Source organism: Natrix helvetica (genome assembly GCF_964273705.1).
Source record: "Natrix helvetica genome assembly, chromosome: Z".
Lineage (NCBI taxonomy): Eukaryota > Metazoa > Chordata > Lepidosauria > Squamata > Natricidae > Natrix > Natrix helvetica.
The window spans coordinates 99,370,565-99,442,653 of NC_138554.1; the positions used below are offsets into that span (position 1 = coordinate 99,370,565).

General features: G+C 38.2%; 1 protein-coding gene and 1 long non-coding RNA gene across 4 annotated transcripts; one reads left to right on the forward strand and one right to left on the reverse strand.

Moving 5' to 3' along the window:
- The first annotated feature begins 14,690 nt into the window (after positions 1-14,690).
- LOC309401996 lies at positions 14,691-19,557 on the forward strand. Its single transcript, XR_014176825.1, has 2 exons — positions 14,691-15,128; positions 19,000-19,557. It is a non-coding gene; the product is annotated as an uncharacterized lncRNA (long non-coding RNA).
- SNX10 (sorting nexin 10) lies at positions 16,536-60,038 on the reverse strand. Of its 3 annotated transcripts, XM_081971425.1 has the most exons (8): positions 59,909-60,007; positions 51,072-51,169; positions 45,799-45,843; positions 42,708-42,794; positions 41,035-41,135; positions 32,198-32,296; positions 18,945-19,157; positions 16,536-18,525 (listed from the first exon to the last, which is right to left on the reverse strand). In XM_081971425.1, exons 2-8 carry the CDS (start codon positions 51,102-51,104, stop codon positions 18,444-18,446), a joined length of 660 nt encoding a protein of 219 aa, XP_081827551.1. In that variant the 5' UTR covers positions 51,105-51,169; positions 59,909-60,007; the 3' UTR covers positions 16,536-18,443. The 3 variants fall into 3 exon arrangements, with proteins under 3 accessions (XP_081827551.1, XP_081827552.1, XP_081827553.1); XM_081971426.1 differs by lacking the exon at positions 51,072-51,169 and having other exon boundaries at positions 59,909-60,038; XM_081971427.1 differs by lacking the exons at positions 51,072-51,169; positions 59,909-60,007 and adding an exon at positions 48,666-48,703.
- Positions 60,039-72,089: the final 12,051 nt, after the last annotated feature.

Below are 72,089 nucleotides of genomic sequence, written 5' to 3' on the forward strand. Positions count from 1 at the left end.
TTTATTGCCTCCAAAGGCTTCAGGGAAGCCTCCTGAAGCTCCAGAGGGATAAAAACGGCCCAACAGGCAACCCAGAAGTCCGTTCCCAAATTCCAGTTTGTGTGTTGGGTCATTTTTAGCCTTCCCCAGGCTCCTAGAAAGCCTCTGGAGCCTGGGGAGGGCAGAAAACAGACCTACCAGGCCCACCGTAAGTTGGAAAACGGGCCATTTCCAGACTCCAGAGGGCCTCCGGAGGGCAGGGGAGGTGGTTTTCTCCCTACTCAGGCTCCAAAAAAGCCATGCGCACATGTCACACACACACACACACACACACACACAGGTGACACAGCACAGGGGGCATTTAATTACGGGGGGCACATGATAACGTGTGATAGCATGAACACGCATGCTTTTGGCATATGAGGCGAAAAAGGTTTGCCATCCCTGGAATAGATCTAGACTTGTATAGAACTACATGAGAATCACTTTCTATTAACAGTCATAGGTGATGAAATATTGGTATGGGTTTAACAAATCAGATATTGACCTACTTTATTATTAATCATATGAAGGGGACTTAGTAAGTACATGTTTCCTGATCCTCTCCCAATGTTGTGGGCTTATTTTCTGTCACTGGACAAATTGACTATCTCAGTTATCTTGACTTAGTGGTACCCTACTTCAAATTTAAAATTTCCAGAGAACTTTAAAGAATTTCATGTAGCATTAATCTGAGACAATGGCAGTAAAATGGCAGTTCATTCTCATTTCTAGTTGGAGCCGTGACAGTATAACCAATCGTTGCAGGGCATAAATCAGCAATTATTGTGAGTGGAGAATCTGTGCCTGTCTGTGCCAGTCCTGTCCAACCTGGCTATTGATAAGAGATGATGAACATTAAGTTCAGCATTACCCAGAGAGTAACCTGTTCTTCATCTTGGTCTACCAATTCCATAGCTGACTCAGACAGTTAATTTGAGACTGATGTAGAATTAACCCATTACAAAAATAAATATTGCTGATACAAGAGGCGGGGAGTTATTTTCCTTTATGCAACATCTTTCTTGTCTGCATGCACATATATTCTTGGCAAATCAAAATGTTGTGATGACAAAAATAACCAAATACATATTTTCCTACATAAACATTTATCTGTGAAGATATAAAACTATCTAGAAAGAGTATGAGATATTACAAAGACACAGCAAAAACAATTTCATTTCAGATTTTGCCTAAAATAGACAAAATGAAAAAATGCATCCTTAAGAGCCAGCAACAGCTATCAAATTTTTGAAATACTGTTGCTGTATTCAGCAAATCAACTGTACAAACAGAAACCGGATGGATAATTTATGGTTGACAGGTGCTACAGAACAATTCATTAGAGCACGACCTGAAAATTGTATATTCATCTATGAATTTCTACAAAATAGCTAATGTAATATCTTGTAAATGATTTTACATCATTTTTGTATGTACCGTAATATCTCATAGGACCTGTCTATCTATTTTAAAGACAACATATTTTGATTCTCTCAAAAGGTAACACTATGCATTTACTAATTTACTAAGCCTGCAATCAACCAAGTCACCTGGTCTAGTAATAATTATATATATAAATAAGAATCAAATAGTCATACTATGAGGAATACTTTCCTTGAATATTTCTATGCTGACAAAGATTTGATTCAACTGAAAGCAAACCATACTTTTCCAATAAGAGAATTAAAACATAAAGAGGGACATTATCTATTATCTGAACTGTCAGAAGTTGGCAGGAGCAGAAATCTCTACCTCTTTGTCCATCTTATGATAATCAGGTTGTTTGGCAATCAGATGAAAAAGCCCTGATTTAAGTAGCCCTTTTAAGCATTTCTCTCCCTGGAACTATGAAATGTGGTAGAATGTAGCAGTTAAAGTCTGAGCTATGAACTTGAAAAAAGAGCTTCACTTTTTTAAAAATGAAATAAATGACTCTTAAACTCTTTGAACATTATGAAGTACTATACGAATGCTAACTATCCTGTGAAGCAAAGAGGCATTGGACCCTGGGGATAAGAAGAAAGGGCTGCAAATCAAAAGTGGGAAGAAGGCATACACACTTGAGCACTGAAATGCCATTCCAAGTTACATACATGTATGCAGGTTCTTATACACAAATATGAAGTGGGAATTGTCCACCTACCCATGATTTCTTTTAGTCATGGTTTATGGAATAACTTACAGCCAACTGAGTTTATACATATTACTTTATAAACCATAAAGGCTGAATTTGTGCAATATCTTAGGGCCAAATTCAAACAAATAAAATGTCAAATTGGTACAATTTAAGGTAGTTGGTACAGAAGAACCACTGCACAATACTCATGGCTTGATTCATGGTCCCCTTCCCATTCAATAATCTTTTTGCAAGAAAGGTTAGGCAAATGGAATTTATCCCCTTTATATTGTATACAAAGCAAACTTCAAGACAGTCAAATGAATATCAGAGCAGAGTGTTCAATTCAACAGTAGCCAACTCATGAGAACCGTAAAACTCTAGTAAGAAGTCTAAAATGAAAATGTTCAACAGGTACCAGCTGTGGGGGAAAAAGGTGGAAAGACAAGAGAACAGCCTATCAGACTCATGCAAGAACTATACTATGGTGACATATACACAATAAAATGGAGGAGCACAGTCTTTTTTTCTTCCTGTTGCCTCCAGGGAGCTTCATTTTTTGTTTTGTAGAAAACCTTTCAACTAAACATATCAGGAAGCCCCTTTGAGGTCTTGCTAAAATTCTTCCTTCATGCTGCAATATATGTTGTACAAGGCAGATGACAGCACCCCAACAGTTAATTCTTTATATAGTGTAAAATGGAGGCAATAGAGGCAAAGCAAGTAAGCAGCTGACATCTCTGGATAAAATTGCACAGTTGGCAACTTGGAACAAGAAATTAATCAGGAGGGAGAATCAGCTCATAATCCCATGGCCAGCAGTCCTGAGGAGTTGGTTTGCATTATTTACAGTACACAGCTGTGAACCAGATTTACAAGCAATGGTTGCAATCTTGCACCTGGTTATACAAGCCCAAGATCCAGTGACCTCAAGGGGATCAAGTTTAGAAAAGATCTATAGAACCAGATTAGTAGACATTCTTCACTGATCATACAGTAGCTATTTTGACACTTTATGAACTAGAATCAGTTCTTTAGTCTGCTCCTGGTTGTGTAAAAGTTTTCTTCATATTCATATACAAATACAAAAACCACTCTTAAGTGTCAGATCTTTATAATAGTCTATTAATCCCACTGACTGAATTTCCCAATGAAATTCTGATGCTGAAATTCTGGCCATCAGTGTTCTATAATCAAACTACACAATTGGGTGATATTATAGCATCCAATGAATTTAGTTACTTGTTAAGATGTTCAGTCTGGAGATGGACAAACAAAAAAAATAATATCCTTTAATGAAAAACTCGAACCATTATTAGAATTAATGAATACTTTATAAGCCTGGTATACAAAATGAGGTAGCAGAAATTGCAGGTCTTCCTTATCTTGTCTTACAAAGTACTGTATTTTTGCTGAAGTGCTAGACCTTAGCATGCAGCCTTTTCTATGCTATTTTATTTACAGTTATAAAAAGATTATAAGCACAAAGATGAGCTATTGTGAGAATTAGCAGGAGTGTGACCTGTAAGTAGGAGGTAGTCAGATATGTAAATGTCATAGCAACTTATCTGCACTATCTGCCAATAAAGGATTCAAGCTGAGAAGCGAGAAATGCCAAATCCAAGAGTCCAAATCTGTAGGGGGTGACCTTTATTCATCAAATTATTTTTACAGCCTAGAGCATTTTCTATTGCTTGGAACAGTAATTCTCAGTCTTATTTTCCCAAATATTGTTGGGCTACAACATGAATCATTCCAGACCATTGACCCTTCTTCCTAGAGATAATATGAATTTTAATCCATTATGGTATCAGGGACCTAATATTGGCAGCCACAACTTTAGAGCAATCTTTCCAGCTCCCACGGTATTTTGGAACTATAGCGTCAAAAAATTTTAACCAGAAATTCTGGGTGCTGCTCTGCCCAACTACTGAAAACTGATGGACACAAACCACAAAATAATCTTTCCTTCGATTTACAAAATTGTTGCCTTTCTGAAGAGCTATTTATTTACTGAAAACATTTATATGTCACCCCTTGCCATATTACAATTTCAGGATGAAGTACAATGAAAAACTCTGTCATTGTATAAAATATATTAATAAAATAGCAATAAACATTTATTTTTCAGAAGAGCGGGACATTAAATAATTTATAACACTTGGTTCAGTTAAATTGTCTGGGGTTCAAAGTTCTGCAGTGAGAGCTCCAGGTGAATGCCTTCCATAATAAGAGTTCAAATGTCAGAGGTTTGTCTCCCTTGCTACTGAGTAACTTGCCTTTGATAACATGCTGCATCAAAACAAGAAATTTACCAGAAAAGGTAAGTATATACAACCTTCTATAATTTTGTATCAAGGGTTTGGGTCCCAAGACATTTTAATGCATGCAAAAATGAATTAGTTTACTAAGAGTAAAAATTAATTAATTATTGGGAGACAAAAAGTGCCCATCTTTTGAAAAATGAAAGTATTAACTTGATAATATGAATTAAGAAGTATGCAGAAGTATTAAACTAAGGTTGTTTAATAATTTCTAGCAAATAGACAGAAACCCTGGAATGCAAAAAGCATGTATTTTCTTAAGCCTTTTTCAGCTTACGGTTTTCTGGAGAAGTTATATGTTAATTCCCCAAATAGGATCATTCTTATTAGAAGTATGGATCCAAAATATTGTAATATGTACACAAAGACTGCTAAGATTTATTTATTTTTTCATCAAGACAGCTGATCACATCTTTATTCAGATGCGTGGTTCAATGCACAAGGGATAAAAAAATGAATGGATTTATGTACCCAAACCTTTACTTCCAACCAAAGGTACTTTTGAAAAGGTAACTGGGTTTTCTTTTTTTCTTGGGGGTTTTTCCTTGAAAATGTTTCATTTCTCATCCAGGAAGCTTCTTCAATTTTCAGTTCAATTCTCATGGAAAATAAACAAGGCAGTCCAGTTGCCTTTTGAAAAGCAGCTTTGGAACAAGCATGACCTAGATGACTGAGAATTTCTGTAGACATTACCTCCAAAATTTATTTGTTTATTTACATATTTGTGTTTCGACATCAAAATTCCTTTGGTTGTCTTAAATTCTTCAGCTGCATTATTCCCAAATACACACACTTTTCAGCTATTATTCTAGCAATCCAAATTTCTAAATTTTCTTGCATGGAGATTAACCCACAACTTCTGAAGGCAAGCTGTTCCACTGGTTAATTGTTCCCACTTAGAAAGTTTCTCCTTAATTCTAGATTGCTTCTCTCCTTGGTTAGTTTCCATCATTTCTTGTTTTGCCTACTGATGGTATGGAAAATAAGTTGACCTCTCCTTTGTGGCAGCCCCTCAAATATTGCAATAATGCTATAGTAGCACACCAAACCCTAGACTAGTCATATTCTATTCCTGCAACCATTCTTTGTGTTTTAGTCTCCATGCTCTTAATCATCTTAGTTGTTATTCTCTGCACTTTTTCTAAAGACTCAGTATCTTATTTGTAATGTGATGACTAAAACTGAATGAATTCTAGGTGTTGTCTTACTAAGGTTTCATAAAGTGGTACTAATATTCACATGATCTTTACTCTATGCCAGTTTATGCAACCAAGGATTGCATTCACACTTTTTTTTTGTTTTTTGTTTGGTTGCTGCAACACATTACTGGCTCATATTTAAGTGATCATCTTACTAGGACTCCAAGATCCCTCTTATAGTAACTGTTTTTAAGCCAGGTTTCACCTAATCTGCATTTATACCTTTACTGTACTCGCCTAAGATTCACATCTGCCACATTATTCATTACTATACTTAGATTGATTGGATTTACACAACTGGCTAAACTTTACACCATGGATTATAAACTACAAACTACTAAGTTCACATAGCACAGTCAAGAATCAAACATATCTCAATATGGCTAGTAAAATGTATGAACCCAGCTATTAAGAACACTATTAAGCTTTTTGCATGTTTGATTTTCAATATGATTTGCATGTACACAGACATGCAAAAGCAGTGAGGCAGAATCTAACATGTATTCTCGTTTTATTTGCTTATTACATTTAAATTCTGATTTTCCTCTAAAATTTTAGCATACATAGTTCTCTCCATGTCACCTATGTTTTACTCAACCCAAGAGTAGGGTCAGTCTGAAAGAAACTGATTTCTACTCAGAAACAAGCATAACAGATGTAACATATTGCCCTAGGGCCTAGTGACTGGTGAACTGATGTGTTCTGAGCCACGAATCTGCTTTAAATCCATTTCCTCAATGAGGTCTAAAGTTCCATTCTTCTAATTGTCTTCTACGGGCTTTATAGATACAAAGAAAGGACATAAATATGATGTCATTCATTGAAGTATAAGAGCACAAAATCCACAATATTTGAAACAGTTGAAGGATCAGAGGTGCACATGGGTAGGAAAGAGGGAAGAAAGGGAACTGGCAAATAGTTCTTAAATTATGATGGCAATGATCTCATGGTATTTTTCACAAACAGTTTCCATACTATCACAATCACATATCAGTATTGGAAACCCACAAGAAATGTACAACATGCCCTTCCCCTAGTGCCCATTTGTAGAGCGTGGAACTATTCAGTGGATTTGATTTGCTGCCAAAATTCAGCTCTGTAATTTGCTGTCAAATTTGCTGTCTCTTAAAGCTGTTTAATTCTAATGTTTTTAAATGAGTTCGAGGTAAAGATTCTGTCTTCCCAAGCTTCTTCCCATGGAAGGCTGCCCACCTATATATAAACCATGCATATAGCATGGTTTTCCATGGCTATATCTTATTTGAAAAAAGTAACCTCAAAACCCATTTTAAAATAATGAAAATAAAATAACCTGGCAATAAGATGAAGCTTTGAGGGAGTTTGTTTTCTTTTCTCCAAAGAGTTTCCTTCACTTTATGATTGCAATTAATATTTTCATTCTACTGCAAAAGCTGGTGTTCAGTATAAATATTAGCCGAGCGAGCAAAACTGCCATCCTTTCCTCTGCAGTCAGGATAAGCTCCCCCCACATCCCACCACCGCCCAGCTGTATTTTTCCCATTATTCGTTTAATGCAGAGCAGGGCTGCTGATTACAAAGAGGCAGTTTGACTCCAGCAATAGGTCTTCTTCACTAATCCTCACTGTCATATAAATTCCAGCTGCTACATGAATAAGAAGCTCAATCCATATTTGCCAGCTCTAATATGAAATCTGTCAGTGCCCAAATTAATGAGTTCCAAATTCCTTACATCACGATAACAGGTTAAGACTGGTCAATTAATTACATAAATCCTTCCCAATTCATTGTGCATTTTCAAGCAAGATTGTGTCTTACATTACTCCATGACACAAGGCCTTTTGGCTCTTGTTGTTCTGGACGAAAAGGCCCCTCATTTAAGCTCAGCTTGGCTGCCACCAAGAAGTGTTAAATGTCATGCACTGGATTTGCACTTTTCTGTAATTGCTTTTGTTTTAAAAAAATTAAATTAAAAGCTTTAGCTCAGCAATGCTTTCAGGAAGGAGGACATGGAGACCTTGCAAATCCTTGTTAGTGTGAAAGTAACTCAATAATGTGAATACGTCTCCTAGAGGCAACTATATTTTCCATATAGGTTTTCACTGCTTAAAGCAATTTCATCTGAAAAATATACTTTTAAAAATAACCTTCGGTATTGTGATCGAATATATATCATTTGCTCTTGATCTAGAATCTAGATTATTTTGTAGCCAATGATAACACACTGTACTTTTATTATTCTCTATCTACACCAGATTATTGAATTTTTTGCAAAACCTTTCATCTGTTCACGCCCCCTTGTGGTAAAACCTAAATTTACCACAATTTTAGTTTCAGTGTTCAGTATACTTTACCTGATTATTCCCATTCTACTTTTAATACCTTCATGTTCTTTTAAAATATGCATGTAGGAATTTTATATGAGACTAGAACATGAATGAAACAATAGGAAAATTCATGTTTGCATTTACTATCTCTAGTCTTGCAGCTCCTTTTTTTTAGTGTAATTTTTTAAATAGCCTTGCTCAACTTCCATCATCCAAAGGTCTTTGACTGCAATTCCTAAAACTCCCACTAGGAGAGCATTAGATTAGGAAAAAACTGCTGAATAGCATACTACAAAATTCTTATATCTTTTACAGGACTCTTATACCATTATGCATGATTTCAATTTTGGATAAATTAAAATATCTCCAAGAACACTTTATTGCAATAAAATCTATGGAATGTTCCTTTTTCATCTAGTGAGATGCACATTTCCTGTTCTGTGGTTTAAAACATGGAAGGGTGAAGTATAATTTGTTCAAATAATCATCCTGATCACACTGTGGCTAATGTAATAGTTCACTCCTTCCACTTGACTGCCAATTACTACCATACTGCTAGAATTATGGGAATTGCATTTGAAACTTATCAGGCTGATTTTATGCCAGCTAAAAATAAGAATGTACGACGAATACTGTTTCTAGAATTAAGAAATTATTCATTAATTACCACTGGTGACAATAGAGCACGTGGATATTAATATTGCATAATGACTGCACTTGGATAAAGAACATGAAATTTTGTGGTAATAGAAAATTTCATCCATATATTCTTATATTTTTGATGATGCATCAATAGTAGCACATCTATTGCTTTCATTTACACATAAACTTGAGAGGTCACATAGATTTTATCAATGGCATCATGCTTTTCCCTCTTAAATGTATGTTTTATTTGTTAATTGGATTTATATTCCATCACATTTTGTATAGGAATGTAAAATGTTAATCCTCTCCGTGAAACAAGTTGGCCTGAGAGTAACTGGCCCAAAATCATCGGCAGAGCTTCTATATTGAGGATGGACTAGGTCTTGCTACTCATTTTACACCTTACTAGATTCTGAATAAAAAGGTGGACTGTAAATTGAAATTCAATATCATTTGCAGCACTTAAAGGTCCTGAGTCTTTATTTTCCTATAAAAAACAGCAAACTTCAATACTGCCATAATCCCTTTCTTAGGTCTTTCATTGTAAGACTATCTAGTATTCCTTTAAAGCCACCTCTTAATGAATAAAAATATTTAAACAAAAAGGCCAACAGTACATAATAAAATAGGATCTGGAATAATATAAAGTAGTTAAATATCAGATGTAAGAGGAGGCAATTTAAGGATTACAGTACTGTTCTCTCAGCTATTCCCAGTCAGGATTTCCCATCTCCTCTACAACTTCCAGCCAGTATAAGGAAGGTGTGCTTGCATGAACAACAATGTATTTTGCCTAATTTTGGATTAGTTTACTGCAGGACTCCAATTGCTGTGACCTATAAACCACAAATTATAACTTGGTAGTACATGAATCTAAGCAGTTAATTCAATAAATCAGTGTTTAGATCAGGCCATCTGTAGTTGAAAACCTCTAGTGACCATAGGGGAGATAGAGCCAGAAGGTCCAAGGAGACCTTCCCCAACCAAGGGGAAATCAGGCTTTGTGGACCTACAGCTTTCAAGCCTCCAGTTGCCTTACAACTTGCATGACATGGTCTGCTCCAGGGTCCAGCACACTCAACTTACATTTTATTTTCAGGTTCTGAGAGAAGCACGCAGCCTGAGATAGGATTGGCTGAAGGAACAGAGGTAAGGCTATGTAAAGACATGCATAGTAGGCTACCGTGATCTCAGTAGCTGGCTACCTTGAATACCTACAAGCTCACCGAATTAGCAGAACCAGATGTGGGAAGAGAGGAAAGGTTACGTACAGACATGCGCATTAAACTGCCATGATCTCAAGTAGCCGTTTATCTTTTAGCCCATTATCTCACCGAGCAGAGACAGGCCGTATCGGAGAGTTAGATTCAACCTTGGCCTGGATAGCTTTCTGGATTCACAAGAGAAAAGGGAGACAGTAAACCAAAAACAAAACTGTTGCTTACTGTGCTTTGTTCTGCTTGTTGAAACTGTATAAAAAAGCCAAATAAACTCTGCGTAAGGCAGACAGACATTTTGGACACCACTGCTTGATGGATTTCTGAAGCCTACAATCAGCTTTCTTGAGGTAGAGTTAAACTTCTGTGTCACTGCAGGTCAAGGAATGTGTCTGACATTCAGAGATGGTTACATAGCTGTTGCATTTATACACCTGTGAATGTTAACATTCTGGCAAGAAGGCATTCAAATAAAATACAGAAAACATAGAAGACAGCAGGAAATGGAAGTGGCTCAATCAATCAGCAGCCAGAATGTGCATCTCCACACGTGTAGTTCGTATTTGGAAGGTGTACAAGGTCAGCCAGTGTGCAATCACATGAAACCTAAGTTTACTCATCAACCACTTTGCAACGCAGGTATGCATTGCAGTTAAGTCTAAATCAAACTTTACAAAGTCAAACTTGTGACAAAGAATGTTATTTTCGCAAACCTGTAGGGGCCTCACTTTGTAAGGAGGCTCCACAATTCCATAAAAAAATAGAGTCTCCTTAAAAAAATGGAACTCTGTCACAAGAATAGCATCTGAGTTTGCTATGAGCTGAGTGAATGTAATTTTGTAACTGGATCATAAGTAGCTTTAAGAGTGGGTATGCCAGAACCTCAGTGGTGACTAAGCAACTAGTTGTAAATCAGGACTACCTGTATGACCATGTAATATTTTGTCTTGCCATGCCTCTTTTCTATTCTTCATTTGGTTTTTCTTATAGGCCAGTTTATTGTCTACAGTATTCAATAAACCTTCATGGTATACAAGCCTTGATTCATCTTGATGCGCATTGTCCTTCAGATATTCTTCCAGTGCCCTTCTTCCTTTTTTAACTGTCTGGTATACTTGCAATATTCCATGCCACTTATTCTACTTGGTAAATAGAGTCTGTCAACATCACTATGTTGATGAAGGGTGTGATTCACTGATATTATTTTCCTGATCCTATTTTTCAGCTGTATATCTTATCCCTGGAATTGCCCAGGTATTATTCACTTTGATGATATTTCTGCCCCTAAATTTGAACATTTAGATCTTTTTCACTCTCATGATGTATTAAGTAGTAATCTTCTTGATTTCAGTGTGCTTTATGTTGTCACCCTGAAGGAAGCCTGGATATTTGTAGTGATATTTTGATGTTATTTCCATGGGACATCTGATTTCTTCAATTTTCATTCCCTCCACCTTCATGGAAAGGGTGGCATTTATCCAGTCCAAACTCCACTGCAATATGGACAGTGTTGAGTAGCAATTCCATTTCAGATGGTTTTTTCCATTACAGGTACTGCTCAACATGGCACAATTGAACCCATAGTTTATGTTGCTAAGTGAGGTATTTCTTAAATGAATTTTGCCCCATTTTATCAACTTTTTTGGCATAGTTAAGTGAATTGCTGCAGTTTTTAAATTAGCAACAGAGTTAAGTGAATCTGCCTTCCCTTTACAAAATGGGATTATATGATCCCAGGACACTATTATCTTCATAAATATGAACTACTTACCAAATTTTGATCGTTACCATGAGGATGCTGCAATGGTCATAAATATGAAAAACTGTCGTAAGTCCCTTTTTTAATGCCACTAAACAAATGGCTGTAAATTGAGGGTTATTGTTTCAGATTGTCCATGTAAAGAAGGTGGAATAGCGTGGCAGAGGAGTTTGATGCTTGATAGCCATGGTCTGATTTGTTCAGTTTTGTTGACATGGAATCAATGCAATGACAAACAGTAGTAGTGATAACTAGTCTCATTGAAAGATTCCTTTCTTGATGTTAACTTGTCCCAATCTATCACCATAGTGGTACTGATCTTTGCACAAATCTTCTGATGTTTCTACTGTTACTGTTATTTCTTGATACTTGATTATCCAGTCATGTGTCAAGGAGTCAAATGCCTTCTTATAATTAGTCCAAACTGCATTCAAGGTTTCCCTTCTTTTGCAGTTTTCCAAAATCATCTTGTCACACTGCCTCCTTTAGATCCACCATGGTCATCCAGGTGTCATCCTTTATAGTAACTAGGAAGCAGGTACCAGGCAGCCCTTTCTTTTTTCCTCTGATAACTCCCAGCATGATTGACTTTTCAAGTGAGTCAGCTCTCATAACATGACCAAAGAAAGTCAGCCTGTGCTTGGTGATCTAGGCTTCGTTTTGTGTGTGTGTGTGTGAGAGAGAGAGAGAGAGAGAGAGGTTGAGTCTAGAACTTGTTATTTTTGCAATGTATGGGATATATAATAGTTGCCTCCAACACCACAGTTCAAAGGCATCAGTTTTTCTCCTTATCTGCCTTTTTCAGAATCTAAGTTTCATAGACATAATTAGGAATTTGGAAAAATATTGCATTAATTAATCTGTATTTGGTTGTGCTACTGATGCCTTTACTCTTCCAGATGTTATTCATGCCAAACATTGCAGTTCTTCCAAGTGTTATATGTCTTCAGATCTCAGGTCTGCAGTTACCACTTCGATTTTAGAGCCCAAGAAGATGAATCCCTTTATTGTTTCGATACTGTTATTGTCAATCTATATTCTGGCAATTATATTCCATAAAAAAATAGAGGCAGAATAGAATCAGAACTGGTCATGCTGGAAGTAAGGCAATACTCTTTGAGTAATGGCTGAGAGCTCACGACTGTGGTGCATCAGAACAAACAATAATACATGTAGGTTGAGAATGCCTCCTAGGGAAATTTCAATGTATCTGCAATGTCATCATAGCCATCTAACCAAAAGCAGATTAGCTTTCTTAGATATCAAATTATAACATCAATTCTATTGTGGCTTATTGAGATTTTTATCATGGTTTTACCCTAATTTGTTACCTCATCTATTATATTGTCCACATATCTTACATATATGCATTTGTTGATTTAAACTAGGATTTGTTTCTACACATAATGTGTTTTATTTATCAGTGTTCCATATAAGTGACTGCATGACCGATGCCATAGAATACATAATACAATACATAAGTAAATAAAAGGTAGGGGCCTGTGTGCATGCATGTGTTGGCCAGCTGACTTTGGCTTCTTTTGAAGCCATTTTTCGTCCTCCGGAGGCTTCAGGAGCTTCCCTGAAGTTTCAGCTGAAATTTCTTGACCAACAGAGCCCACGGCATGCCCCTTCTGTGGGGACAGGTGAGTCCCATTTGGGTGAGACGATTCCTCAGATATCCTGGAACCATGGCCTTCAGAAATTTATTTATTTTTATTTTTATTTTATTTTTTTGCTCAGATGGAGTGAGTTTGTTTTCAATGCGACTAGACTGCATCAGCTGCAATACCAGTCAGCAATTTTTGGTAAGCAGATAATTGGCCTGTAGTTGTCCAACACTGTCCCTTTTACTAGACACTCATGTTAGGATTTGCAAAATGTTAACCAATGTTAAATTTTACTTCCTTGTGGTATGTTGCTAAACTGCTTGGCAATGAGTGAGTGCAGATCAGTTCAATACCAAAACCCATACAGTTCACTTTCACCAAGATAGTGCTGATGAATTGGCAAATAATATTTGATCCTCCTTGCCTTTTCTCCATTATTTCTACCGTTATTGGTTAGCCAGAAGTTTAGATTGGATTTTTATCCACCTATCAAGTCACTATCAAGGCAGGTGTTGTTGGAAGGTGCTAGTTATCATCACGGACTTAAGCAGAAGCACATTAAAACATAAACTACTGTAACCACATTGACTCAGTTCATAAATATACTGAGCCAGACAGAGTACCAAACTATCCTACTGCTTATATGATGGAAACTAAACTCCAGTGACATGACAAATATGTAGTAATTCATTTTCAAGAGTCACAGATGAAGTCAAACTGTAGTTTGCCTATTATTAGTTTAGCTAGTGTGCAATGCTAATGCCAACCAGTGGCCTTATAGGCCTAAGTTTATAGTTAATAAACTATGTGAACTCTTCAGCTGTGATTCCTTCAATATATCATGTTTAAGCCAATCATAGCTTAGTATTTTGCATGGTCATATGATATATGGAGATTTTTAGTTCAAGTGCTTGCGAAATTACTAGACTATGCCTTATTCTGAAAAATGCATGGCCTACTGAGTATGGAAAAGTCTCGCTGTCTCTTCTTTAGGTATCCTAGGTTTGTATATTTTAAAACCATGCAGTCTTTCTCGTTTTTAAAAGAAGTCCAATCTCCAGAATCAGGCTTGCAAGCGCCACATCCTGCTTTTCTTTCCCAGCAGCGTTTAAGGTCTGCATCACCGCAGAGCGTTGGGAAAACAATAACCCGCTTCTGCTGTCTGCCCTCCCTCACCAGCTCCGCTGACCTTTATTTCAAGGAGTCATCCGACTACCTTGGTCCCTGCACAGAGAACGACAGCCGGCTGCCTAGGCGTTTGCATAACAAAAGCCCGCCATCCAGCCGACGCCTGGGAATGCCGTCGTCACCCCTCGCCCTCCTTCCCTGCCTTCCCCTCACAGCATATTTGCCTTTCATTTTCCAGCCTCCTCTGTCTGTCATTTCATACATTCATCCAAAAAGGCGGGGAGGGAGGGAAGAGGATGAGGCAATGAAGTATTTGCAAGGAGAGCGGTGCCTTGAAAAATCCTTTGTCGTTTGCAGCCCCCGTCTCCGCATTGATGTTCTAGGGCGGCCGCATCGCTTTCTGGGAGGAGGGGAGGGAGAGGTGCGCGTTGACGTATTCTCTATGGGCCTTTTGGAGCAGCGGGCTACTGCTCCCTTGATTTGGGCCGTTGCTATGGGTTACGGGATTACGGCCGGCGACAGCCTTCTCTCTCTCCCTCCCTGACAAACAGCTCCCAGCAAAGCTCAGGCACATGGAGGGCGCCTGGAACACACATTCCCCGGGCGGGAGGGGGGAAGCGAGCGAGCGAGGGAGCGAACTGCCGCTGCTTGCTTCCTTGCTTGCTGCTTGCTGCTGAGCCAGCGCCCTGCGCGCGCCGGCGATTCCGCGTGCGGCTTTTGCAGCTGCGGGGGAAAAATGTCCAGCATGCTGGGTTGAAAACAGGGGGGCGGGTGGAAGAAAAAAAGTGGATCGAGGCCTTGAGGTAAGAAACCGGCGAACTACTATACTCTATGCCAGGTCGAAGGTGTAAAACTGGCCGAAGAAACCAGGTTTGGAGAGAGAAGGAAACGCTAATGGCTATAACTGATGGCCAGGCATCCCTGTTTCCCTTCTCCTAAAATGAAGCCAGATGGCTTACGGATGGATTTATTTTTATTTTTTGCTTCGTGCAGGGAGAGAGATAGCAACCAGGGGAGGGAGACGGGAAGATGCAGATGATCCCCAAAACCAAGCCAGTAGCGAGGAACGGAGGTATCGCTGAATAGAGTATCTTTAAAATAAAAGCATCCTTCCCAGCGTAATAAGTATGAGGGAAAGTTTTTGAGTTTGAAGAAGCTGGATGATGGCGCAATTCCAAGCAGTTGGCTCGTCGGAAGCGACTGTGTTGGAAAGCAGAGAAGGCCAGCAAGGAAAGGGTTACGTTGAAAAGTTAAGATGTGTCATTCCGTGTCCACTGATTCTTACCCCCTTGGCCTTTTGCAAATTATAATTCTGTTTTTCTGATTTTATGTGAGGTTAAACTTGAGAGCTAACCAATTCTTCCTATTTGATGGATAACGATAGTTAAAAAGAATTATTTTCCCAAATTATTTCTAATTGGCATAAAATCATGAGGAAGAAAGAGTATTGCATTCGCAGGGTACCTAAGCATTTCGAATAATTACCCAAAAAAAATTCTTTCCACTTTAAATCTTGTAAAATGTGATGTACTAAGAAAAGGCTGTCAAATCCACATTTTATAAGGGATTTGCTAGAAAGAAGCTGGAACATTTTTTTAAAAAAAAATTTAAACAAAGTTAAAAGTATCACTGCAAAAACAAAAACAATTTTAAAAAGGAAAAGCATATATTAAGGAAAATATTGAATTAATGCATTAGTGCTTATAACTACTAAGAAAATAGACTTCATACTCTGCTAGATATTTTTTCCTGCTTTATATTAACATTTACCAGATTTAATTTATAAAATGGGCTGTACAAATAAATGTGAATTTATTTGCAAAGCTTTGTAAATAGCAAGTTGTTATTTTAAAAAGTCTTCAGAAATGAAGGTGTGGGAATTACCTAAAATGTATGTAAATCATAAAATTTGTCTTACCATACTATAGCGGTATTGAACAATAACAAAAATATGGCTGACAGATAGAAAAATATGTAAACGTAGAAAACAAATTTCTTTTCCTTGTCTTTAAACCTGAGGAGAACAAACTGAATTCCAAAATGGGACATGTGACTTGGAAAATTCATGGGATTATTCTTTTAGAAAATTGACTTGTTTTATTCGTGCTTTCTTAAAATATGTATGTATGTATATATATGACATATTTATGCTATATAATTGGATATAAACTTGCAATTTTTAAAATCAAGACTGCAAAGACAAAAATAAGTCAACATAGAAAATGTTTTATTTTGGAAATGTAACAAAATAGAAGCATTTTCTAAACATTTTAAGAGTCCACACATTTGTTTGTGATCAAGTATTTCACTAATAGACACTAGATAGACAAAATATTTCAAGGGTCAAGCTGCAATCAGATACACTCCAGAGTAAACAATTTGAATGGATTTACATTATGGTAAGCATGTAGAGGTTTGCTTATGAAAAGTATGAATATAGTAATACTGAAGCAACATGATTAATATGCACTGCATAGATAAACCAAATGACAAACTGCATCAAATCCAGCAATTCACAATGGAATTTGAATGTAACAGTGGTTCCCAAGCCTTCTATTTGCTATACTTAAGACTGAAATAATTGTTTATCCTCCAGCAGGCATCAATTAAATGACATCACATAAGTCTTTAGACATCACATATTAAAATTAGCAATCACTTAATTTATAGCATACACATTGCTTCAAATTGCTTCACAGTAACGACTCTAGATTCCTGTAATTTTAGTAAGCGACAATATGTTATTCCATTTTATTCGGTCTTTTTTTCCTTTCCTCAATTGCCTTTTGTTCATTTTACTGTAACAGTAGTAAACACTGCACTGGTAATTTTACTTATATGTTCAGGCAGGTACCTAAACATAAGTAGGTAGCACTCTTTTGTAATAAGGCCTAAACAGTTCTATCCAGTTCAATAATAATAATAATGATCTACAAGATTATTTTATGTTCAACCACAATAGCAAAAGGATTGTTGGCTCTAAATATTTACTTCTTCTTCCCCCCCTTCCAAAATATATTCCATGACCTTCAAAAAGTACTACTTAATATTAATAGAATATGAAAATTATTATATAATAATTTAATATAATAAATACATTTTGGATTGGTTAATCAGTTAATTTTAGGATTTTTGAGGATTTCAAAAATAAATTGAGTTTACGAAGTTGTCCAGCTAGATATTTTAACATAGATATCCCTAAAAAAATTAAATTATCTTTTGTTATTTCCTGCTCCTCTGGCTAAAATCTAGTTCCTTCAGTGTTACATCTAGAAAGAGAAAACATAAATTTGAAAATATAGCATAATTCTTTTATAATGCAAAGAAGGTTTGATATATGACATAGTTTCAAAAAGCAAGGCATACCTGGTACCCTCAATATGATGTACTTTGATTCCAATGGGATTATGGGTCTGAACAGTATATTTACATGACTTGTGATAATTGTTAGGCAAGCTTAAACCTACTCACTTCAACTAAGCATACTGACTGAAGCACTTGATACACTGTAATTTTGATCACACAGGGTTCAAGTATTTATTGAGATGAAATTAATACTTTAGAATGTTTATTTTAAACTGATTTGGTCATTTATTTCTGTATTGCTGAGCACATACACATACTTACTTGGCAATGTGTTTCATTAAAAACTGAGGTTTTTTTAAAATTACATTTTACCAATGATTTAGAACTGTTAGGTTTGTACAATATGATAGAATTATGTGCCCATTTAAAATGCCAAATGAAATAGAATTTGTACATTTTGAGGTCAGATATTCCAACGTATTTCAAAATCATTCAGAGCTTTTCTCTGCTCTCCCTTATAATGACCCCCAAAGGATTACACCAGGAAATCTAAGATACTGAAGTTGTCTCTACAGATGTAATTCATAACTGTTCAACAACATAAATCAGGTTTCTCCTGCTTGATCTGCAAAATAACTTGGACTATTATCTCTATAATTCCCAGCCCACATGACCTCTACTGAATATACTGTATATTTTTCAAAACTGGTTTGAAAACAGAAAGCACGTGCTTTGGAAAGTAGTTGGAAAGGTCACATACAACTTTCAAGTTAGGCCTGTCATTCCAGGAACAGCAGAGTGCAAATAATATTTCAGGGTTCTTCGGGAGCCCTGCTTGCTTTATGTCTGTGTGAATTGGTATCATCGCCACTGTGTTCAAGCCCAGAGGATGAACTGCAGAGGGGGGAAAAAAAGGGGGGGGGAGGAAATTGGTTTTCACAACACACTCAAAGCCTGAGTAACAGAGGAGAACTTTAATTATCCCCAGTCACAAAAGAGAGACAGGAAATTTGGACTTTTAATTAGTCATTTGGAGTGCAGTTGGATATTTTTTTAGCGAGATAATTTAAACACGAATAATTCAAGTCTGACTAAATGAAATTCACATAATCAGAATGCAGATAATTGAATTTCTACTGCATTCATTAATTCAATGTGGAGGTGTATGCAAAGACTTCTATGATGAGCTGTCACAGCTCAATAAAATCTCAGTCAATTAATTTTTTCATTATCTTAGCATTGCATCAACAACAAAAATGCTGAAGTGTTTTTATTTTCATGTGTGCATGTTTAGCAGAATGTAAGGAAGTAACCTCTCAGAATCTGAATCGGCATAATTTTCTTTTTTCTTCTCTTCATGTTCTACAGGAAATCGTCGTTTCAAACAAGCAAAGTCATGGATTGCTTCAGCCACAGAATATTTCGTATTTCCAGATACACAGGCCTCAATATCTTCAGGACTCAGCTGTGTTTGTACAAATAGATGAAGCCTACTGTCTGAAAGCAAAATTGGATTCTGGAGTACCCTTTAAAAAAATACAAAAATTTCATCAACAAATTGCCTTTCAAGAACATTTATTCAATAGTTTTTGCCTCAAAGTTACTTTTAACTTCATACCCATTGCAGTTTGAACGCAGTATAAATGTTAGAATGTTTGAGTAAGTGATACCTTTATTAAAGTATTTGGGATTTTAGGTGAGTAAAATAAATGAAGCTAATAGTTATGAACATCTGTTATATAAGTAATTTTCAAGGACTTTTTTTATTTCCCCATCTGTTGCCACCATGTGAATCGATTACTAGTTTGGCTGTGGGGAAAGAATGTGTGCCTCCATGAACTAACATGGTAAATGATGCATAATCAGTAATTCTGAATATGTAATAAAACTATTGCCTTAAAATAAGAGCATTAGAATTTACCAAAATTAGAGGCCTGTGTAAAACAGAAATATTTATTTTGCAAATATGTGTGTAGGATGTGTGTGTGTGTGTGTGTATAATTATTAAATTATAGATTATTTAAAAAAATAGATTACCACTATGTATGTTACCTTCAAAAAGGCTGATAAAACTATTTCAGAGGAATGAGAAAAAGAATCTTTTACTTCAGTTAGTTTTTAAAAGTGTTTTGACTCCAGCATATAATCTTAAAATGAGAATGCTCAATTCAGCAAATATTTAAAAAGTTTAATACAACATTAAATAAATTCAACTATATTTTTATTAACAACAGAATGGTCTTGCTTCCACCACGCCATGTCATAAAATCTATTCTTTCCAAACTAGTTTCATTCAACATTAAAATACATTTCTATTGGCTTATTTAGTCCAGCAAATACAACCCCCAAAATAACATTGCTTCTATATTAAAAATGTGGGTGTTTAGAACCCTTGTTTTTTTACTTAATATTTGCTAATGTCAGTTAATTACTTTTATCATTAAATGTTCTCTTAATTACAATTCTGAAATCTAACTGGGGATAGTCAACTATTTCAGGACTCCAGGCAAACATTCAGGATAATATTCTACCAGAGAATCATTATTTTAATATGAATAAGCAATCCTGTACTCTGCCTTCTGTACAAGGATAATCTCAAAATATTTTATAATCCTATTTTAGAGAAAGGACATTTGGATTAATTCTATTAAAGATAGCTGTGAAAGAATCAATGTGGACATTTTGCAGCCTTACTAACCTGGTGCCAATGGGACCTGTAGTCTAAAACATTTCAAAGATGTCAGATTAGGGAAGTCTCTGATACAGTGAAGAATATTTTAATAAGGATTCATCAGGTCAGTAGAATAGAAAAATAGGGTTTGAACTATTTACTGCAGGCTATATAATAAATATGAAAAACAATGGCTATGGCATATTCTTGAATGGAAGACAAAAATTAAATCATTTCAAAATTGGGGTGATAAAGAGAAGAGAGAAATAAAATGAGGTTTAGACCAGCCTCAATTATGTGTGCTAGAAAAGAAACAGGAAGGCATCTCTTTTGACCTAGATAGCCATCTTACATACCTAAGCAAAAAAAAATCTTTTAGGAAATTTGCAGAGATTTTATCTCTTAACAGCTAGGCAGGAGAATAATGAAATTAGTACTGAAATTCTAATTATTCTATTAAGGATGTGCAATGTCTATTAAGGATGTGCACATATAAAGGAAATGGTATGAATATCATGATGCCTGTTTTATCATTTGTCCCCACAATGGATATTCATGCTCATTTGTTTCCTGAATTTAATCCCCACTTATCCAGAAAGGCCTTTGGATTTTCCAAGCTCACTTAAATCTAACCCACTTTACAAAGTTGTTATGAAAATAAAACTGGGGGAGAGGGAATCATGCATGCTACCTTGAGATTTTGGGAAAATAAACTGAATATAAAAGAAATAAACAGGAAGCATACCAACCCTTAAAACTGTTCCTCCCTTAAAATCAAAACTAACCTATTCACTTCCTCCAAGTTTCTAATTTAGTCTTTAAAACAAGGCCATCTTGGATAATACAGAATTTATCAGTATGTAAAGTAGCACTCCTGCCTGAACCACTTCAACCTCCAGTTGAGGGCAAAGAGGCACCTTGATATAAAAATAACCTGGTTCTTGTACCTTTAGATCTTTAGATTTATTTCTGCTGTGAAAATATATTCTGCATACGTCTGTCCAGAACACTACTGAACAATATGAAGTGACCAATTTGTCATGCAGCAGCTCCAATACGGAAAGCGTGCAATGAAGAACAGAGAATGCTTTGCCCAAGCCACAATCAAATCAAAGGGTTCCTTCAAGGTTTTATTCAGATATAATTCATACATGCAGACAAGAATGCTCCGATATATTATCGAATTGCATGAACATTAACATAAACATTATGCAGGAAGCTCAGACGTTTGTCAAGTCTAGTGGATTCTGCTAATTGCGGTGGTCATTAAAGATGCTGCATATGTCATACTCTTCAGACCACAATGGTGGAAGTAAAGAAGGGACAAAAATTTTACTAATCTAACTTGGTATTATTTTATCTTAATCATAGAGCTATCCAATTATTCTAAAATACGTAATGCTTATATCATTTTTAAAGTATAAATTGCCCTTTTCAGCTCCAATACGCCTACATCATAAGATATTTGACATTGTTCATAAAGAAAGACACAAAATAGTAAAAAATAATCAGCTTACTGGGAAAAATTACTATCTTCTGGAATTCATATAAATCAGTTGGACCTCAATTGAATTGTGACCAAATAGGAATGGAGAACAGCAGTAACATCCATGGCTTTAAGCAAATGGTACATGATCTCTGCTTTACTTTCAGTAATAGCTGAAGTAAATTATAATTTTAATATGATAAATAGGAGAAAATAGTAAATATATGGAAAGCAATCACGATATTTTTAAATTAAAATGTGAATCAAATCAAAACTTATTTTTAAATGTCTTATCTGTTCCCAAAGTTGTTTTGTTTTCAGTAGCATACCCTCTACCTAGGCAACCCATTGAGAGGTTAAGTGTGACCTTGATCTGAAAAATGTAGTCAACTTTTATTTAAATTCCATTTCAAGCTGAATCATGTTACATAAGAAATCCCAAACAAATTAAGCATTAATCATCCCATTCCTGATAAGATTTTTTTCATCCCTCAGAAAAATCCTATCAATTTCCTAACAGAGTGTCATAACCAGACACTATTGTTTAAAGTATGCATATAATGATGGAGATAAAGAGGGGATAAAAATATTACTGATAATCCAACTTGGTATTATTTTACCTTAATCATACATCTACGATCATACATATAATTTTATTCTCAATAGATATTTTCAGGGGTTGCTTTAGAAGTGTGATTGTGTCATCAAACTGAAACCTTAGTAACTGTTGATACAATTACACCACAGTTACTTCTTTGTTACTGTTTGAAATGCATTTTAGTTTCTTTGTAAAATAATGGGTAATCTTTAAAATTGATTTTTGATGGTTTGAGGCATTGCACCGCAAAAATAATGAACACTAATGTCAATGATATTGGACAGAAATTCATTTTAGCTTTATTTCATGTCCAGTGCAATTTTGTTAAGCCTTGAACTGCCAAAGCACTATTATTAACTTGCTGGTAACCTAACATATGGGAACAACAAACAAAAGTGATAAGAGTACAGGTTGATCTAAGCACATCAAGGCTACTAGTAGACCTCCCTTGCCCCTCCCTGCCACTACAATTCAATTTCCACTTTTATTTTTCACTGGACTCATTACAGTTATTCTTTTTTCTGCTTAACAGTGCCATCTGGAGGCTTTAAAAAATCCGTTCAAAGATAATAAATTTAAAACAGGAAGGGTATCCTAGAAATGCAAACATGTCAAGTGTGAAAAGACATGCATTGAAAGGTCTGTAATGCCTGTCAGTCCTTTGAGGTAACCAGGTCAAGAAAAGACCAGGGCAGAAATTCCAGAAATGCTTTTTTTATAGCAACAAAGTAGAATAACAGAATCTTACTGCAATACTGTTTCTGTACCATCTTAAATAAAATCAATGTGGGATTGTTTTGAGGCTTTTTTCTCTCAAGTTTCCCTCTAACTCAAAACTATAATCTTTTCCTTAAGTCTCCCCTTAACAGCTAGTTCTTTCTTACTGTATCTGCAAAGTCGGATTATATATTCCCATTATTTTCCTACTGTTTTCTTAGGAAGAACGATATTTAATATTTTCCCTTTGCATCCACGATCCAGATTTGGATTGAAAAGGGAAGCAGTGGAGGAATTTAAATCATAATGATCAGCTATTATGTCTTTTACCTTACCTTGCCTTATGCACTTGGCTTCTAGTTTAGTTGCTTTTAAACAGCGCTTAAACCTGTTTTAGGCATCACAGGAGAAGATAATAAAGAAAGTCTGTTCTTCTTTCCACCTCTCTTTAAATAGAGACATGGGGAAGCCAAATCCACACGATAAACGTCAATCTGAATACAAGTTGTCTATTTCCATATCCATCTTACCTATCTGGCTGTGCTAAGCTGTAATGTGGCTAGTCTGGGTTTGGCTTAGTATAAATCATAATATATACCATATTTTTTGGAGTATAAGACACGCCTCTTTTCCTCAAAAAAGAGGCTGAAAATCTGGGTGCGTCTTATACATCGAATACAGCATTTTTCTTCTCCCGAAGCCCCGTGCCCTTCACCAAAATGGCTGTGTATACCCTTATGGAGGCTTTCAGAGAGCTCCTGGGGGCTGGGGAGGGCAGAAATGAGCAAAAAACATGATTTTTTGCCCCTCCCCCCCAAGTCCCCAGCAGCACTCTATAAGCCTCCATAAGGCTATGCATGCAATTTCTTTGACAAAAAACAGACCCGTTTTCACAAAAAATGGGCCGTTTTTTGCTCATTCCCCCCCCCTTGCAGGAGCACTCTATAAGCCCCACCAAGGCTATTCATGCCTTTTGTTTGAGAAAAACGGGCCCTTTTTGGGAGGTTTGCAGAGTGCAAAAACTTTTTCCTTTTGGAAAACTCTTTGATGAGAATTGCATTGATCAAGTGCTGTGCCAGCAGAAACAAAGTCTTAGATGCTGCAGATTGTCAGCAATTTCCTTCTCCAGCACATGGATAAATACACCTGGAAACATCTACCTACCTACCCACTCTCTCTCCCTACCTACCTACTGTATCTCTCTCTCTCTCTCCCTACCTCCCTCTCCCCCTCCTTCTACCTACTTACCTACCTACTCTCTCCCTACCTATCTACTGTATTTCTCTATATATATTTCTCTCTGTGTGTCCCTCTACCTACTAACCTACTTACTCTCTCTCTCTCTCCCTACCTATCTACTGTATTTATCTCCCTCTCCCTCTCTCTCTTTCTCTCTATCCCTCTACCTACCTACCTACACACACACACTCTCTCTCCCTACCTACCTACTGTATATATATATATATCTATTTCTCTCTCCCTCTCTCTATCCTTTATCTACTTACCTACCTATCTAACTACTGTCTCTCTCACCCTACCTACCTACTGTATTTCTCTCTCTTTCTTTCCCTATCTATTCCTCTATCTACCTACCTACTTTTTAAAAAATTTGCCTCTTCAAAAACTTGGTGCATCTAATACTCCAATGTGTCTTATACTAGATAATCATTATATATCTGAATCTCACAGTTGCCATTTGTTTGAAAAAAATCTCTAAAATTATATATATATTTTATCATACTGTGGAGTGTTATGGCACGATCTAATACGTAGCTCATAGATAGTACTTGAATCACAACCATTCATTCAACAACAATTCAAAGTTACGTCGGTGCCAAATAAATGATGGTTAGTCCTGTTCCAGTAAGCCAGCACCCTCAGTCATGTGGTCTCAATTTGGACACTTCACAACCAATTCCTACTTACAACTGTTGTAGCATCGCACATCACACAATCTCAATTTGTAGCTTTTCCTGCCAGTTTCCCACAAGTCAATGGGAAGTTGGCAGAGAACCACCCTGACCGCTGCCCAGCACCTCCTCACTGCTCATCAACCTCCCTCATTTGGCAGCAGCCACTAACGTGCCTGCAGGTCTGCTTGTAAACAGCCTGGGATTTGTGATTTCCTGCTAGTTTCCCCATTGACTTTGATTGTGAGCCGCAGTGGCACAGTGGTTAGAGTGCAGTACTGCAGGCTACTTCTGCTGATCACCGGCTTACCAGCAGTTTGGCAGATTAACTCTCACCAGGCTCAAGGTTGACTCAGCCTTTCATCCTCCCAAAGTCGGTAAAATGAGGACCCAGATTGTTGGGGGCAATATGGTGACTCTGTAAAACACTTTAAGAGGGCTGCAAAGCAGTATGAAGCGGTATTTAAGTCTAAAGTGCTATTGCTATTGTGAGAAACTAGCAGAGAGTGCAAGTAGGTACTTACTTAATGACCCACTTAACGACAGTATCACTTAGCAACAGAAATCCCAATCCCAATCGTCATTTTACTGTACATTGGCCTTAGTAATTTAAATGCATTATCCTAATAGTGATTTTTTTTAATTTTGTAAGCATAGGAGATATTGAAGTTATGCATACAGCCATTTCTTCTGAAATTCATGCATCACAACTTGTCACCTTGAGATTTGATCTGGCCCTTGTTTCCAGTTATCAGAAAAGTTAATTAGATTGCAGAGAACTGCCAAGAGAAACTTGGTTTCATCTAATTAGTTGAGATCTTGAAAACATCGTTGCAGCCCTCTGTTAAGCAGAAATAGCTATATTTGAAATATATTAATTCCAATTACCTAACTGCATATATGGTGAAGAAAACATGCTTTCAGTTCTATCCATAACTGGCTTCTATATGCTTTAAAGAATTATTTTATCTTCCATTTTAGACTGAGCAATCTCAGGTGACAATGAAGCCTTCAACAGCAATTGGCCTAGTTGATACAAATGTTCTAGAACGTTCACAAACATTTCAACTATTGAGACAAGGACAGACACATTCTAAATTGGAATATTTACAAATTGTGTTTTGCTGAAAGAAGCAAAAGTCACCGTGGCTATAGTAATGGAGAGAAATGCAAACAAACGGGGGGGGGGGGGCAGATTCCACAAAACAATAACAGGATGGAGAAATCTCAGTGCAAAGAAACCTTCGAAACAGAATTGCTTAAAGAGTAAAAAGCCTAGAAAGGATGTGGCTGAAATGTCTCTGTGGCCATTAAATATCTCCTTTCTATAGATTCTATGTCTTGACCACTTTTTAATGATTCTTGTGGTTTAAATAAGAAACTGGTTTACTTCTAAAGAAGAACTAGCATAATATATTATTGTGATGGTAGAATAAGACCACACTGGAATGGTTGACATTATCCTCAGCAGCTAATTTACCCTTTCAGTAAATGGATGATTTGGCATCTATGTCAGACATTTTGTGAGTGAGCAACTATTTGTGAAATGAACCTTACCACATCCTCCAAATGCACTTGTAGCCTCAAGTCTATCTCCGAGATAACAATAATCATATCTGATTATTGTGTGGAATATGTATCATTTATGATAAGTATGTGTGGAATAGCTATAATTTATCTATTTACTCATTCATTCATACATACATACATACATTCCATCAAATCATTTATTTATTTTAAATGTACATGCCCACCCCCACCCCCAAGATGAAAGACTGGCTGGCTTACTGTCATACACACAGAATCTCACTCACATGGGGCCAGCAAATTGGTCTAGGTTATGATGTATGAAAGAAGAAAAGTAGAATAATTGTCCAAGGTATCGTAGATATTAGGTCCATAAGTCCTATCAGTCTCAAATTGCTTGAGGCAGTTCTGTTGTGGGACTGATGGACATCTAGGCTAAAACTCTGACAAGATTCAGATTTTTGGGATGCTAATTAAAACCTTGTTCAAATACACACATTTGGGGGGGGGGGAGTGAAAACAAGAACAGATAAGCACTAAACTGAAAGTGTTTGAACAGGTCTACAGTACAGTACTCTACTAAGAGACAAGGATTGAAAGTATTAAGTATTAAAATTGTTATGAATCTTTCAATCATGCATCTTAAATTACAAGAGTTTAAGGTAGTATTAATTACTTCGTATCAAACTCAGATATTACTTATATATAATGTTTGTGGATGCTAGTGCTCAGTATTGATCTACATATTGTTAAACTCCAATTCTAAAAGCTGCCCAATTGGGAGAATGGAAAACAAGCCTATATTTCTTCAGTCAGAGCCACTGCTTCTATTTCCATTATATTCAGCCTAGAGAACTTAAAATATATTAAGAACGAAATTTCAGAGCTTAAAATAAACGTATAGTGCATAAGGCAGTCTTCAAGACATTTCATTTATTTAGAACATCTACCTGAAGTCTGGATGTTTAAAAACTAAAAACATATTTTTAAAATGCAAACAAAATGAGCAGTTGCTTTGTTTGGTTAAAAGCAGAGGGGCAGATTGTGTTTTATTATGTATATTGTAAATTATTCTTTTAGAAGAGAACATATAGCTAAAATGGACCGTAACCTATTCTAACCAAAACTTTTTTTGTATCTTATGTAGTCCAAATGCATGCTTGCATGTGTGCCGAAAGCTAAAACACCAGTTTGTTTTCAACAAATTTACTCAGCCTATTTACTACATTTCTTGACTTTGGGTATGTGTTGGTGAGAAATCTAATCTATAGAAACAAGCAAACACAGCCTGTGTTTTGGTGCCCTCTATTGAATGCATGCACAGACGAGATTTCAAAAGGAAATCAGCCTACAGTAACATACAATAGATGAGGCTGCCCCTTCTTTCCTCTTAAATAGAAAGCAAATTCTGAGACTTAAAGGTTGAATACAGAGTTAATTAATCTTAAATAGACTATTTAAAATAGGCTCAATGAAACCAAATGGGAAAAAAATTACATCCCATTGATCTCAGTGGTTTTCATCCATGGATTGTTGGAAAATAGCTACTGCTGCTCCTCAATAACTTATTTTTTTGAATAGGAAAAAAAAACCTCCAGAAACAAATTTTATTGTATTTAAATGGAGAGAAACAAAAATAAACATTCTGAGCTTGAAAGGGCTGTTTTAAGTGTTACAACTTCTATTCTGATTTAGTTTACAGATAGTCCTCAACTTACAACAATTCAATGGCCATTCAAAGTTACAACGGCACTGAAAAAAGTGACTTATGATAGTTTTTCAGTTACTATCTGCAGCATCCAAAATTTCAAGATGTTGTTAACTGTTTCATACTTATTACTGTTGCAATGTCCCATGCTCATGTCATCCCCTTTTGCAACTTTCTGACAAGCAAAGTCAATGGGGAAGCCAGGTTACTAACTTGTCAACTGCAGTGATTCACCTAACAACTGTGGCAAGAAATGTCATAAAATGGGGCTAAATTCACTTAACAAATGCCTCAATAACAACAGAAATTTTGGAGCAATTGTGATTGTAAATTGAGGACTACCGGTACTTGTTTAATTCCTTTAACCATGGAAACTTGCAAAGAACCTTAGCAAATAACAGGCACAAAATTAATTCCTCCTTCTATAAACTACTGATATAAAATCAGATGTCTTTTCCATCCTACGCTAGGGAGTGGAGCGTTGGCCTTTGACAAAAAACAGTTGAAGAAACTAGAAGCATTTGAAATGTGGATTTACAGACAGCTGTAAGGTATAAACTGGTTAACAAAATCACAAATGAGGAGGTGATAAGCTGCCTGGGTAAGCAAAGGGAAATCATCAAAGCCATTAAAAAACAAAAGTTAGAGTATTTTGGACATGTGATGTGACACCAAGAAAAATACAGCATACTTCACTTAATCCTCCTGAGAAAAATTGAAGACAAATGAGATCCAGGCAGAAGAACAACATCATGGCTTCAAAACCTAAGGGACTGATTTGGACAAAATTCAGCAGCACTTTTTCATCAGCTGTTGTCAAAAATAGGTTTGCCAACATGATCGCCAATGTCCGATGATGAATATGGCACAAAAAGAAGAAGATAAACTACTGAAAGGACGAATTGGGACCCAAAGTAAGTTAAATGCAGGTTCCTATATTGGAAGCCATTTGGGATATAAACAACATCAGAACTACTGTTGTCTAGAAGTCAGATGGCATCTATGGTATACTTGGTTCTTTCTTTCTTTTTTATGTATTTCATACTTGAGTACCCATGCAAGATAGCATTGCAGCACTCTGCAAGAAGAAATCAATTCTATTCCAGATCTGATTGTTTCCAGGAATTAGAGACCTGCCAGTAATAGTGAGCCACCACTAGTGAGTCTTCAAGAAGCGACAAGGACAAAGCTCAAGACTGACTCAGCCCTTCATCCTTCCAAGGCTGGTAAAATGAAGATCCAGATTGTTGGGGGCAATATGCTGACTTTCTAAAACACTTAGAGAGGGCTGCAAAGCACTATGAAGTGGTATATAAGTCTAAGTGCTATTGCTATGAACTTTTTGTCAGGGATCTGATATGATAAGAAGGTAATGGAACTTGAAAAAGTGATAATTTGCTAATATTATGAGCACAATCTATCATGAAGGTGAGCTGACCACTTGTCAGTATATCATAAGGTGATTAGCAAGAGGTTCAAGAAAATCCATCCTAAAGAATTTAAGAGATAAACTGGGTATTAAAATAAATATATCCAGTTATCAAGATTTCTGTAATCTATAAGTCTTCTTTCTGCACAAATCTTGTTAAAGAAGATTCCAAGATGACTTTGATTCTAGTTATAAGTGCCTGCTAAATGCTTGAAAAATAAGATAAGATAAGCTATTACAGAAAAAGTTAGATATGTGAGCTCAGTATTACTCAAATTCAAATATTTGAATTTGTGATACTTCTATACCTTGACAAGATAGTATATCACATCAAGGTATAGAATAAATACTATATAAATAAAATATGAGGATAGCTAACTAGAGCAACTTTGAAACAGGTTTAAGAACAAATCTGACCGAACATATCATAGGTTTTATTGGGATGTTTACGCTGCAGTAATTAAGTAGAAGGAAAAAGCAGTGAAGCTTCTCTCTAGGTGAATCCATAGAGAACTATCTTAAGAGTATTCTTCTAGCTGCTAGGTGAAAAAAATCAAATTTCCAAAATATTTGGCTGATGCCCTGATACCATCTGAGCTGTTATAAACAACTGGGTGGTCTTTAGCAAACAAGTTCACTTGGATTTATTCCAAGCTCAGTGTCTTTTGGGGCAAGATTAAATGTCTTATTACCATCTGTCTGGTGTAATCAATTTACTGGTTATATTCAGTAATAACCTCAAGCCTGAACTATTTTATTGTGATCTTCCTAGGAGGTGCTTGAAATGTGAAAAAATGTAGCTAGGCCCATACAGGGCAGGATGGGTGATGAATGGAGCCTCCTTGAGATTATCTCCATGTTGAAATAGTTCATTGGTTACCAATTGTCTTTCAAATCTAATTCAAGATGCTGATGATGCTACTTTACATAGTTTACAGCCAAGCTAATTACAGGACTCCTGTTTCCATATAATTTATCACATGCTCCAAATCATCAATATATCATGGATATATTTGGCATCAAAAACTAATTTAGTTTTCTCTTTGTAATTTAGGGGGTGTCTCAAAGTCTTTTGTATTTTAGCCTTCATGAGGACATGGTTTCCTGGCCTGGTCTACCGAAAGGGGTTGATACCAATTAAAATGCTTCGGTTCATTTTGCCTAAGTAATTGGTTATCATATAGGTCATCAAAATCATTTTCCTTACACTCCAAAGCAGCTTTCCAAAAGCAAAACATCTAAGTTGATTTTTTTAAAAAGAAAATATAAAGCTAGTGTTGACATTAATGTCAATAAATATCAATATTTACATTATCCAAGAACCACAGAAAAATAATCATGTGGTCGATGTCCTGTCCTGCTTTACCTAATTTGATGAATGTTTAATATTCAACTATAGAAAGTTTTACTGCCATAAAAAAAAATCACAGGGAATACTGGTTCTTTATTAGCTCCACATGACTGATTATTGAACATATCTTTGCCTTGTATGGACTTCAGCTTTAATTAAATTTTATTTATTTATTTGATTTGTCAATTGTTTACAAGATAATAGGTATAAGAATAAACATGAGCATGAATGAAATGGGTACGAATAAATGGGAACAGTAGGACAGGGATAGTAGGCACAATGGTGCGCTTATGCATGCCCCTTACAGACCTCTTAGGAATGGGGTGCGGTCAATAATAGACAGTTTAAGGTTAAAGTTATGGGGATTTGAAGATGTAACAACAGAGTCAGGTAATGCATTCCAGGCATTAACTACTTTATTGCTGAAGTTGTATTTTCTACAATCAAGTTTGGAGCAGTTTACATTGAGATTGTATCTGTTGCGTGCTCTTGTATTATTGCGGTTGAAGATGAGGTAGTAATTGAATGGTAGGACATTGTAGTGGATAATTTTGTGTACTATGCTTAAGTCCGACCTTAGGTGGCATAGTTTCAAGCCTGGTGGTGTAGTGTATTCTGTTGCGAGAAGAGGAATGTAGTAAGCTTCTCGTGAAATACCTCTGGACTTGCTCAATTGTATTAATGTCCGATACACATTGTGGATTCCAGACAGATGAGCTATATTTGGGAATTTATCTAGCAAAGGTTTTGTATGCCATAGTTAGCAGTACAATATTACCAGAGGAGAAGCTTCGTAAGATTAGGTTAACAACTCTTAATGCCTTTATGGCGATGCTGTTACAGTGAGCTCTAGCACTTAAATCTTTACAACGCTAAAAAGATTAATTCATGTATTGCTATTTTAAAACAACTTGGTTTTCAAATTTAATAATAACAATACACTATTTAACAAATTGTTGGCTCAAAAAAGGAAACCGAAAAAATTCAAATGCAAAAGTAAAGAAAGCACATGTGCTGTGTAATCTTCCTCCACAGAAAATTAGAAGTGCAAATTCATAATTGTGGCCACAAGGTGGCTGCCGTGCACAAGAGATGAACTGGTATTGCAGGCATGGGAAATTAACAACTTCATTAAAGCAACAAACAACTCTCAAAGCCAATCTACTCACTTTTGGAGAAATTCTTGCAAACCTTGGCGACGCTGGTCCACATGTTGAGAATTATTTGAATTAAAAAATGGAGTTTTAGATGGAAGGTCTGGTATTTGTCTTTAAAAAAAAAGAAAAGCATAATTAGTGTTCCAAATGAAAATACAACGTAAATTACTTTACAAAAGAAATTCTGGATTCTTATCAAAAAGAGAAATGAAAATAAAGAGAAAAATGGATTTGAATGAGTCAATTACAATGTCAGCTCTGTTCATGTCAAAAGTGGTCTAGGACTATAGTTAAATATAAAGATTTTCACAGACTCCAGTAAAGACAACTACTTTTTACAACCCAAGGATGCCATTGTAAAACTGGTTTACTTTATAATCAGTTGACAGAATTGATATTTGTGTCCTCTTTGTACAGTTGTCTTTACTCCTCAACTTACGACCATAAATCAGCTGAAAATGTCTGTTGCTAGGTGACAAAGTTGTTAAGTGAATTTTACTCCATTTTGCAAACTTTCTAATTTAACAGTTGTTAAATTAGTTACACAGTTTTTAAGTGAATTTCACTTCCCCACTGACTGCTCATCAGAAGTTCATAATCGGTGATCCTGGGACATTGCAATCATCATTAACATGAGATACTTGCCATCCATCTGAATTTTGATTGTGTGACCATGAAGATGCTGCAGTGGTCATAAGTGTGAAAAACGTCACACACCTCTTTTTTCAGTGGCGATATAACTTTGGTCACTAAATGAACTGTTGTAAGTCGAAGACTGCCTGCATTTCATTTGATTTTTTAAAATTTCCTAAACATTGTAAGCTTTTTAAATGCCTTTTATCTGTAAATTAGTGACAAATCCACTTTTTTACCATTTCTGTCAAAACGTCCAAAATGTCTAGGAGCTGCAAAATAAATAAATAAAGATTGGACGGGCTCCTAGTGTTCATGAAATCCAGGAGTATTGCTGTTTATTGTATATGATCTATTTGATTATCTCTTTGGTCCAGGAATATTATTTATTGGATATGTTATTGGATTAAAATTATTTCCCAAGAAAATGACATTCCCTCCTAGGAAAAGGTCATTCCAAGTCTGAGGTAAAAGTCAAGGATAAAGTAAAGCCATTGAAAACAATGGACTCAACAATGTACAAATTCAGAGTTAGGTAAAGGTTCCTCTTGCAATGTGTGCTAGTCGTTCCTGACTCTAGGGGGTGGTGCTCATCTCCATTTCAAAGCCACAGAGTAAGCGCTGTCCAAAGACATCTCCATGATCATGTGGCCAGCATGACTAAAGGCCAAAGGCTCATGGAATGCTGTTACCTTCCCACCAAAGGTGGTTCCTATTTTTCTATTGCATTTTACATGCTTTTGAACTGCTAGGTTGGCAGAAGCTAGGACAAGTAATGGGAGCTCACTCCATTACGCAGTGCTAGGGATTCAAACTGCCAAACTGCTGGTCTTTCTGATCAACAACCTCAGTGTCTTAGCCACTGGACCACAATGTCCCTATAATTAAGGGTTGGGAAGGTTTTAAAATAGTTTGATGTGATACCTGCATTGATAAACTGATTTGTGAATTACCACATGTGTGGATTAGAAGGTATGGTTTGTTAAGTTCCTCTAAACTACTAATTCAGTGAAAGCTTGTTATTCTGTTTCCTGAAATTACGCTAATTACTAAAGTGTTGAGAAATTGAAAATAGAAGCAGACAAGCAACTCTAAACACATTTTTTTATATGCAGACTATTTGACCAATGCTTATTATCATTTGATGCTGCTATAATGTCTTTGATGATGTCGTTCCACCTTCTTCTGGGTCTGCCTCATGCTCTTTGACCTTCTCCTCTTTGTATGCATGCTACTTATATGGTATGCAATTCCCAGACATTCTCTCAGGATGGGCAAATCATTTTATTTGCCTCTTTGTAGGCAGTTTAATATTGGTTCTATTCCGATTCTTTCTCTTACAATCTCATTCCTGATTTTATCCCTTCTAGTTATTCCAGCAGCTTCCCTCAAACATCTCATTCCCATAGTAACTTACATTTATGTTTTATTATAAGTGTTCATGTTTGGCACTGGTAACATAAGGTGGTGATGAATATGCTTTGTATGAGATGCTCCATTGTACTAATGAGTACTGCCTTATGTTGTAGGATTGGAACTAGCTACCTCAATACTTGGTTTGTGCCCTAGTGCAGTGGTTGGCAAGCCGCGGCTCGCGAGCCACATGTGGCTCTTTACACACTTTAATGCGGCTCTTCTGTGTGCCGGGTGCCCGCTCCCCTCCCTCCTCTCGGGCACTTCAAAACAAGCGTCCCTTTCCCTTTTTTCTTTTCGACCCACAATGATTAGGGAGGATCCTGAAGTCGGGCAGGGACGAGAAGCGAGGAGGCAGAAAAAGAAACGGAGGCTAAGGAGCTTCCCCCCCGCCCCCTCCCAGCAAAAATCTAACCGGGGAGCCAGGCGGGCAGTAGCAAATTAGCCGATCATGCCGTTTCAAAATATTGGAGGAAAATATCGCTTCAGAGGCAACAGTTCTCATGGGGAATTAGGTCAGAGAGCCCTGGAGTTTCACTGCCCCACCCGGTCAAACCTCGCTTTCCGCACATGCCGCGTGATCAGCTAATTTGCTACTGCCCGCCAGCTCCCTGATAAGATTTTTGCAGGGGGGGGGAGAAGCTCCTTGGCCTCCGTCTCTTTTTCTCCCTCCTCGCTTCTTGGGGCTCCACCAATGGGGGAGCAAGGCCCGCCCAGCGCCAGGCTTTGGGCTAACACAGAGGTCTGCAAAGTTGGCTGTTTTAAGACTGGTGGACTTCAATTCTCAGAATTCTGGGAGTTGAAATCCACCAGTCTTAAGAGCCAATTTTGCAGATCCCTGGGCTAATATGATTGATGCCCTTGGTGGACATCAACTCTCAGAATTCTGGGAGTTGAAGTCCACAAGTCTTCAAGCTGTCAGGTTTGAAGACCCTGGGGTTTTTTTCTAAAGGGTTAGGGGTGCAAGGGTCTTGCAACTTGACAGCTTTAAGACTTGCATGCTTCAATGCCAGAGTTCCTGAGCCAACATGACTGGAGGACTAATTCTGGGAGTTGAAGTCCACAAGTCTTAAAGCTGTCAGGTTTGAAGACCCCTTGGGGTTTTTTTCCTAAAGGGTTAGGGATGCAAGGATCTTGTAACTTGACAGCTTTAAGACTTGCGTGCTTCAAATGCCAGAGTTTATTGAAACTAAAAACAGTGTACCATCCTATGTATTTTCGGTTTTAAAAATGTGGCTCTCAAAATAAATTTCAATCGTGGTTTTGGCGAGATTTGGCTCAGTTGAAAAAAAAGTTGCCCACCACTGCCCTAGTGCATTGCATGTTAATCTCTGCATCTATTTTTCCATCTTCAGTAAATATTGTTTCTAAATATTTGAACTCTGATACTTGTTTTATACTTGTTCCCTCTACTATGTTTAAGGTGTACTTTCCTCTTTCGATTATCATCACTTCTGTTTTTTGTTTACTAATTTTCATATTATTTGTCTTACATTCTTGATTCATGGACATAAGCTGTTCTTGCTTATAATGCCTGATCGCCTGCAAAGAATAGTTCTTTGATATTATTTTCTTCTCTCGGCTTGGCTTCTTTGCTTATGCTGTCAAGGTAAAATAAATAATTGTGGTGATAAGATGCAACCATGTTTTACTCCAAATGTTATTATGAAGGGTTCTTATGTGGTTTGTTCCAAACTACAATTCTGCAATTGCTATGTAAACTTGTATATAATCTAACAGATGATCACTTACTCCATATTGGTCAGTTTGTCATAATAATTACCTATCAACTCTATAAAATACTTTCTTTTGTTCTACAAATGTGACAAAGAGATTCTTATTGTGTGCTATGTTAAGTTATATTATCTGCATCTGTTATAGCTTCTGTGTTCCCTAAAATCTTCTAATTGTGGTTCTATAGTTGGTCTTAATCTCATTTTTATTGGCATACATTTTCCCTACTTAGGTTGATCAGTATTGTGTGCATTCTCACTGTTGCCAGTCAGTAGAAGCAGTTAGTTGTGTCCATGCTGCATTAAAGATTCCATGTAGCCCATTCTGTGGATTTATATTTATGTGACTCTTTAACAAATCTTGCTACTTGTTCAATCATTAATTCTGGTTCTAGTGCTATTATATTGTAGTCTTGCATGGTTTCTCCATGATACTTTCCTAAGGAATTGAGGAGTTATTTGAAGCATTCTGTCCACCTTTCTATTATTTCTGATGGTTTTATTAATGGGCTTCTGTTCTTATCATTAATTATTTCTGTGGGGTTATAATTCTCCTCTCTTTTCCATTAATTTTTTGACTACATTGTAAAACATTCTGTAGGTTTTCTCATTGTTTGCTAAATATTTTCCCAAGCACTCCAAGGATTCTTGTTTTGCTTTCTTAATTATCCTGTTGGTAACTCTACACTGTAATCTACAGTTTATATAATCTTTCTCTGATTTAATCAACATTTATACAGGTTGTTCTCAACTTGGACCACAATTGACCCCAAAATTTATGTTGTTAATTGACACATTTATAAATTAATTTTGCCCAGCGTTATGACATTCCTTGCCAAAGATGTGAAGTAAATCACTGCATTTGATAAGTTAGTAACCTGGTTGTTAAATGAATCTGGTTTCCCCATTGACTTGACTTGTCAGAAAGCTGTAAAAAGGGATCACATGACTCTGGGACGTTGCAATGGTCATACGTATGTTGGCAAGCATCTGAATTTTGATCACATGATCATAGGGATGCTGCAAAGGTTGTAACTGTGAACAAAGGTTATAAATCACTTTTTCCAGAGCTGTTATAACTTCAAATGGTCACTGACTGAACAGTTGTAAGTCAAGGACTACCTGTTTAACTCTTTTTTCAACTTTACTGCTTCTTTAGTCTCTTCATACCACCATGCAGTATATTTGTCCCTTCGGGGAGAGGGGGCAGTCTATAAATTCTGAAATAAATAAATAAAATTTGTCCCATTCCATATAGTTCTTCTGTGATGTTAAGTAGGGTAGTTCTGTATTATTTCCATTCATCCTCCATATTTCCCACTTCTGGTGGCAGTTGTCTAAATGTTGTCTTCATATTTTTTTGTAACTGTTCTACTATTTCTTCTTCTTTAAATTTTGCTATCATAATTATTTTCTTTTTTTAATTTGGTATTTTAATATCTGGTTCCTATTTATTTATTTTCTAGTTTCTATTTATTTATTTTCTAGTTTCTATTCTATTTATCTGGTTCTATTTTAATATCTGGTTTCTAACTATTTAATATTTTATTTTAATAAAATCACCCTGGCAACAAAAGAGGCTATGGTTTTTTCAGTTGCAATGTATGGCTGTGAAGGTTAGACTATCAGAAAGGCTGAGCGCCAAAGAATTGAGGCCTTTGAACTATGGTGCTGGAGAAGACTCCTACGAGTCCCTTGGACTGCTAGGCGATCCAACTGGTCAGTCCTAGAGGAGATCAACCCTGACTGCTCTTTAGAAGGCCAGATCCTGAAGATGAAACTCACAGATCCTGAAGATGAAACTCAAATACTTTGGCTGCCTAATGAGAAGGAAGGACACTGGAGAAGAGCCTAATGCTGGGAAAGATTGAGGGCCAAAGAAGAAAGGGACAACAGAGAATGAGGTGGCTGGATGGAATCACCGAGGCAAAAGATGTGAGCGCAAATGGACTCCAGAGGATGGTAGAGGACAGGAAGGCCTGGAGGAATGTTGTCCATGGGGTCGCAATGGGTCAGACATGACTTCGCAACTAACAACAACAAATTTTAATATTAGGTTTAACTTTTTTGTATTACACTACAATCTTAGTGCTAATCTCTAGTTATTAGACTATGTGATTGGTATCATATAGTCTATTGGAGATTGCTTTTGCATCAAAATTTCTGTATCTTCCTTTTACTTTTGTTAATGTGCAATTGATCTGACTTTTAATAGTGATCTCATTCCATTTATATGTCGTGAGTCACAATGTTCATAAAAAGTATTAGTGATAAAAAGATGATGTTGGTTGCAGAAATCCAGTATCTTTTGCCCATTCTTAGTCCTTTCACACAGTTTTTAGCAACATGTGCCAATGAACTGCTCAATCTCCCATCTATTACTACCCACTCTACCACTGAAATCTCCTATTACATACAGTACAGTGTTAGATTCCATTTTTCTCTATTTCCTCAGTGGTTCATCCTTTTGTTCTTTTGTGTAATTATCACTATATATAATTGTATATGTTTCAATTTGCTCTCCTGGTTTGATTTTCAGTATTATTATTCTGTCAAGAAGAAATGTCAGTTTAATGTGAAATTTGTGAAAAAGACAATTGAAGAAAACAAAGAGATTAATAAAGCAAACTGCAAGCTTATACATACAAGAAAGAAGGTTTGTGCATTAAAACATGAAGATGGTTTTGTGTGTAGAATAAGAGAGGAAATGTTAAGAAATAATTGGAAAATTCTATTCAGAGCTATACAAAGAAGTAACAACACCCAAGAAAAAGGAATTGTCAGATATCCTAGTGGAGGAAGTATCAAGTGCCATAAAATCAATGAAAAATGGCAAAGCTTCGAAAATGACTATGTTATGGTTGAAATGCTAAAAACTGGTGGTCACGGTTTACACAAGAATTTAGCAAAAATATACCCAAGATGCCTAAGAGAAGAAAAGATACCTGATACATGGAAAATGCTAAAGTGATTCTTATACACAAGAAAGTGGCCAAGATGATTCCAGGGAGCAATGTTTAATTGGTCAATCAAGGCATAGGCACTACTTACATAAACTTACTACAATCAGTATATAAAAAAACAATGGCAACAATTTGTCTTAATGATCTTAAAGTGGAAATCAACATAAAATGAGATGTACTACAAGACAAGACAATATCACCTATCCTTTTCTCAGTTTGCCTTCAAGAAGTATACACTAGACTGGCCAAATGATAGAATAAAAATTAATGACGCCTATTTAAATCTCTTAAGATTTGCAAATGTTGTTTTCTTCTCACAAGACTCAGAAGAGCTACAAAGACACATACAAAAGCTGCACAGAGCAGGAGAATCATTTGGCTTAAAAATAAACCTGAAAAAGCCAGGTTATGTTTAATAAATTCACTGAAAAAAAATTTTTTTATATAACTGGAGAAGAACTAGGCGCAGTTGACCACTACATATACCTTGGCCGATGGATCTAAGTGGAAAGTGATACAAGAAAGGAAATGGAATGATGTGTTAAATGTGATTGGTGAGCATGCAGCAAGCTAAGCATAACTTTCAAAAAACAATCTCCCCCATGACTGAAGAGACAAGTTTTTGATCAGTGTGTGCTACCTGCTCTAACGTATGCTGGTGAAACATGGACACCAACCTCAAAATTGCTACAAAGGCTACAAGTGATGCACAGAGCCATGGAAAGATACTTGGCATTACAAGACAAGATAGAAAGACCTGCACATGGATTAGAGAACAAGCAAAGGTATACAATCTCAAAAGAGTAAAAGAATTGAAATGAAAATGGGCTCAGCAAGAAGAACTAATGGCAGGTGGACGAAGGGAGTCATAGAATGGATCCCACTTGATATAAAGCTTCCTAAAAAGAGACCTAAAACAAGATAGATTGACAACATCAGCAAGAGTTGCGGACCCAATTGGCAAAAGAAAGCTCAGGACCATATAGGTTGGAAACATGCAGAACAGGCCTTCATCTGCAGTGGATACACAATGGCTAAAATAATGATGATGATGATGATGATAATGATGATGATGATGATGATGATGATGATGATGATGATGATGATGATATAAGTGTTAATGTATATTTTAGTATGCATTTTGCTATGTCTGAATCTGCCAAGAAGCCCACTTTTATTTTTTTGCTGTGTCCCTTCTTGAGTAGATAAATATTCTTTATTAATTTTTTTACTATATGTTATTTGTGTCTTATATTGGCTAGTCCCATTATCTTAATCCCTCTTCTTTGCATTCTTTCCAAAATTTCTGTTTTATTTCCCATGCCGGTCATGTTCAAAGTTCCCATTTTGTATTTTGTTGCCCTATCTCTTGATCTTTTGACATTGCCACGATCATTTCTCATTGGATCAGTCCATTTGTATCACATGTGGTTTTGTGTAGCTGTATAATATCCATTGCCAGCTTGCAAGGTCTGTTGCAACTTCAACATAGCTCCGTTAGCCAGGCAATTTAGTCAGGCTAGCCCAGGATGCCATTCATGGCTTCCATAATAGTCCTGTGGCACCAGGCCACGCCATATTTCAGCAGTCCTAGCAATCTCTTACTTTATTCTGTTGCCACCTTTCACAACAAGGACATGGGGTTGGACTGTGAGATTTTAATAAGTAGTGTTGCCAAATTTAATTTTCTAATTTCAATATGGTGTTAGGGATGTACAGTGTATAGTGAAAAATAAGTCATAAGTTGTATACGTTCATTATGTTAGTTCTCTAATTTTTGTCTTTTTTTGTTGGCAATGCACATAATAAACTGAAACTGAAAATTAATCAATGGATTGCCTAATCATTTAGATTTGAGTTCTGTACTATTGAATTAATATGTCAAAGAAGACATATAGATAGATAAAGTGACTAGAAAAAAAGCAAAGATATGAAATTTCTAAGGATCATACTACATACTATACAAATTATATAAAATCTAAAAGATCTTGTGTATTTTACAGATACTACCTATTCATTGAAATGCACCAGATTACAGTTAGGATTATCATGGGTGAGTACAGCTATATAAATCTTGAGTTATTTTAGTGTTTTGTAAATTACTTACATTAATACAGCATTGCTTTGAAGTTTCTGTCTGAGCCACACAAATTCTCGAAAACGGCGTCGCACACAAGATGTTTTTCTTGTAAAACACATACTATTTGTCTACAGAAACACAGAATGTGTTAGATACATTAGTTGAGTTTAGTAACACATTATTTTCCCAGAACCAATCTGACAATGCAAGATCTTGACAATAAATGGTTAGCTACTGAATGCTCCATACCTTCATTTCCTAAACTGATTCTGTGTTTCCTAAGAAGCTAACCCATGCTTTGGATTCTCTGCTCAGCACACTGGAGAGCATTCTGTCCTACACTAATCCCAAAAAATATCATTTCATGAAAGTGGGGAAGATTAAAGAAAAGGATTGAAGCTAAAAATATGACTTAAATATCTATTCCTGAAATACATATTTAAATTCATCAAATATCTTAAGTGTTTGAAGAAAGGCAACAGAGTAGTGTTCTTTTCTAACTCTTCCTTTCTATGTAGTATTTTCTCTAGTAACTGTACTGAGAGTTGTACAGGGTGAAACACTGGCAGAAAATTTCCACTGATGTTTCTTTCTTGTTCCATCTATTCCTCTGCCAGTGAGTGGGTTCTTACATTTGACAAATGATAACTCTCAATCCAAGTAAATAAATAAACCTTAGCAAAAATGTTAAAATATTCAGTATAAATATTCAGCACACAAAATTTCCCAGCTTTTCCATGGCACTAAATCTGTTTATATTTCTAGATCTAGATCTAGATCTAAATATATTATTACACCTGTTGGGGTCTCTCAAGGCCTCCCCATGCCCTAAGGATTTTGTGTTCTGCTTCTTGCCACCTTCTTTGCCTCCCCCGCACTCAAGCCGCACACACACTTTTGCCATTTCCACCCCTGCCTTTGACCTCAAGCACTGGGGAACGGCAGAAAGTGGAACTGGAAAAAGAAAGCGGCTAGCCTGAATGCAATTCAAGGTTTTGTTACCGAAGCAGAATATTCCTGTAATAAGAATAAAGATGTTGACTTAAGTGTGAAGAGTTATAAAAAGGAGCATGATCTAATCAGGAAAATAATTAAGTAAGGCAAAAAAGAAAGGAAAACAGAGAAATCATTAATAATTTATTAAACTTGCATGAAATGAAACTCTGGGCGGCTCACAAAAATCAAACAAGAAATCACAATAATATAAATTAAGAAAAAAACACGAATCCCCTTAATATTTTAAACCAAAGATGCACTTAGGATTCCATCCTTGAAAAGAAGGATCAGCTTTTTATATACCGGGCAGGAATGATTTGAGTAGCAATTTAAATTAGGAAAGATACTGTTTTGCCCTCTATCACTCTAAAGCAGTGGTGTCCAAACTTGGCAACTTTAAGACTTGTGGACTTTAACTCCCAGAATTCCCCAGCCAGCTGGCTGGGGAATTCTGGGAGTTGAAATCCACAAGTCTTAAAGTTGCCAAGTTTGGACACCCCTGCTCTAAAGGTTCAACTTCTACTCATTTTCTAAAACAGCCTTCCCTAACCTGTAGACTTTAAGAAAACTATAGATCAGATTTCAAAATTCTTAAATTCCAGAGTTAGGATGGCTAGTGGTTCATGACCACTCTCCACATGGTTATCACATATATAGTTCAGAGATTAGAAATACCATTTTCATAGAAGAGTGTAACTACTTACATAAATGAAGATTTCATAATCTATATAGGAATGCCAAAAATCTTCCTTCTGTAACCTGGGATCTCGCACCAATACTGTTACAAATTCCTGCAAGAGCATAATAAAGCAATTAATGGACAAAGAGCCTTAACAAAGCTCTCCTCTCCACTGACTGGAAATATTTTTGTCACTGTAGGTTATATGTATTAGTAATAATTCTGAAAGAGGAAAAACAACATTCAAACAAATGTAACACCAATCAACTGCTGTGAAAAATAATGACTCATTTCTGTTGGTCTGGGAAATTTCTTGTCAACAAGCCAAGGGGGAAATTCTAAGTTAGATAATGCTGTGTATTTCCAACAAGGAAATGTATCTCTTCCAAATAAAGGTTTTTGTATTTTTCAGTTAGTCTCCTTCAGGCAAGAATTGAACAAATGGAAACAAATGTCACTATTTCTTTACAGCCAACTTGTCATAATACCCAGAAATACTAAATACCTTTGCTGATGTTGAAAAACAATGTTTAAACTACTGATTAAAAAGGTATTTGTTTAAAAGTTCAAAGTCTTAAGTCTGAGTCTTATTTATTGTTTAATGTATAGCAAATTGCAGTGTAACAAAGAGATGAAAAGCACAGAAAAAAATTACTGTATGCACAACAAGGTCTAATGTGGGCATGGAATAAGTCCAGTAAATGCTATCAAGAGCTGAGCCACAGTGCAAACCCAAATAGAGAATGTGCATGTATCACTAATTGGTATCCAAGCCAAGGTAGATTCTGTAGCCTTGCAGCTTTGGGTCTGTCTGTTAAGCAGTCTTTCCTCTCCCTCCAAGAATTAGTGGACAGGTTGAAGGAAAGAAGCAGTCTAACCAGGATGCCAAAGGGAAGTAGTCCTCTAAAGACTGGAGCGGAAGCAAAAATGGAAAAAAAATGTCAGTTAGTTACAAAACATGTTGACAATTCAGCAGTTTTCTTCCTAAAATCATATTCACTATCATATTTCCTGCAAGCTCTGTAGTAATTATTTTTTCATTCTGTTCAATCACATCTGATTCTCAGAGACTGCCTGGACAGCTTCCTGCAGTTTTCTTGGCAAGGTTTTTCAGAAGTGATTTGCCATTGTCTCCTTCCAATGGCTGACAGAAAGCGACTAGCCCAGATTGACCTAGCTGGCTTCATGCTACCTCGATGTCTTAATCACTGTACCAAATTGGTTCTCTAAGAAACCTTTAGGTAAAGGTTCCCCTTGCAATACATGCTAGACATTCCCGACTCTAGGGGGCGGTGCTCATCTCCATTTCAAAGCCGAAGAGCCAGCGCTGTCCGAAGACATCTCCATTGTCCTATGGCCAGCATGACTAAATGGTTGAAAGCGCATGGAATGCTGTTACCTTCCCACCAAAGGTTCCTATTTTTCTACTTGCATTTTTTACGTGCTTTTGAACTGCTAGGTTGGCAGAAGTTGGTACAAATAACGGGAGCTCACTCCGTTACGCAACACTAGGTATTCAAACAGCTGAACTGCCAGTCTTTCTGATTGACAAGTTCAGCGTCTTAACCATTGAGCTATTGCGTTCCTATAAAGAAACCTTCAGGTAAGTTACTGCTGATAGAAGAAAAACAAGAAGTCAAATTAAATTTGGTCTTAAGATTTATATATTTACATATAAAGATTGGACACTATGTTTAATGTTACAGGTATTCCTCGACCTATGGCCATAATGGAGCCCTCCCCTATACTGACTGTCAGGTGGTGGTTAAGTGAAGCACCCATATGATTGTGTCACTTAATGATTTCCCATTTCTGCTCATCCCAATGTAGTCAATAAACAAATAAATGGGGTTGTTAAGCAGACAAGAGAAGCTTGGACCCAAGGGGAAGCAATGGGTGGCCTAGATCTGGTTCTGCCTTGGGTCTCTGAAGGCACCCTTCATGTCGTAATGCATTTCATGCTCTGCTTTTCACCTCCCACCTTGTCTTCACCACATTCAATGCAGCCACTCCCTTTCGCCATTTCCACCACTCCCTTTGCCTTCAAGTACCGGGAGAACAGCAACCAGTGGACCTGGCAAAATAAGCAGCTTGCTTGAACGCACATTCATATTTGCAAGGTTCTATCATAATAACAGTAGTACTGATGTACCTGGTATTGTTTTTGGAATCTGGTTTATCATGAAGGGAAGACAGAAATCTGGATTACAAAAATTTCCCAAAAGAGAGAAAGCCTCAATAAAGTTCATTCATATATTAACCTGCCCTAAGCACAATACCCAATAAATATTATCCCTGTTTCAATTCATAACCAAGTCTTTGTAATGTTCATGGTTCTCAAACTATGAACATTGCAATACCCATTCGGTGGATAGACCCCATAGTTTTAGTTCTTACTATATTGTTGTAAAGAAAGGGAGAGGTGATTGTGTTTGGTATATATTGCACAAGTTATTTAATATTCAAAACACAGTTGTACAAATAGAAGGTTTGTTTGCTAAGGGAGAAAATGGCTAAGAAAAGTCATAGCAACAGGGAAAAACAGTGTAATTGTTCCCCTACAAGAAAAGTATTTCTGTGTAACCTACCAGGATCCTGTGGGAAATTAAAATGAGATGCTTAGCTTAGTAGACTAGTATTGTCCCTGCTGCCAAGTAAAATTGTCAAGGCCCACTGATGGGAACAGAGAAATTTTGCCAGAACCTCTCTAACCTCGATTAACAATTAGGTCAGAAATTTCACTTGGGGAAAACTTACTTTAAGAAAGTTTACAAAGTATATTCTAAAGAAATATACATGTCAGAGGTCTCTAGCTTTTTTTTGTTTTCAAACCTTAAGAAACAGAAAGTGTCAGTGAAATTTCCTCTGGTTGCAACCATACTTTCAAAAGCTCTATGGCTCTAAGCATTTCACATTCAGTTAAAAAAGGCTTTTTAACATTTCTTCAGAGTAGCAGTTACACAATCTTCTTCATGTCCTAAGATGCTACAAAAATATCTGAAAAGGGGAAATTGAGTTACACGGTTCATTCATAGCAGTTGGGCACATTTCCACTTTCACTGAGGCAAAAACCAGTTTAGTGTTGTATTTTTAAAATATAACATTGCAGTGTTTACCTGTTTTTCATGCTTTGGGGTCATCTTCGAAGTATGTAAATCAATCTAAAACATAAAAAGTAGCAAATCCTGGTTAAACACAACTGAAGGAATTGGATCACTTTTTAAATGTGTGCAGTTTTCTTGGCATGATTTTGGAAGTTGTTTGTCATTGGCTGTTTCTTGGAGCTGATGAGGATTGACTGGCACAAGGTCATCAAGCTGGCTTTGTGTCTAAAGTGAACTAGAACTCAGGGTTTACTGATTTATAGCCTGATGTTCTAGCTACTATATCAAACTAACTCTCTTCAGAAATACGCTACCATCGAGAAGAGTATTTTGCTAGTTCTGTACTCTGGACTGGTCAGAGAAGTAAAATGGAAAGATACACTGTTGAATCCAGGACTGACTTCAAACATTTTAGCAAGGGTTCTCTGCCCGGTTGCTGGGTGGACATGCTGTACCACAGCGGGGAAGGAGCCTTTTTGCCATCCCCAGGCTCCAGAGGCTTTCCACAAGTCTCTGAGAGGGCAAAAACCGCCCTCTGGATTCCGGAAACAGACCCGTTTCCAGCCTTCCCAAATTTCCGATAGACCCGTTTTTCACCCTCCCTGAGCCTAAGCGCACTCCCTGCACTTATCTGCATCCAAAAAGAGCCATGTGGACACTCCTGGAGGGGAGGGGTGGGCAGGAGTGGGATTTGGGGGTTCTCCAAACTGCACAGAATCTTAGCTAGAGGTTCTCCCGAACCCCTGCAAACCCCAGCAGCCCACCCCTGGTTGAATCCCATTTACCATGAAGATTTCTTTAAATGGCTTTGTCCCAGTTACCTTTTCTCCTGTTTCTTATGGTTATTGTAAAGATGAAGTACACTGCCCAAAGCATTTTGGAGAAAAATTAATATAATAAATGAAAATTAAAAACACTGTTACTCCCATGCTGGATTATTAGATATTTAAAATATCCCCCTGCCATATATAATGCAATGCACACCTGGGCAAAGTACAAAAAAATCAACAAAATGAAATAACAAAACGTATAAAACAATAGAATACAATAGAATGTCATACAAATGATATGACATTTTCTGAAGGTAGCTCAAAAGTACTATTATGAACTCTTAAATGCCAAGGGGGAAACATATTTTAGCATACATCTAATTGTACAAAAACTGGTGCATAGTTCATAGGCAGAGAAAAATATATTAAAAAGACAGACTTTAAATGAATGCGATACTTTTGTGACCCACATTAAAAATTAGACCCCTCTCTCTTTCCTGCAGTCAAAATATATAGTGTACAGTCAACCTCTATCAGAGCAAATAGGAATGGAGTTTCCCTTAACATTTCCCTTTCTTTGCACTGGGAAAAGTCAGGGAACACAGATAAAAACACTCCAACAACCACATGCTTTCATGGTTTTCTTGAGATATGAGGCTGAATTTATATGCTCCACCATGCACACTAGTTTGTCCCCAAATCATGGTGGGAAGTAATACATCAAAATGAATAAGAAATTACATTAACTGTGGGAAATAAAAGAGGTATGCTATGCCACCCTCTTAGTGCAATCGAAGATCTCTGCCCTTGGATAGAAGATAATAAACATCAGAAAACATTGGCATGTTTATTATTTCATTGGCCCAAATTTCCTCATGCTTCAATTAAACCGCACGCTGGCTGAGAAATTCTGGGTGTTAAGTCCACACATCTTAAAATTGCTCAATTTGGGAAACCCTTATCCAGAATGCCCTTTAAGCAGTTGTCGCTCCCTTATCTATAGTGAAGAAGCTATGGATGATTCCAAGTCACTTTGTAATGAACTATATTAATTCCATGACTAGCCAAAACAGCTTCAAAATGGTACAGTGGGTATAATAGACCTGCTGTCTCCACCAGCCGAGCATGTACCTACAAGACATCACATCTTTTTTTATATGTTCTAACCAAGTACCACCTCAGTACTAATCAGATCTGAGTAATTTAAGTTTTCTGAAGATTGCCCAAAAAATAACTATAACAAATACCAACTTGCTGTTTTTCAATAGCAAGATATTTTGTATCTAGATAGCATTGAATATCTAGACTGATCCTTGGCCTATCTATCAGAACGGTTCTTCCAGACTGGGTTTTTTATAGCCCTCCTGAAAATGCCAGTGTTCAGACATAGGATCTTGTACATAGAAAGTACATTCTGACCACATCTTCTACACTTAGTGAAAGCAAGAACTTTTTGCAGAAGTGTTCAATCATATCCTTTGCAAATGCAGCTTAATTATGTTTGCTTAGTCCTTAGTACTGAAAGGATTAAAAACACATCCCAGCCAGTTTTCAGCTGAGTGCAGAAGTAAACAAAATGTTCAGGAACTGAATTAAGAGCATAAGCTAGCAGTTTTAAAATAAAACACAGGTACTAGAATAAGAAATGCTTTATGGCCATAAAGCAAAAATTACTAATGCCATTGCACATGAAGTTTCCAGCAGGCTGGTACAATAATGATTATGAGGCACGAGCCTGCTGAACTTATTCATCGTATCTTGTGACACACTAAGTATTTATCATGAGTACTGCACAAGGTAAGTTGGAAAATTGTTGCCAATCCCCCTCCAAGATCTTCTGATATCTTATCCATTTCATGATAGCTATTATCCAGCCAGCATTTACTATTTTGTTCCTTGGGGGGGGGGGGGGGGATTAATTGCATGATGGCCAAAGTAGGTTCTTGTATCATCTCAAATAGGTTGTGGAAAGCATATTTTACCTCAAGCTTGTTTGGTTCTATAAAGCAGTGGTCCCTTTTGGGCACCAGGGATCAGTTTCCTGGAAGACAATTTTTCTATGGAACAGAAGAGAACAGTTTATGTTTCACTGGCTTGTCCACCGCTCACCTCCAGCTGTGTGGCCCAGTTCCTAACAGCTCATGGACCTATAAAGAAACCCATGCTTATACCCAGTTAAAACTGAACTTGCAACACATCAGCTTAAGCTGGTCTTAATTTTGGTTCACATATCATGGCAAAACCATGGCTAGAACAGAAAAAGTCCAAAACAAACTATCATTTCATACTGCCTTTACTTTGTCTTTATTTACAATGTTAACATGACTTCCCAATTCTCATGTAATGCTATGTTCAACCACAACGGATCTCACAAACAGTAATAATGTGGTTGATAATAGTTTAATCCTGAATGATTAAATTAGCCTTTATATTGGTTAGACAACTACTGTATTTCTGTATTGTCAGCATGACCTCCTAACCTGTTCTCTCTCTCTCTCTCTCTCTCTCTCTCTCTCTCTCTCTCTCTCTCTCTCTCTCTCTCCCTCCCTCCCTCCCCCCCCCTCCCTCCCTCCCTCCCTCCCTCCCTCCCTCCCTCTCTCTCTCTCTCTCTCTCTTGCCTTCTCCCAGGGTGGAGAGATTTCCTAAACACATCTTTCTGAGCTGCTTTTTTTCATCTCAGAACTGATTCAGAGGTGGGTTGCTCTCGGTTCGGCCTGCACATGCACAAGCGAACCAGTAGTAAAAAAAAAAAAATGGAGACCCACCACTGAACTGATTCCTAACAAGCTGCAAGTTCACAAAATCAGCTATTACATTAACTTGTTGATTAGAAGTTTTGGTCCACTCACAGCTACTATGCAAAACTGACAAGACCCTAATAAGTTTCATCCTAAAGGCTTTTGTTTGCCTTTTAGCATTAGGGTTAGGAATTTGTAGGGCAGGAAAGAATGTGTGTGTGGTGGGGGAGGCTATAAGAGTTACCTTTCCCCCCCAACTTCTTATGACTGTTTCAAAAACCTTTCCCAGTTTTGGACTTACTTTACTGTTTGGGGTTCACTCAAGTTGACTGGAGTCATATTTTTCTGGTGATATAAATGCAGATAATCCTTGGCTTATAATCATTTGTTTAGTAACCATTCAAAGTTATTGTGGCACTGAAAAACATTATTTAAAACTGATCCTTGTATTAACTTCATCAGTGGCCCCATGGTCACATGATCTGATTTGGGCACTTGGCAATAATCACACATTTACAATGATTATGGCATCCCACATCACAGGATTTCCACTCGTGACCTTCCTAGCCAGCAAACAAAGTCAACAAGGTAAATCAGCAAGTTGCAGTGACCTGATATCTTGCTTAATGATTGGGCTGCTTAAAGACAAATTTCCCAATCTTTATTATGATTGACATTGATCATAAGTAGCATGGAGTAGCAATAGCACTTAGACTTATATACCACTTCACAGTGCTTTACAGCTCTCTCTAAGCAGCTTACAGAGTCAGCATATTGCCCCCAACAATCTGGCTTCTCATTTTACTGACCTCAGAAGGATGGAAGGCTGAGTTGAGCCTGATGAGATTCGAACTTCCAAACTACTGACAGTTAGCAGAATTAGCCTGCAATACTGCACTCTAGCCACTGTGCCACCATAGCTCTTTGCACCACTACCTGTACATTTAAGAGAAAATTCTTAATAAACTTTTTAAAAGGTTTATTACCATCCTAGAATCTCCTTTTAGGGTTTTTATTCTCTGGTATCTATTCTAAATCTAAATTAAGCATCCACACACAGATGAATAACAACTCCTGTGGAACCACTTTCTAGTGGGGTGTGTCTATGTGGAATCCTAGGGAACTCAATTTAGAATCAAAGTACTAAGCACTGCAAACCTTATAAAATTCTACTAGATAGAAATGATTTTACCTGAAGTTTTTCATAGGATAACACTGTAGAAAAATGGGCACAAACAAAGATAGGGAAGATGTCAACGACAGTTCTCTCAGAACAGAGAACAACTAGACATGAAAAGTATATTTGATACCGCATAGAAGATTATAGAAATAGTTAACATTGACATTGTGACAGAGAAACAGTATAATAAAATATTCACATTTCTCTCAATCATAAAACCAACCAGGAAATTGATATGGGCCAAATAATATATCTTAACTTCTTTTTTTCCAAAATCCTTCTCCCCCGCCCCCCCCTTCTTCTTCAAGTCAGTTTTTGACTCCTGGAAATTGCCTGGACCAGTCTCTATCATTTTCTTGTAGTATCTTCAGAAGTAGTTTGTCATTGCCTCCTAAGACTGAGACTGGGGAACTGGTCCAAGGTCACACAGCTGTGTTTGTGCTTAAGGGAGGACTGTTGTGTAATTGTTTCCCAATTTTTAGTCAGGTATCTTAACTATTACACCAAATTTGCCCTCACTTTGATCTAATCTCCGGCCTTCACAGTTTCTCAAATTTGGCAATTTTCAGATCTATGAATTTCAACTCCCAGACTTACCCAGCTAGCAGGGCGAATTTGAAGTCCATGCATCTAAAAGTTGCCAAGGTTGAAAAACAATGTTCCAATATATAAAGCAGAGGACATCTTTCAAGTCCCTAGTAAAAAGGTATAATAAAAGGGAAAATCCCATTGTTTTGAGGAATAATGCTGATTTTAACTATACACTGCCCAGTAAGTTTCAAATTGAACTAGCTTAAATCAATCATAATTCTAGTGTTTTTTAAACAACTATAATTTTAAGTTAATTTAAACAAATTATTTTATATGTTTCTCATTTTTCCTTTATATTTTTTTAGTTCTCATTCTTAGTTTATGCTATTGAATAGATAAGGAGGGAATATGTTTCAATAAGTAGGGCTCTCACCAATGAATTCTGTACTTCCTATTTGCAAAATATTCAAAGAGAATATACTCATACAATGTAGTGATTAGGACTAAAAATACTATGAATTTCTTTTTGTTAGACAAGCAATTGTTAAAACATTTATGGACATTGTGTTGGAAGTATAAAAATATTTATGGATGAAAGTTATTTAATCTTTCATTAGATTCTATTTAGTCTATTCAAGACGTACCAAAAGAATGATGTTGACATAATTCAACATCATACATTCATGTGACAACAGCAAACAGCATTTTCACATTCTTTCGGTAGTTAGCCAGAGAAACAGTAATTTGTGTTGTGCTTATGAAAGGTAACTGACTAAGGAAGTAGAACTTCAAGGTAAAATAAGCTTCAAAGGAGAACAAATAAAACATTTTAAGTAGGTAAAGTGTATCAAATTGCTGTATTTCTATATTCACTCACCATTAAGCCTTTTGATAATTCATAAAGCAGAAAATAAATATCAAAACAATCTAACAGGAATGAAAGCAGGTAAACACGTGCTAGCCATGCACTTAGCTATTTTTCAGATGAGTGTGTACCTCATTGTGTAATGTATAAAAGACTTACAGTAAAGTGAAAAATATCTTAGTTATGTTGCTTTGCAATCCCTGTTTGTTTTATTTCTGATGGTTGGACAATGCTAAAGGTAAAGAGGTATTTGTAATTAAGAGGTATTTTGGGGTTGAAAAAATATTTATAGACCCCTCATATCTGGGATATAAACTGTTTCAACTTCTCCTCTCAAGATGTTGCTATAGGGCATTGTGTGCCAAAACTAGACATAGGGACAGTTTCTTCCCCAATGCCATCACACAGCTGAATACCTAATTCTCACAGTACTGTCTAATGTCTATGTACATTTACTCATGCTGTATGGCTATAATGTTATTATATCCTCATCATCATCTTTACTATCCCTTCTTATTGATATTATTACGATGATGGTGATTAAACTATTGCTTTGCTATAAGCTTCTGCATTGGAGATAAACTCCCTCTGTGTCTAATCACACTTGGCCAAATGAAGTATTCCATTCCATTCCATTAAAATGCTACATTATGGATCAACATACTAATACCTCAGGCTATGAATTTGCACTGACTTATGAGGGAAAGGTCCTCCATTGACTTAATGTGCATTGAACTGTTTACAGGGATCTTCTCCAAGTATTTTTTCCTTAAAACTGTTCTTGATTTCTGTGAACACCCTGGGATTAGACCAGGTGTGAATGTCACATTGGAAACTGAAATATAAGTGTATCAATTGCAAAGAAAAGTTATCAATAAATCTATTGGTGAGAACTGAGACTATTGCAGATGCATTATGGCCTTCAGCCTACTCTAATTTGTAGCATATGTAAAATGCTCTTAATCCGCCTATCCCAGGTCCTTGGTAATGACTCGTAGGTAGACTAAAATGCCAAATCCAGTGTGAATGGTGTAACAAACCAAAATAATAAAATATTGTTATTCAGATCATATTTCATTTTTAACTAAGGTTGCCAGATTGGAAATCTGAGAATGATTAAAGAAGACACTTGTCAGTTATTTACTGTAGACCTTTCTACTGTTTGTCTGTGGGGAATTCAAATCAGTAGGTGAATGCCTTGTTTTGAGTAGAACTGTTCAGCTACATTCTTCACCAATACTCTATACCCAATTCAAAAAGCTTTTTCTATTTGAGATTGCATTTTCTTATCTCATCTCAAGCAGACACCATAATATCTGGGATCACACCATATACTAAGCCACAAAAACTATTTACAAACCAAAGTGGTTGAGTCTGCAAAACATAAGAAGCCAAAACCAAAAAGATCACATGTCAACTTCATGCAATGTGAGAAGTCAGAATGATATTTCTTTTTATCATATTTGAATTTAGAAACCTGTTCTGAATGTAAGCAGAATTTTCAGCTTTTCCTACTTAAGAAACCATGCAGGTTGTTAAGTAGAGTGTGGGGTATCTGTGGGATGAGGGACATTCTGGGATTCCTACCTCTGGCCAGGTTTACCTGACACAGATCTTGCCCACTCTGAGGCAATCTGGGGTCCTCTTCCTATATCTCAGGGTCTTTGCAATCCTTAACGTATTTTCCCCTCCCTCCCTCCACACACACACATACACATTAGGTCATTGAAGGTTTTATGTTTGTTTTCCATCCCACTGGGCGCTACAATCTTCTCCCTACCCTCATCTCGCACTTATCTTTGTAAGATCCCCAGAGCTTGTGTTGGAAAAAGAGGCAAGGCTGCTTCACCGCTCAGCATTCCTGCAGATAGTCAGGAACAGTTCCATCCCCAAGCCACATGATTTCATGGTGGCAGCAGCCCCAATTGTTGGAGCAGCTACAATCCATTGCAACTGCTTCAAAACTGGTGTTTGAGAATGGGATAGAGTTTTATGGCCTACAGGTGGCTTTTCTATGCCATCTTGACTCTTCTCTGTCCCTGCACTTTGAAACAGGATCTGTCTAGAGGCATGAATGATTCCCGTTCTCCAAATGTTCCAGGAAGCTCTTAAGAAAGACGTAGGTCTGTTGTAAGATCTGTTGTTAACATATCATTTATATAATTTTATCCAGACAATGATGACTCTTTTGAATTATGTATTATTTTAAATACTGTATGTCACTTGGATTCATTTGGGGAAGGGGGAATTAGCGTTGAAATCCAATAAATAAAATAACAAATCCATTATTGCAATACTGTAAAAGATTAAGACTGTACATGCTATGAATAAAACTATACTGCTATTACAAAACTGTGGGGGGAAATTGAATATGTAAAATGCAGTAATATGACATTATTTATTTAGCCATATTTCTATATAGTTTCAGCACTTAAAGAATTCAGGGGAATCAATCTGTCAGATGTTTGTAATGGCCTCATTATCTCCTGCCAGTTTTACAAAGCTCCTGAAAGGGGCTATAAATTACCTACATTCATGCAGGGCTAACTCAACTGTAAAGCTACTTGCCCACCTGAGTAAAATAATCCAGTATCCATCTAGACTGAAATTTTATACCTGTGTAAACAAATGATAGGGAAGGGAAACTAAAATAGATCTGGTGTTCTTTTTTTATGCCTCCTTTGACATAGTATTTAGAGGCCAAAATAATAGATGATTTGGAAAGAATTGAGAGGAATTAGAAGCTTATGAGTTTCACTGAAGCCTTGCCTTTCCCTCTCTCAGATTCTATTAAAGTACTAATAGATACTATTAACAAGACAATTTATATTGTCTAAAATCCAATTGATTTCAAAGAGATTTCCGTGGCAGAACTTAAGATCTCTAATATGGAACCAAGGTCAGCTTGAGTTACCTTGCTTCCACTGTCAATCTGCTCACAACTCTATATGAGTTGTCAATGAGCCAATCTTTCTCAAGTTGTCACATTTGTTGCGAAAACTTCTAGTCCAACACAGATGGACAAATTAGGGAATACAGTGAACCTTCAGGGAGAGAGGAAACACAGGGACAAATTACGACATATATTTGGATAACGAATAATATGTGCCAATTTTTAAGGTGAAAAATGATAAACAGCCAGGAAAATCTCTGATGTCACATGTTAAACAGTTCTTGAGAACAAAATAAATAGTAATGTAAATACAAAAAAAGAATTTTTATTCTTTTTAAACCTAAGTTCAGAAAATAACAAACTAATGAAACAAAGCATGTATAGATGAGCTTGACAATTTCATATGAATGTTGATTCACTTAGCTCACCATTCAAAATGTCACTGAAAAACCAATGGAACTGATGGGAATTCAGAAACTTGAAGACTATTTTTGACATTTTAGTTGTCTGCTAAAATGTTGCACTAATAATGTATTTTTTATTTTTATGTCGTGGATTTTTGATAAGGATAAAATGATAAAAGATGAAAAATATGTACATTGCCTAATGAAATATGAATCAAGTATTAACACTCAACATAAGAAGCCTTTATGTCTTATTAATAGGGATAGAATAAATCCATAAAATATTTAACAATTACAGTACAAACTCAGAATGCCACTAAATGGACACCAACCCTGATTGTATAACACAGTTATGCTTGGTTTACATACTATCCTAACCCTTAAATCTGAATTATTAGAACCTCATACCTGTATTAACATGAAACATTATGCCCACAGATGTCTACGCAACATGCTAAGCCAATTTTATCATACACTAAACCAGTGATGAGATTCAAAATTTTTTACTACTGGTTCTGTGGGTGTGGCTTGGTGGGCGTGGCATGGCTTGGTAGGCGTGGCAAGGGAAGGATACTGTAAAATCTCCATTCCCATCCCATTCCAGTGGAAGGATACTGCAAAATCCCAATTTCCTCCCAATCAGCTGGGACTCAGGAGGCAGAGAATAGATGGGGGCAGGGCCAGTCAGTGGTGGTATTTACTGGTTCTCCAAACTTTCAAAATTTCCACTACCAGTTCTCCAGAACTGATTAGAATCTGATGAACCCACCTCTGCACTAAACAATGGATTATATAAACTTTAGCCTAACTAACATGCTGTGCAAAATCACGACTACATGAACTCATGAAATGGCTCTGTTATTAACATCTCTCCATCTATCATTTTCTTTTCTTACTCTAATTCTGCTTTTATAGCTTTAATGTTCTTCTAATAATTATTTTATTATGATTTTAGGTAATGATTGTTTTATTTACTTATGGTTTTACCTGACTGATGTATGGTACATAATTTCTATGAGATCGGGCAGCCATATAAATTTGATTAATAAACAAACTACCCTACTTTATATCAAGATGGCAGATAGGTGGATGTTTTGGCTTTCTTCATATAATCATCTCTTCAGCAGCCTGAAGTTTCTCTAGTTTCCTACCCTTCAATCAATTCTAAAGAAAAAGTATTTTTGCTGAGCTCTTTCAATAGCAATACTTCTTGAGCAATTGTTAGAGAATGTTTCCTTCCTCTCAAGAAATATAGACACATGATCTACTCTATTTTTCTGTCCCAAAAAAAACTAGTGGAGAATTTTGAAAAACCTTTTTTTCCTGAAAAACTTCAAAAATATTATTTTTCTAGTTTTATTCCTGAGGATAAGTAGTACACAATGTACACACTGTCTTCACAGCTGAAGTAGGCAGTGGAATTGTTGAAAGATGATTTACTGGCAGTTTTTTTTTGGAAATCGAAGAGATGTAATATAAAATATATTAGTTGGATATAGATGGATAGGATGTAATTTATTATCCCATCTATATTATTTTTATAAATAACTCAAGATGCTAAACATATCTAATACTCTTTCCTCCTCATATTTTCCACACAACAAAACACTGTGAGATGGGTTGAGTTGACAGAGAGTGACTGGCCAAAAATCACCCTGCTGGCTTTTGTGACTAAAGTGGTACTAGAACTTAGTCTCTTGGGTTCTAGCTTGGTGCCCTAACCACTAGAGCAAACTGGTCTAGTGCCACCAAATATATTCTATTCTCAAGTAATTGAATCCTGTCCTGTAAGACTAACAAGTTGTATTGTATTTATGACGTGTATTAATATTCCTTTGTAAACTGCTGCCTCGGTATGGAATTGTCAGTTGCACAAGATGATAAAGTTGCTTTGCTTAACCTTTGGACAATCCCTTGTATCTAGAAACAAAACTTTAGTTTATTGCTAAGTACATCAAATGGTATTTGGCCAGTCTGTTGAATTTACGTTAAACTGTCATAGCATAAGAGGAATCTAGATGTGTTCAGTTGAATATCTGTATTAAACCTAATCAGATATTTTAAGTCAGATTGCCTTGAGGTCACAAGATTGCACAGCATATCAAGGGCCCTATTCCAAAGGAAACTTCATTTTTATAGGGTGGAAGTTCAGCTGGTATTTTAATGGCTCAAATGGGCATCTTAAACTTCTACAATTTTTAAGGCACCTATGTTGCTCTTAAGCTTCCCCCAATCCTCCTAAATGCCAGGCTGAAATCTATAGTTCCACCTACTATAGGAAGGATTTGGGGGCATCAAACAGGGTGCCAATAAAGCACACTTTTTGTTCTCCTGCCTTAGCTTCTTTTCTTCAGGCCCTTTATCTAGTTTCCAAATACCCAATTCCATTGGGAATGGAAAAGGAATGAGTGAACTATTAATAGGGTTATCTCTGAAGAGATTACTGGGTCTTGAGAAAAAACAAAATGGGAGAAAGAACTTATACTCAACAAAATGAAAATGGGGATTTGTTTAAGATGGAGCAGAGATAAACTCTAAAAAAGGAGGTTCAAGATTCTGTTACAATACCCTACAACAATAAAGAGTACTCTAGGAATCTCTTACCAACCACACAGAACTGACACTTATCATTAGATAAGATTGTGGTTGAATGGCACTAGCAATAATGCTTGTCAACTCTTATTAAAATAATTATTAAATATGAATGTCATATTTAAAGATGTATAAGAGTGTATATTAATTTATACATATGCAGTTCTATCAGCTTGCCTGAAATAATTCTGAGCATGTTTGGTGTAGCAGTTAAGGTACTGGCCCACAAACCTGGTGATCATAAACGCTAATCCCACCTGAGGCACAATGCCAATGAGGTAACCTTGCGCCACTCACACTCTATCAATTTAGGAAGCAAGCAAAGGCAATCCCCTTCCAAATTCTAGTGAGGAAAACAGCAGGGACTAATGCTGGACTCTTCACGAATGACAATGACATAAAGGCACACAATTTGTGATGAGCTCTTCTCACAAGCACTGAAAGCATTAATACAAAATACACAATACTGGGAAGTGGAAGGACAATTGTACCCATCTATTTCATACATTAACTTAATGTAAAAAATAGAAAAATCCTTCACAACCATGCAACATTAGGAGCAATTTTAATAATATTTTTTAAATATAGGTTTGTTTGTTTTTTAAAAATAGATGATTTTTAAAATGTACATGTTATCCAAACCTCTTGCATGAGAGTTCTGGGGAATTCAGCTAAGGATTGGGTGTTCTCTTCATATGTTCATTTTTTAAAAAAAAAACCTTCTTAAATGGGCTAGAAGGCCTCCAAGGTCCCTTCCAGCTCTATTCTAATCTAATGTAATCTAATCCTCTTCTGTTTCCTTTCATTTCTATTTGAAATGAACATGTTAAACTCATACTAGAAATTTAGCTATACACATGGAAATCAGAGATAGAGGCAAGGAGTTTAGCTCTGCTGTGCAGCCCATGTTCCAAGTTTGAATATATACATAGACTTTTCTTTCAGAAAGCAGGTCATCCCATTGTCTTCAGCCATTTTATTATTATTTGATTTCTGTTTCTTGCTTAGTTCATATTTTGAGAAAGGCTATTTTATCTCCAAATAGTACACATTTATTTCTATTCACTCAAAAAAATTAATTTAAACTGATTCTGCAAATCCAACACCTCTCTCTTAATAATTGAATGGGTTTTAAATCTGTAAAATTTATTTATACCAGATTACCCTTTTCTTTTCTTTACAACACATTTTAAAAGATGATTACTTTCAATGGGCTTTTTAGTTTTGATCACACCATAGAATAAATTTGCCTATATAATCTATGAGCGGTGGGAGAAATGGTCTGTCTTGCAGCATTAAGGTTAAACTTATTCAGTAAAAATTAAATGCATCAGACTCCCGGGATAGCATTTTTGTATAGTTTCCAGTATGTTTTTCACGAATGTGAAATTCGGGGGGGGGGGGGGATATCTAACTCAACTCCTGCTTTGATAAATTCGCCTCTTTATTTCTTAAAGGCAGCACTGTAATAATATAGGAGGAATGAATCATAGTGACGTCCTTCCAAACAGATGCAGCCAGGAGGAGCAGAGGAAATCATACCGCTGTTATTATAATCATTACTCTCTTTGACTAATTTTTTCACCCTGAGCATAACCATCAGATACCAGGAAATAAAACTATAGTACAAGATTTTATTTTGGACCAGTTCTGGTTCCAGTGTTCATTCTATGCGCGGTACTTTCCGGAGCGAATCTTTCAGGGCGGCAAAGGTAACGAAGGAACGGAAATTCCTCTATTAAACCACTTTGGTGATGCCAAATCACTATCAAAGCGCAATCAGAGTGAAGCGGCGGAATTAAATCAAATTTAAAAACACGGAGGAATGACTTCATGCGGGGAAGAAAGAGCGGAGGGTCTCTATCCATTCAGGGACTGGAGAGCCAGGAGAGTAGCTTCCTCTCTCTGAACCGGTTGCCTTCCTGAAATGGTTTTGGATTTCACAATTCTCGCCCAGCGCTGTCTGGGGATAATGGGGCTTGAAGTCTGACCCATTTGGAAGACAGATGCAGTATAAGAATCTAATCGTCGTGCCACCCTACAGCAAGGGCAACCTCGCTATAGGAAAGGCGATCGCCCACCACGTTTCTGTTATACCTTCCCATCTTTTCGCCCTTCCTTTCTTTCCAGCCAGCCTCAAATTACTTACCGGACTACCGCGGCTCCTCAGAAGCGAGGGGAACGGGCAAAAATAAGCAGCAACCAGTACGAATCTCGATCTCCTCGCGCGCCACCACAAAGCCGACAAATGCAGCAACAGCTGACCGAATCCAGGCGTGGATAAGGACTTTGCATCCACGTGATCGCCGGCAAGAGGCGGGGTTGCCGAGGTTTCGTCATCGCCCGCGGTTGCGCTAAGGTGAGTCGAGGGAAAAAGGCCTGGAAAAGCGCCCAAGGCTGGTGGTAGGCGCCCGTGGCTGATTGGAGGAGCCCCGGGTGGCGAAAGTGGTGGGGCCTAAATCATGAGCGGCTACCCTGGCGCATCCCTCTCGTCCGCCGGTACCTAGCCGGTTCTTCGCGTTCAATATTTATTGCTTTATGCATTGATGTTTAAAACATTGGCTGAGCACCACCACCCTGCCCGCCCTTTTCTCACAACGCTGCTCCTTTCAGTTTTTTTGCCCTCCTGGGAATCGGAGGAAAGGAAACAGATAGGACCCTTTTAAGCCACACGGCGCCGTGGAAGAAAGCTATTTAGGAAGCTTGCTCTCCTGATGATTTATTCCAAAACCATCCGGTTTACTGTGTTAAGAATTTCAGAGAATTTAGGGCATCTTTTGTTGCCGCTGCCAGGGATTCTGGGAGTTGAAGTTTCTGCACGCGGGTAACAATGATTTGAGGACGGCATATTCCTGCCCAATCAACTTCATGCTACCTCGTGGTGGAATTGATGGGCCTCTAGTCTAGTCCAACAGACGCGATAGTACACTATTAGAGCTGCCATAAACCCGTGAAACGCAGCCCAATTCATCTGATGTTTTATATGTGTATGTAAATGTGTAAGAAAAATGGCTTGGGGAGTCAAGTTACCTCCCTTATGCCTTGTTCTTTGGAAAAAGTATTCCTCAGAACACCATTCTGTCTTGCTAGTTGGTGTCATGAAGCTCATAAAAGATGTTGGAATCATTGCTTTTTGCTGAGAATAATATTTAATTTGTTCGTAAAACCTGTACAGCCAGCTTATAGAAAGTATCTATTGAAGAAAGAGAAAAGACCAATTGCATTGTATTCCAGGCTAGTTGTTGGATCGGGTAATGGAAAGGCACAGGCAACAACAGCTCTTTATTGTAATAGAACAAGTATGTACAAACCAGCGAAGGTTCAGTCTGACAGCAGCCCTTTTATAGGGAGCTGTCAGATCCTTCGACCAATGAGATTAAACCTCTGTTCCCACCAGAACAGAGGACCTTGGTGGAAACCATTATAACAGTTGCTAGTATCTAACACCTCTCCCCTCTTAGATGGAATCATCCGACTGGTAATGTAATCACACAGGTAGGTGGGCTTTTTGGTAGCTCTGCCAGATCTGCGCAGTTCAGTCAGAGGGTGTTCTTCGGGCAGATCACACAGACTTGCTGGCTCTGCAGCTCCGCTTGGTGGAAGCTCCTGGAATCTTTCAGACAGCGGCTGGAGCTTCTAGAGCCGGTTTGCTCGGGGCTCGTTGTGGGCCTGTAACACAAGTACCTAAGTATCCCGGTGTCTTCAGGTTTGAGTTGGCTGTGGAAGGAGTGACTTCATGCTCCTTTTGGGTAGGGCTTTGGCTAACTCGTGCAGAAGTTACTTCTGGCTGCCTGAGAGTGAAGTTGGAGAGGCGGCCATGGAGTTGGTCAACATGGCTTCTCCAATTCCTACCGTTCTCGAGCTCTATGAGATAAGAGTGAGGCCCGGTGATGCCTATCACTGTGGCAGGAATCCACAGAGTTCCCCTGGTGTAGTTGTGGGCGTAAACTGAATCCCCTATGCTAAAATTCCAAATTTTGCTTGTGGAGTCTGGGGGTGATGCGGCAGAATAGTTTGAGTGTAGCTGGTCTAAGTGTGACCTTAGCCGACAACCCATGATCAGCTTGGAGGGGCTTCTCCCTGTGGTAGCGCTTGGCGTGATGTGTTGAATTATAAGATAATGATCAACCCGTGTTTGCCAATCTCCTGGGCCCATCCTGGATAGGACCTCTTTTGCAGATCTCACCATTCTCTCCGCCTGACCATTGGAGGCCGGATGGAATGGCGCGACCAGGGCATGCCTGATTCCCTGTGCTGCTAAGTAGGTCTCGAATCGTATGGCCGTGAATTGGGGCCCGTTGTCAGAGACCAGGACATCGGGCAGGCCATGTGTGGAGAAAAGTCTCCATAGTACCTTGATGACCGCTTCTGCCATAGTGGAGGTCATCAGGACTACCTCTAGCCATTTCGAGTAGGCGTCCACAACTACTAAGAATGTCTGGCCATGAACTGGGCCAGCAAAATCTATGTGCACCCTAGACCATGGTGCTTGAGGTCGCTCCCACTCCTTAGCCGGCGCCTCTGGGGGAGCTGGTCTGGACTCCTGGCACGGTGTGCAGGTAGCCACCCATTCTTCAATCTCCCTGTCCATGTTAGGCCACCACATGTAACTCTTGGCCAAAGACTTCATCCTGACAATTCCAGGATGCCCTACATGTAAAGCCTCTAATACTGCAACTCGCAGTTTGGGTGGAACAGCGACTTGGTCCCCCCACAGCAAACAGCCATTGATAACAGACAATTCATCTCTTTTACAATAATACATTTTGAAATCAGCCCCAACAGGCCCTTTGGGCCACCCTCTCCACACCCAGTTCAAAACTTGTTTGATGGTGGAGTCTCTTGCAGAGTGGTGGGCAACGTCACTAGACGAGACAGGACCAGTGTCTAAGCAGTCAGTAAGAAGGACTGGCGTCTCGGGGGTAGGGTCTGCAAGGAGTTCTGGCAGCGGGCAGCAACTCAAAGTGTTGGCATACCCCAAGGTTGAGCCTGGTCGATGGACGAGGCGATAGGTGTAAGCCGTTAGGAAAATAGTCCATCTGGTCATTCGCGGCGATAATGACACAGGAGTAGGTCAGTCCCCGGCCAGCAAGCCCAGTAGCGGTTTGTGGTCCATGATGAGTTCGAAATCACAGCCGTAGAGGTACTCATGGAAACTTTTTGCACTGGCCACTGCAGCCAAAGCCTCATGGTCCAGCTGGCTGTAGTTAGGGTCTGGCTGTACTGAACCATGAACATGTCTACTGACATCAGTCTTTTTACCACGGCAAATGCGGCTGCTTCAGTTCTGCCCCAGGACCACTTCATGTTCTTAGCCATGAGACAATGTAATGTTTCAGCAACGGTGGCTTTTTGTTTAAGAAAGACGCTGTAGAAATTAAGTAGCCCGAGGAATGCCTGCAGCTCGGTTTGATTGCGAGGTGTAGGGGCCTCCTGGATTGCTTTAATTTTTTTAGACATCAGGTGAATCCCAGAGCCGTTGATGAGGTACCCTAGGAATTCAACCCTTGGCACGTTAATTTGGAATTTTTCTTTTTTGAGACGGAGGCCTTTGTCTCTAATTCTGGTCAAAACAGTTATTAAAAGTTTGAAAAGTTGCACCTCATTTGCAGTTGATACCAAGATGTCGTCAAAATAGGGGACGACTCCTGGAATCTCCTACAAAAGCTGTTCCATGACACTTTGGAACAGTCCAGGGGTGATACTAACTCCAAATTGCAGGCGGTTACATTTGAATGCACCCCTGTGAGTCACAATGGTTTGGGTCTCTGCCGTAGCACCATCTACTGGCAATTGTTGGTATGCCTGTGTCGTGTTTAATTTAGCGAATACCTTGCCGGGGCCTAAAGAATGTAATAAATGCTGTACAATGGGTACAGGGTGCGCACTTTGTTGTAGCGCTTTATGTATTGTGCACTTGTAGTCCGCGCAGATGCGGACAGACCCATCAGATTTGACAGGTGTCACTATAGGGGTCTCCCAGTGTGCGTGATCAACCGGCTCTAGGATTCCCTGTCCTATGAGCTTGTCAATTTCCAGATCAATTTTAGGGCGGAGAGCGAAAGGTACTCTCCTGGGTTTTAGCTTGATGGGGGCTATATTGGGGTCCAAATTAAAAGAGATTGGAGTCCCCACATACTTATCCAGAATTCTTCAGTGTTCTCGTCTTTCAAGGTGTTGATACTGGTCACTTCTAGGCCCAGGGCTTCGAACCAGTCAAGCCCCAGGAGGCTCTGCTAGTCACCGCTGATCACTGTCACTGGAAGTAGGCAGCTGAAGTTTTTGAATTGCACCCGGAAGATGCCCTGGCCCATGATGGGGACTCAGTTCCCCTGGTAATCGCGAAGGCGGATGTTGGGGGTGCATATATGCTGCTTCTTCAGGCTAGGGATAGCCTGCTTGAGGGTAGACCACAGCATGATGGTCAGTGATGACCCAGGGTCGATCTCCATCTCGCATGGAGAGCCCTCGATGAGGATTGTGACCTTCAGCTTTTTTGGCCACCTTGTGCGGACTTGGCCAATTGAAGTGTGGTAGGTGACTCAGGTGTCACCCTCTGAACGCCGTGGTGGCGGCTGACATGCCCTTTGGTTGGGCCTCTGCTGGTGGTTAGGTCGGCTTCTGGGCTTCCAGGTTGTTGTGGGGTACTCACTTCTGCAAGCCTTGGCGATGTGCTCTTTTCACTCGCAGCGCTGGCAGATCGTGTCACGGAAATGGCAAAATGATCTGGCATGGTCTCCTTTGCAGCTTCCGCAAGGCAGGAAGTGTAGTTCGAATTTGCACGCCGGCTTGGCACTGCTACTGTGCATGCGGCAGCTGTCATCTTCGTCTTCTGAGCTCTCGGCTTCTGCAACCTCGTGATGTATGTGTGCGCCCTTTCGCGCGTCTTGTGGAGTGCTGTGGCACTGCAGGGTTTCTGTAGACTTAACAGCCGATTCAGATGCCGTGGCTTCGTCCAAGGCAATTTGTAGAGTGAGGTTAGATTTGGCAAGTAACCACCACTGTAAATTAATGTCCTGCACACTGCATATGATGCGGTCTAGTATAAGTTCATCTAGGTCTAGGAACTCCCAGTACGCTGCGGCCTTTCTTAGCACCACAACATACTCGTTGATCGATTCGCCTTCCTTCTGATTGCGAATATTACATTTGTGCCGGCGGATGTGCTTAGACGGCTTGGGAGCGTAGTGTGTCCGCAGGATCTGTTGGAGCACTGACCAAGCGACCGACTGGAGCGGCGTTGGCTCAGATAGGTCTTTGGCTGTTTCGAACACTTCCCGTCCACAGTATCCCAGGAACATGTTCTTGCGGCCTTCAGAAAAGGTTGTTGGCTTTGAGGAAGCAGTCAAACCTCAGCATATACGACACCCAGTGCTCGGTGACTGGGTCATACAGAGTCGGTGGGGCGTGCATGGCCATTTTGTGTTCTGAGGGCGTTTTGAGTTTGCAGCTCAAAAATGACTACTCAAAGCAGCGCTGAGCTCCGGGCTGGATTTACTTGCTGGATTGCTACGCTCTTTTTGGTTCGCCTAGTTGCCTTCCAATCCCACCTTCGTCGCCAGTGTTGGATCGGGTAATGGAAAGGCAAACTCAGGCTTAGGCAACAACAGCTCTTTATTGTAACAGAACAAGTATGTACAATCCAGCGAAGATTGAGTCTGACAGCAGCCCTTTTATAGGGAGCTGTCAGACCCTTCGACCAATGAGATTAAACCCCTGTTCCCTCCGGAACAGAGGACCTTGGTGGAAACCATTAGAACAGTTGCTAGTATCTAACACTAGTCAAGTCCCCCATTAAATTTTACTCAAATTCACACTTCTAGTCTCAAAATCATGGGATCAAAATCTTTTGATTCCTCAAATCCATTTTGTATTCAATATTTGTTGCTCAGATAAGTACGAAATGAAAGTACTTTCATTGCATAAAACTATAGAGAGACCTGTAATACAATGGCACTGCTAGCTTTCTTTGGATAAAATGTATGTTAACTCAAAACTTTACTTGTGTCTCTACCTGGAATCAGTTATTTTTCCTAGATTCTAACTATGTTGCCTGGTGAAGAATTTGTAGAGCTGATGGAAGTTGGTCCCATACATCTCAAATCATATTGAGAAGTGAATATTAATCTCTCTTCACAGCCACATTTTTCCATTTCCAGAAATGCTATGACTGCCAATTGTGAGCTCATAATAAGAAGCATTTTCATTTGCCTGAATTCCTATCTATCACTGAACCAGTATTCCCCCACTCCACTTACCATGGCATTTGACATGAACAATAAAGGTCCTATCAATCCCTGCACAGTTGTTATATTGTCGTCTTTTAAGCAAAACAAATTCTGAATAAATATATTAGAAATAGTGAACAGTGTGGTGCAGATCCATTTTGCTTTATCGAAAAATTACAGGTAATCTCCAGGTTATGAGTGTTCCCTTAGCAAATGTTCAAAGTTATGGGAAAAGCACCCCTTAGGGTTTGCAAACAAGACCCGAAACTACGAATCTTGCAGCACCATGCAATTGTTCACCCTTACAAACAACTGCAGAGGCTCTGCAAAATTTGTACTGCACATTGCTGGCCGAAATGAAGTTTCTGAGGGGAGGATCTGCTTCTCAGAAGCCCCATTTGGGCATCTAGAGGCCTTGCCTGGCCTATTGCTAGCCGAAATGGAGCTTCTGAGGGGAGGATCCCCTCAGACGTTCCGTTTGGCCCTTCGTGGGCCTCCCCCAGTCTGTTGCTCACTGAAATGGAGCTTCTGGGGCCTCTAGATTCCTGAACAGGGCTTCTGAGGTCTAGATCCTCCCCTCAGAAATTCTATTTTAGCCGACAACATGCCAGATGAGGCCTCTGGAGGCCCGAATGGGGCTTCTGAGGGATCGCCAATGGGCCTGCGGAGACCTGAACGGAACTGCAGAGGGGCACATGAGACTGGAGACTGCTTGCTAGAAGGTAAGTGACCCAGCATGGCAGATCAGGCAGGGGAAAGCAATTTGGGGAGCATGAGACATTTCAGTGGGTCAGGAAGGCCTTGGGTGGTTTTAGGCAGGTGGCCTGTTCCATTAGTAGGCTCCCCATCACCTTCCTCACTCCGAAATACCTCATGTTCACATAATGAGACTCTTATTTGGTTAGGGAATGCATGCCCAGAAGGAAGGAGCGATCTCATTCAAGATACAAGATTCACTCCCATGAATCCTTGAGTTACAAATGGAATGGGTAGGCTCCATTACATTCATAACTTGAGGACTACTTGTATTATATAACTACCGTGTTTCCCCGAAAATACGACAGGGGCTTATTTTCTTTTGCCCCACGAAATATGCCCTTGGGCTTATTATCAAGGAGGGCTTATTGTTTTGGGGCTGGAAGACTCTGTCCAGAAGACTCTCTGTCCAGCAGCCGCCCCACCATTGAGAGCACTCCTAGAGCGGCCGATGCTGGAAACCTCAGCCCCAAGTTTTGGAGTTTGGAAGTTATGCTCAGAGCGGGGTGGTGGCGGGCGGCGGCGGTGGCCTGGGAGAGCTGTGCAAGGGCTTGGTGAAGCTGCGGGCGGGACAGGCGCTCGCGCAACCCCCTTCTCCAGCCAGGCAGAGCTCCATGCACTGACCTATGGGGTATCCCGAATGTGCCAAGCCGCGGGAGCTGGGGGATGGGCAGAGCACCACATGGCTTGGCACTTTAGGGATACTCACTAGGTCAGTGAATGGCGCTCTTCCCGGCTGGAGAGGGGATTTGCCGGGCGGCTGCTCGTGGGCATGGTTACCTCATGGCTGCTTCGCCCCTGAGGCTGTGCCCGGCTCTTCGGGAGCCAGTTCACAAGGGAGCAGCCGCCGGCAACTCTCCCCTCTGGCCAGACAGAACGCCACTCCCCAACCTAGCGGTATCCCGAAGGCGGCAAGCAACGTGAGCGCTCCCCCCCGCTCCTGCGACTTGGCGCTTTCGGGATAACACTAGGTCAGTGAGCGGTGCTCTGCCTGGCCGGAGGGGGGGGTTGTCCAGGGGGTTTATTTTCGGGGGTGGGCTTATATTTTTGCCCACGCAAGGGTTTAGTTTTGGGACAGGTTGTATTTTCGGGGAAACACGGTACTATGTAAAATAACTACTATGTAAAATTTTGTTTTTAAGATTTAGCGAAATCTCTGCCCACTCTATGCCTGTTAAACTTCATACAGAAATCTTACATATTATATGGCACTTACATAAAAGCATACATGCATAAATTGTATCCCAAATTAATGATCACTGGATCTTTTTCCTGTGATAAATGGATTAAGAAATAAAGCATGAAGCTAGTCTGAACCTAGTTAAAGCATTGTTTACTTTCTAAATCATGGAATATTTTTTAGTAACTTGAAACTTTGCTGGTATGGCTTATCTGTAACATAATCAAGTTCTTCAAGGATAAGTATCTAGTTTGACTGAAATATCTGCAGGCTTGACATATTTGAGAAGATATGATGAGCTGCTAAACAACTTCTGAATATCCAGTCTGAGTTCTCACATGTTTGAGTCCAATAAAATTATTGCCTTGGTTATCTTGTGTTTCTTTTGCTATAGCGCTGAGACAATGGCAACAGCCCTTTAGATTATAAAGAATTATTTAGATTAGATAATTTTACAATTGCAATGTTTCATAATGCACAATCATTTATATACTGGCAAATTATGATAATTTATTTCAATTTAACTGGAACTTTGTTATAAAACTTCCCATAAATACATTGACTAAAATATTTTCCAGCACAAGGCTGTGTCATGTTAGATCTGCTGACCATAGGACAAAACTAAAAATATTAAACATAAAATATGTCTGTTTCAGGCAATATATCTACCTGTCTGTTCCAGTGCTTATACAAGATCCCATTTCTTTAATTCCTTATATTTAATATATATAACCTTAAATCTAAGCACTTAAACAACTCAGGGAATATCCTTCACAGGAACTACCATCTTCAAGGACTATAAACAAAACAAAAAAAACCACCTCATCCAAGATTGAAAAGCAAGCTACTAAAATACAAACAAACTGCACTTTTTCATGCACTAATGACCTTATGTAGCCTGATAAGAAGCATCTGCAGAAAAGCAAGGTCAGAGAATACAGAATCCAACAATTCAACTATGAACTATGAGTACTTATATTCCCTACTAATATTTTTCTTCAGACTGCCAATGGTAAAAGAGGAAGTAAAACAGTATCTGCAGGTTAGACCTCTTGTTTTCAGTATCTTTATGTTATATTGATAAATAAAGAGGGAACATCTTTGTTCCAATGAGGTCGCATAGAGACTGCCTAATTTTGCTTATCCAGAAATAGCTCAACTTGCAATAGCCTAGGAATAGTCTATCCTGATTCATTTCTGGTTTAGGGCTAGGTTTTGGGAGGAGGGAAACCTTTGTTCTTGCTAAAAATATTCCATCTGTAGTGATAAAAAAAATCCTTCTCAACAGTTCATCCATTTATGTATAAAGTTTCTTCTGTTCTGAACAAGTGATTGGAATCAAACTATTGGCAAGTGGTCACATCCTTTTTCATTCCTTTCTTCTTGTACCAGCTATACCACTAATGGGCAGTGCTTGGATTTAGAGAGTATGCTTATTATTGTGCTTTTGCTCATTAATAAATCATTAACATATCAGCCACACACACACAAAAGCTAACTGTTAAATTGCTCTCTAGTATCTCATGTTGCTTCTGGGATGGTTTTTAGCAACCTTAGGTTATCTTGTTTTAAAATGAAATAATATGAAACAAAATTAAGTCAACATTTCATGTCTTTTATTTATTCAATAGATGCTCCACATATTTGATCACAATATTCATTTCACATCACTGATTGTACCCAAGGCACCTACTACTATTGGTACTTTCTTTACTTTCTTTTGCCACTGTTGTTCTATTTTCAGGTCTTTGTATTTTGTTATCTTGTTTTTCTTCTAATGTCTGATAGAAGTTGGTTTTAGCCTCACTGGTGCAAAATTATAGCAGAAACGGGTATACTATAGATATGGATTTTAGTTAGGCATTTGATAAAGTAGACCACAGCCTACATCTTAATAAGATAGAACAACATGGAATAGACATGGATTTGCAGTTGGCTAACCAACCACACTCAACATGTAGTTCTCAATAGAGCTACATCTATATGGAGGGAAGCATGCAGTGAAGTATTTCAAGATTTTGTCTTGGGCTTGGTGCTCTTCAAATCTTCATAAATGATCTAGATGAAGGGATAGAAAGGGAGCACATCAGATTTGCAGACAATGCTATGTTGGGGGTAATTGCCAAAATGTTGGAAGACAGACTCAAGATTCAGATGGATCTTGACAGAGTTGAGCAGACTTGAGCATTGGCCCTACCCAACAAAATGCAATTCAGTGGTGAGAAAAGTAGGGTCTTGCACTTAGTAAGGAAAAGCAAATGCATAAATATAAAATAAATGGTACCTGGCTCAACAATAGTAACTGTGAGAGTCATCTATATGTCCCAATGGATCACTGCTTAATTATGAGTCAGCAGTGTGCTACAGCTGCCAAAAAAGCCAAAGCAGTTCTAGGCTTCATCAACAGAGAGATAGCATCAAGATCATGGGAAGAGATACCTCTTTGTACTGCATTAGTGAGGTCACATTTGGAATATTCCATCCACGATTTTAAAAAGACACTGAGACCATAGTAAGAGTGCAAACAAGAGTTACAAAGAGGATAAGGGGTGTGGAGGCTAAATCATACAATGAACAGGTACAGTAACTAGGTATATTTAGTCCAGGGGTCTGCAATCTTAAACACTCAGAGCCATTTGAGTCACAAAACCTGGGCAGGCGTGGCCAACGACATCACTCACTCTCAACCAGTCACATCACACTCACACCCCAGCCACACCTACCATGAACCTTTTGTGGCTCCCTGTATTTCTCTGGGAAACAAGTATATGTGTGTGTGTGTCTCATCTCTTTCTCCGTCTCTCTTTATCTCACTCATTTCTCTTTCCCTTTCATTTCTTTCTCTTTCCCTTTCATTTCTCTTTTCCTCTCTCATCTTTCCCTCCTTCTCTCTCTCTCTCTCTCTCGTGTGTGTGTGTGTGTGTGTGTGTGTGTGTGTGTGTAGGTGCCCCCCCCAACCATTTCTAAAAACAGGTGAGGGTTGGACTTTTTTTTTTTTTTTGCTGATGTTCTTTCTTTTTCTTTGGGTGCTTTTTACCATATGATTAAAATCAAGAATCGTGTCAGGTTCCCAGATAAATGAAACTCTTTGATCCCTCTGCTTTGCCTTCCTGTTGGCTGCCCCCACCACTGGCTGCCCCCACCCCTCACCCTCCCCTCCCCTTTCAGTCACTCCTTGCCTGAGAAAGTAAGGGCAATGGTGGCGGGTGGAAATTTGCTCCATATTCCAGAGCAGGAGAGAAGTGCCTCTGTACTTGCCTCTTCTTCAGGCTCTTGTTGGTGCTGCATGCACCCTAGTCACTTGGGATACGCACAACTTTCTCTCCGCCCTAAGACACTGACTCAGCCCGGTTGCAGATGATACTCCACATCATAAGGGGCTCCAGGAGGAGGAGGCATTGTGAAGCGCACTAAATTTAAGTGTGCTGCGCAAGGCACTGCAAGAGCAGCAAGCAGGCCATGGAGGCAGCAAGAGCAACAGCGTCAGCCACAGCTGGGCCGGGCCAGTGCTCTTGACTCTCCAAGGCACTGATCCTTTGGTCTAATGAAGAGAAGACTCAGGAGGACATGATAGCAATCTTCCAATACTTGAAGGGCTGTCACAGGGGAGAGGGCATTGATTTATTTTCCACAGTTCCTGAGAGCAGAACAAGAAGCAATGGGTGGAAGTTCGTCAGAGAGATTCAACCAAGAAATATGGAGGAATTTCCTGGTAGTAAGATGATTAATCAATGGAACAGGTTGAATTCCAGAGTTGTGATTGCTCCATCACTGGAGGTTCTCAAGAAAAAAATAGACAACCATTTGTCCAGGATGGTTGATATAAGGATCTCCTGCCTTGGGCAGAAGGTTGCTTTAAAAGACCTCCAATCCCTTCCAGTGCTACCTTGATTCTGCCAATGGTCACTATTTTTCTTCTGTTGATGTTCAGAGTAGCACATTTCTCCAGATCAAATTCCACTGCAATATCTTCGTTGTGTAAACAGACAGTGTTGAGCAGCACTTCTATTTCAGATGATGTTTTTCCATGTAGCTTCAGATAATTAAAGGACAAGGGATAATCTGGCAAATGTTTGATGACAGAGGAATCAGTACAATGACAAACAATAGTGGTGATAGTGAGTCACTCTGAAAGATTCTTGCCTTGATATTAATCTCTTCCAGTT

Excerpts from the sequence above, each read along its gene's own strand:
- SNX10 (XM_081971425.1), bottom strand. The coding sequence starts at position 51,104 with ATGCATGGACTTCAAATTCGCCCTGCTAGCTGG. Across the intron at positions 42,795-45,798 it reads CCCCAAAGCATGAAAAACAG|GAATTTGTAACAGTATTGGT; the intron begins GTAAACACTGCA and ends ATGCTCTTGCAG. Across the intron at positions 41,136-42,707 it reads ATTATGAAATCTTCATTTAT|ACAAATAGTATGTGTTTTAC; the intron begins GTAAGTAGTTAC and ends GTGTTTCTGTAG.